Source organism: Carica papaya, chromosome 7 (genome assembly GCF_054855325.1).
Source record: "Carica papaya isolate Zhongbai chromosome 7, ASM5485532v1, whole genome shotgun sequence".
NCBI classification, from domain to species: Eukaryota; Viridiplantae; Streptophyta; class Magnoliopsida; order Brassicales; family Caricaceae; genus Carica; species Carica papaya.
In genome coordinates, this window is record NC_142315.1 from 24,811,433 (window position 1) to 24,872,380 (window position 60,948).

At 36.4% G+C, this 60,948-nt stretch overlaps 3 protein-coding genes, 1 non-coding gene and 1 pseudogene across 7 annotated transcripts; 2 read left to right on the forward strand and 3 right to left on the reverse strand.

The window, feature by feature from the left end:
- Positions 1 to 20,071: 20,071 nt before the first annotated feature.
- On the reverse strand, positions 20,072 to 20,143 carry TRNAG-UCC (transfer RNA glycine (anticodon UCC)). The gene has a single exon. It is a non-coding gene; the product is annotated as a tRNA-Gly (tRNA).
- A 14,873-nt stretch (positions 20,144 to 35,016) lies between these two features.
- LOC110825639 (putative sugar phosphate/phosphate translocator At5g25400) lies at positions 35,017 to 36,691 on the forward strand. The gene has a single exon (XM_022056109.2). It carries the CDS (start codon positions 35,195 to 35,197, stop codon positions 36,242 to 36,244), a length of 1,050 nt encoding a protein of 349 aa, XP_021911801.1. The 5' UTR covers positions 35,017 to 35,194; the 3' UTR covers positions 36,245 to 36,691.
- A 3,159-nt stretch (positions 36,692 to 39,850) lies between these two features.
- LOC110825640 (protein NRT1/ PTR FAMILY 6.2-like) lies at positions 39,851 to 43,935 on the reverse strand. 2 transcript variants are annotated; one of them, XM_088207893.1, is made up of 6 exons: positions 43,094 to 43,935; positions 42,452 to 42,554; positions 42,037 to 42,254; positions 41,385 to 41,932; positions 40,950 to 41,290; positions 39,851 to 40,602 (listed from the first exon to the last, which is right to left on the reverse strand). In XM_088207893.1, the coding sequence occupies exons 1-6, from the start codon at positions 43,100 to 43,102 to the stop codon at positions 40,043 to 40,045; spliced, it is 1,779 nt and encodes a 592-aa protein (XP_088064019.1). In that variant the 5' UTR covers positions 43,103 to 43,935; the 3' UTR covers positions 39,851 to 40,042. The 2 variants fall into 2 exon arrangements, with proteins under 2 accessions (XP_088064019.1, XP_021911802.1); XM_022056110.2 differs by lacking the exon at positions 43,094 to 43,935 and adding an exon at positions 42,649 to 43,058.
- Positions 43,936 to 48,188: 4,253 nt separating this feature from the next.
- Positions 48,189 to 51,202, reverse strand: LOC110825638 (pentatricopeptide repeat-containing protein At4g21065 pseudogene; annotated as a pseudogene). Its single transcript, XR_002541850.2, has 2 exons — positions 48,628 to 51,202; positions 48,189 to 48,506 (listed from the first exon to the last, which is right to left on the reverse strand). The product of XR_002541850.2 is annotated as a pentatricopeptide repeat-containing protein At4g21065 pseudogene (transcript).
- Positions 51,203 to 51,515: 313 nt separating this feature from the next.
- On the forward strand, positions 51,516 to 58,934 carry LOC110809845 (AFG1-like ATPase family protein). Of its 2 annotated transcripts, XM_022035794.2 has the most exons (14): positions 51,517 to 51,785; positions 52,766 to 52,902; positions 53,034 to 53,176; positions 53,631 to 53,776; positions 53,993 to 54,072; positions 54,335 to 54,592; positions 55,034 to 55,144; positions 55,361 to 55,483; positions 55,592 to 55,713; positions 55,785 to 55,854; positions 56,431 to 56,523; positions 56,825 to 56,952; positions 57,113 to 57,254; positions 58,608 to 58,934. In XM_022035794.2, the coding sequence occupies exons 1-14, from the start codon at positions 51,665 to 51,667 to the stop codon at positions 58,740 to 58,742; spliced, it is 1,809 nt and encodes a 602-aa protein (XP_021891486.2). In that variant the 5' UTR covers positions 51,517 to 51,664; the 3' UTR covers positions 58,743 to 58,934. The 2 variants fall into 2 exon arrangements, with proteins under 2 accessions (XP_021891487.2, XP_021891486.2); XM_022035795.2 differs by lacking the exon at positions 52,766 to 52,902 and having other exon boundaries at positions 51,516 to 51,785.
- The last annotated feature ends 2,014 nt before the right edge of the window (positions 58,935 to 60,948 follow it).

Consider the following 60,948-nt stretch of genomic DNA (forward strand, 5'->3'; position numbering starts at 1 on the left):
GCTCTGTCTTAGAAACTACCTTCTTCTCCTACTTCTCATTCTACTTTGACACTTGCAGCAAAAGAAGCCTATTTTGCTTGAGTTCGGCTTCCGCAGCCAAACAACTTCGTAAACCTCACCCCGAATCCTGAATTAGGAAATTCAAGCCCACCCACAACTCTGCCAATACACAGAGTTGCCCAAGTTCTATACCCTCATCATGTGACTACTTGGCACACGCTTATCTTTACTACCTTTACTGTTAAGATGTACTAACATTTATAATCATCCCAGATAATAGCTCTTCGCCTCCAGAAAGATACGGCTCTTCACTTGGAATTTTAGATCAGTCAGCGGTAGGTGACTAATCTATCCATACTAGTATATCTTAATTTTGGTATGTCTAAAAAGTGCTAAAATGTGGCAGATTCAAAATAATGAAAATATTTAATTATGTCCAAATTTAAGGTGGCCACTAAGTAGTGGTAGAGCCAGACACTTTCAAGAACGAGTTTGATCCAAACGTAAACCATATCGAATCAACGTAAAAAGTATGCAATCCGTAGTAGCAAAAGTTTGAATAGCACTGGAATCGACCTGAAAAGTGGAAGAGACATCTAGGTAAAGATTGATTATAATGGTTGGACAAAGATGCTCTAGGTTTCCATCGCATACTCCAGTAACCCACTTACGAGCTTCCTTAACCAATCAATAGCCCTCAAAGATCTTATTCTGAACTCCGTTTACTTAGGCTTCACAACTGCTACAGGGTTGTATTTAGAAAGGCATCAGCTCCTGAATTGGATGTTCCAGTTGACACCATTGCCATCTCTAAAGGAAGGAACTCACAGACATGACAAGATAAAATTTATTGTGGAAATTTTCTTCGCTTTCATTACCGAATAGGTAATCCTGGCAGTGATTATTTTTCCATGGATGAAGGGAATTTTGAGGAGGGGAAAAGAGGAGACTCATCAGAAAACGGGTATAGAAAGCAAGTCAAGAAGTGCTGCAAATGTGCCTAAAATGTTCACCTATAAGCAGCTCATGAAGGCCACTCGCAACTTTCACAATGAAAACCTATTAGGTTCAGGTGGATTTGTGAGTGTTTATAAAGGCAACTTATCGTTTAATCCTCCTACAATTGTAGCTGTCAAAAAGATCTCAGCAATCTTAAAACAAGGTTTGTGTTAATGAATAAGTAATAGATTCAACTTTTGTATCAGTTTAAACTTTCAGAATAATTATTGAACACAAACAATTACATAACATAATACTAGAACTGGAAATTTAGCATTTGAATATAGTTTTACATACAAGGTGAGAAAGAGTACTTTGCATAAATATGCACAATAGGGCATCTAAGGCACAAAAATATAGTTCAACTTCAAGGCTGGTGCCATAAAAGTAAAAAGTCTCCTCTTGGTCTATGATTACATGCCCAACAGCAGCCTTAATTGATACATAGGCAAGAACGATCTTGTTGGGCCCCGAAAAGGGATATAATTAATTATGTAAATTAAGATAATCTCAAATTAATTCGCAAAAATTAATAAAAATAATCTCAAGCCAAACTGATGCAAAATCGAGAAAAAATAATAAGTAGATAATAACCGCAAAAGTAAATAGATACAGGATTTTACATATAAAAAAACCCTTCATCATGAAGGAAAAAATCATGGATCAAGCTCTGAATCAAATTCACTATCAACAGAAATAAGTACAAGATAATTCACTAAGAATTAAATCCATAATAAAAAGAAATAACTTTTTTTGTGTAGACCTTGAAGAGAAAGGTAAACAAAAATCAAATTTAAACTTTCTTGAAAAAGAACGAAATTACTGATGTCAGTGATGATGTCACTGTGGAGAGAGAATGACAACCATTTTCTTCTTTTCTTTTCTTTTGGCCGCCACTCTACCTCTCTACTATATATATATATATATATATACCCTTTCCTTTTTCTTTTCTCTTCCTTCTCTCTTCTTTTTCTTTTCTCTCTTTTTCTTCTGCACAACCACCCTTTTTTCTGAATTTTTTCTTCTCCTTCACTTGATCTGTTTTTCCAGCTCTACTCCTCTCCTTTTATAAGCAATAGTAGTAGTTTAAACCAACTTCTCCACTCGGAAAGATTTTTAAAAATCTGAAATTCTATCTCTTCTTTATTTTTGAATTTTTTTTTTCCTTTTTTTTCAATGGGCTCCTTAAAAATCTTCCCCTCCAGCACATGAGAGGTACCCACTCATCTATTACTCAATTTTCACTTAATCTCCCTATTTTGGTGCAGGATTGATGTTTGTCACAAATTTTGGTAACCACGTTAACCAGATCAATCTGAATTTTCTTCAAAGAACTCATCTTCTGCTTCATTACATTTATCCACTGATTCTACATTTCTTAAAGCTCTCTGGCACCCCTCTTCAATAACTGTAATATACTTAGAACTTGGATATCTGGTAGATAAATGATATGTTCTGCTTGACTTTCTAACTTGAGATTCTTCAATAATCTAATATGAAGGGGACTGTTCTCCTTACTCAACATCATTATTTACATCTATTGGTACTGATATATAGTCACTTCCATCTCTTTCATTATTGACATTTCTGATTGTAGGAGGAATCAATGCAGAAAAATGAATCTCTTCACTTGTAGTCTTCTCAGATATCTCAAAATCTAATAGGGTCTTGTGTTCATCAAAGATTACATCTCTCAACCTAATGACTTTCTTCTTCACTGGATTCCATAACCTGTACTCAAACTTTGTATCTCCATAACCCAGAAGAATTCATGGAATAATATTGTCATCTAGTTTATATCTCTGCTCCTTAAATACATGCACAAATGTCTTGCACCTGAATACTTTCAAGTGAGAGTAGCTAACATCATTCTTAGACCATACTCTATCAAGAATATCAAAGTTCAAAGTAGCTGATAGAGAGATATTCATTATGTAGCAGGTGGTGTAAAGTACTTCACCCCAAAATAACTTGGGTAGATTAGCCATTTTTAGCAAGTATCTAACCTTCTCTAGGATGGTTCTATTTCTTCTTTTAGCAACACCATTGTGCTTAGGGTACCTGGAACAGTCTTTTTCATATTTGATTTCGTGCTGTAAACAGTAATTCTCAAATTCTTTTGAAGTATATTCGTCACCATTGTTATTGCAAGGACAATTTAAAAGTGTTTCTTTTTCTTTTTCTTTTTCTACCATAGTATGGAGTTGCTTGAAACACTGTAGAACTTGATCTTTTTTCTTCAAAACAAACATTTAAACTTTTCGTGAAGCATCATCAATAAATGTAACAAAATATCTATTACCGCCTAATAATTCCACATCAATGAGACCACATACATCATAATAGACTAACTCAAGTATATTCATTTTTCTTTCAGAAGAATTGTTAAAAGAGATTCTATGTTGCTTACCATATAAACAATCATCACAAAAATTTAAACTCGTACCTTTGGCAAAAGAAATGAGAGACTTATTTGCTAGAATCTGTAATCCTTTCTCACTCATATGAGCCAACCTCCTACATCACAAGTCTCGCAAAACATCTTCTTCTGCTACATTTAGTGTATCTCTAATTGTCTTCACTTGAGTCTTGTACAGTGTGTGACACAATCTATCCCTTGCAACCACAATTGAACCTTTAACAAGTTTCTATTTTCTACCACCAAATGAGTTGTAATAACCATCAAGATCTAGAACATGTGTAGAAATCATATTTAAGTGTAAATTAGGTACATGCCGCGCATTTTTCAGAGTCAATGTGTAACCAATATCTGTCTACCAAAGTTGCCTGCTTTATATATAGTAAAGGCATCCTTCCTAGGTGCAGCATGGTAGGATGCTACTAAATTAACAACTTACTCAGTATCAAGATCAATAACATGATCATGATTTTCAATAAAAGAAAGTACAACCAGTTCTTCATTATCAGTTACAACTACTGTGATATTTTGATCATCTGTCTTCTTCTGATTATTTTGTTTTTTTTTCTAAATTTTGCAGTTTCGTTTCATATGTCATTCATTACCACAATGATAACAACTGAATTTGTATTTATTGTGTACTTTAAAATCTCTGCTTTTACTTCTACCCCTGCTCTTTATGACAAGAGTATGTGAGGTATCAATGCCCATATCATTCCTTTTGATTTCCTCATTATAGAGACTATTTTTTACCATGAATGAAGGCAACACACTATCTGAAGTAGAGTTACTAAGAGACATCACCAAAGTTTTCTAATTATCTTGCAACGAACTCAAAAGTAATAATGTCTATATTTTATCATCTAGAGTTAATTTCATAATATTCAATTGATTTATTAAATATTGAAACTCACTCAAGTATTCTGTTATTGACTTTCCATCTTGCAGCTTCATATTCACCAACTTTCTCTGATAACAAAAGCTTTATTTTGAGCATTTTTTCTCTCATACATATTCTCCAGTTTCTTTCACAAGTCTTATGCATTGACTTCTTTACTTATATAGTGATGGATACTAATATTCATTCATTGTCGAATAGTTCCAACAGCTTTCTTGTGCATTTTCTCCCAATCATCTTTTGATTTTCCATTTGGCTTCATAGTTCCTAATTTAATAGGATCTGTATCTCTGCAATAAAGAAGATCTTCCATATTTGTCTTCCAAATTGAATAATTTAAAGCCGTCAGTTTAATCATAGTACCTGCATATTCGTCCATCTTAATTTACACAATTAATTTTGAACCATAGATCAATTAGACTCTAATACCATTTGTTGAGTCTCGAACAGAGATATAATTAATTATGTAAATTAAAGTAATCTCAAATTAATTCGTAACAATTAATAATAATAATCCCAAGCCAAATTGATGCACAACCGAACAAAAATAATAAGCAGATAATAACAGTAAAATTAAATAGACACAAATTTTTACGTGAAAAACCCTTTAGTGTGAAGGAAAAAATCATGGGTCAAGCTCCAAATCAAATCCACTATTAATGGAAATAAGTACAAAATAATCTACCAAGAATTAAATCTAGAAGAAAAAAAAATAACTTTTCTTTATGCATAACTTGAGGAGAAAGGTAAACAAAAATCAAATTTAAACTTTACTTAAAAAGGACGAAATTACTTATGTCAGCAATGATGTCACTAAGGAGAGAGAATGACAACCCTTTTCTTCTTTTTCTTTTCTCTTGGCCACCAATCTACCAATCTACCGTATATATATATATATCACTTCCTTTCTCTTTTCTTGTCCTTCTCTTTTAGTTTTTTTTCTCTCTTTTTCTTCCTCAAAAGCACTCTTTTTTTTGAATTTTTTCTTCTCTTTCGCTTGATCTGTTTTTTCAGCTCTACTCCTTTCCTTTTATAAGCAAGAGTAGTAGTTTAAACTAATTTTCCACTTGGAGAGATTTCTAAAAATCTAAAATTTTATCTCTTCTTTATTTAAATATATATATTTTTTAATGGGTTGGGTCTTAACAGATCTAGACTGGAAAACAAAGTACAAGATTTTAACAAGTTTAGCCTCAGCACTACTCTACCTCTATGTCAAATATGGCAAGCCCGTCATCCACAGAGATATCAAACCTAACAATGTAATGCTAGACTCCACATACAATGCTCATTTAGGCAATTTCAGGTTGGCTAGAATGCTACAAGATTATGCTTCTATCATAACTGTGTTGGCTGGTACTCAGGCTACTTGGCCCCAAAAGTAGCCTTCACTAAAAAAGCTACACCAGAGTCTGATATTTATAGTTTTGGAACGGTGGTGATTAAAGTTGTATCGGGAAGATGATCAAAAGGGATCAAGGAAGAGAATAACTTGGTGGATTACATATGGAACTTATAGGTAAAAATGAATTGGTGAAGGGTGTGGATAGATTGTTAGAAAGTAAATTTGACGAGGAACAAGCAAGGAGGACATTGAGTGTTAGACTGGCTTATCTGCATCCGAATTCGAATTGTCATCCGAAGATCAGAAAAGTTGTCCAGGTTTTCTTGAACCCAAATGAGCCTTTAATGGAGTTGCCATAATCAAGGCCTAATGTTGTTTAGTTGCCCATTTCTTCTTCTTCTTCTTCTTCTGCTTCAACCACCACTTGCTTTGGAGGATCTTTGTTGCACCAATCTATTTCATCTACTGGTTAGATTTCATTGCACTATGATGATACAGAGTCCAATATAAAAGGATAAATATAAGCTTATCTATATTGTTCATGAGCATGATTATAACTATGATTATAAATTTTCTCTGAAGCTCACAAATTTTTATAAGGTTACTGATCAAATCAAAAGTATTGTTCATGAGCATGATTCGAATTTAGCATTATTTTAGGACTCGATTCCAACTTAGCATTATTCAAGAACATGACTCAAACCTAGTTATTACTAACTTCAGGTAGAATAATGATGGAGCAATGGGAGTCTAGTTTATGTCTATTTTTTGGAAGACAATATCTGTAACGGCCCCGAAAATTTAAATGAAGATGTATGTATTAAAAATTTTAAATGCGGACGCTAAATAAAAATTCTGATTAACATCCCTTACACAATAACCATAAACATATTCAATGTATGAAAGAATAAGCTAATTAAAAGAAATATTCGAAATAAAAACTATAAATAGAACTATAAAATCTTTAGGCGTCTAACTCGCCGTCTTCCTGCAGAACGGGCTTGGAAACTACGTCTTCCTGATCTGAAATGGTTAAGTAAGGAATGAGCTACACTAGCCCAGTAAAGACATCACACTATCTCACTGCCACAGAAGTAAAAGTTGGTAGAAAACAAAAACGACCAATTGAGCATAATTTATAACAAACTCATTTATTAATGATAAAAATCTTTACTGTCCACTTACCTCAGTGAGATTCGTAAAAATAACATATGAAAACAATAACATTATAACCATCATAAAATCATATACACTTTGTAACATAACACATGTTATACTTTTGCACTTCAATAATCAGACAACAAATTTCCTCTTTTACCAGCCTACTAGCATCCATGGGGATCCATAGGGGCTCCCTGCTACACGTGAACCATTAACATTAATAACTTGATTCTAGGGCCGTCCTCATACCCCGTCCAGTATGGGCGCCAAAACCACAAACCTCAATACCCCGTCTTGTATGGGCGCCAAAATACATAAGGTCTCCATACCTCATCCGATATGAGAGACCACGTTTCCGGTAGGGTTCCCTACGGATCCGGTTCGTCCACCATCTCCCAGGATATCTAGTCAGGCTATCCACATTATCCATTTATGTAGTGCCCGGACCGAGAAGAAGAAAAAAAAAAAAAAAAAAGTCACGTCGGCAGCCACGTCAGCAGGCCCGGTCAGCAGTCCCGGCCAACCGGGACCTGCCACGTGGCAAAACCACGTCGTTCCAAAAAGAGCCACGTTGGCGATCCGCGTGGGCGCGATCGGACGGCCCAGATCAAGCGTGCGATCGGACGGTCCAGATTTAAACGCACGGACGGCCCAGATTAAAACAAAATGGACGGTTGAGATCAAAAGGCAAGGGGTTATAAATAGAACCCCCACCAGACCACAAACCCTAGCCGTCTGCCGCTCGCCGGAGAAGACGAACCAGAAGCCGCCCGCCGCCACACCGGAGGAACTTCCGACCACCGATCGAGGTAAATTTTGTACCCCCGACTCGTTTTTCCACGCTGATTCCTCCTGTGGCCAAATAGGAGCCAAAATCCCGGCCAAACGGCCGGAATGCACGGCCGAAGCCCAGCAGCGCCGCCGCGCCCTTCTCAGTTTTTGCCTCCGATGAGGCCCTTCCCGGCCTCTGTTTGATGCAATTTTTATATCACCGTGATCACCACTCTTTTCTCTACAGGTTGACCGGAGCCGAATCACCAAAACACGAACCTCGCCGGAGAACCGCCGCACCCGAGAGCGCCGCCGTCGGTAAGCTCCGTTTTTCCGTGATTTTTTGGCCCCCCGAGGGCCCTAGGGTTATTTTCTCGCAGGGACCGATGCGAGTGTGGCCGAATTCAGCCGGAAACGGCCGAAAACAGCCAACCCGAGGCGAATCGCCACCGCCAGCGACGGTGCCGTCGCTGGAGCACGGCGGAGCCGCCGTGCCAGAGTTGCGATTAGGGCCGAAAGGGGCCCTGGGCCTAATTTGGGATTTTTTTGGAACACGTGCAGGTACCAGTAGTGCGTTTCAGTTCCCCGAGAAAAATTCAGGGAAAATTAGGGACAGCCTGCAAGCGCACTGTGAAGCCATGTAAGGACCCCTCACCTTATTTCCTATCACGGTTTTAAAGTTCAATAAATGATAAAACGGTATTTCATGAATCAACGAATGTGTGAAATTACTTAAGGTCGCTAATGGAGCCCAAGTCTAGTGTATTTGTCGGTTAACTGTTATTTGGCCTGTTTTACAGTTTTAAATGTAGCATGAGGTTCGATGTTTTCATTTTATAGTTTCGTGTGCATGTTTTACTATTTTATTGATTATAGATTAAATGACCGGGATATTGATGCTGTATGTTGTCTGTTTAGCATAAATTACTGTTTGCTTGCTTGTATGTGGGTTAATGATGCTGACTGAGGAAAAAGAGAATGAAAAATTATGTAAATGGATAATGGTATAATGTGGTCAGCCTGACTAGATATCCTGGGAGATGGTGGACGAACCGGGTCCGTAGGGAACCCTACCGGGATTGTGGTCTCCCATTCCGGACGGGGTATGGAGATCTTATGTGTTTTGGCGCCCATACCGGACGGGGTATGGGGACGGCCCGTTTCACCCTCATACCGGACGGGGTAATGAGGTCTATGTTTTGGCACCCATACCGGACGGGGTATGGGGACGGCCCGTTTCACCCTCATACCGGACGGGGTAATGAGGTCAATGGTTTGGCGCCCATACCGGACGGGGTATGGGGACGACCCTGGAATTCGATTTCAAGTGTTAAGGATTAACGGGTAGCGGGACCCCTATGGATCCCCATGGATACTAGTGGGCTGGTGAATTAGGAAAATATGTTGTGTAACGATTGAATTACGAAAAGTGTGATAGGTATTATGTTATACAGTTCATATACATGTTTCCATGATGATGATGATGATGTTATTGCTTTCGTATATTGTTTTATGAATTTCACCGAGGTAAGTAAATGGTAAAGGTTTATTATTTCATAAAAGGATTTGTTGTAAATTATGCTCCATTGGTCTTTTTGTGTTTTCTACCCACCTTTACCTCCGTGACGGTGAGATATCGTGATGTCTTTACTGGGCTAGTGTAGCTCATTCCTTATTTAATCATTTCAGATCAAGAGGACATCGTTCCCGAGCCGATTCCGCAGGAGGACGACGAAGGGGGCGCCTAAAGACTCCATAGTCACATTCGTAGTTTTTACTTTCAAGTTTCTCCTTTAAGTAGTTTAATCTTTTATATTTTGTGAGCACGTTTCGGTTTCAGTGTAAGGGATGTTATTCAAATTTTGACCTCGCTTCCGCATTTGATATTTTTGAATATAAATTCCATTTTAAATTTCCGGGGCTGCTACAATTTATCAATTTACATATTTTTTCTATTTTTTTCGGTCTCAATTATCCAATAAACATAAACACGTAAACCAGTAATGAACACCAAATAAGACAACAACGGGTTCCCAATAATTCAAACCATAATAAACGAAACCGTGATTCATGCATTCAAAACCATAAAATAAATAGATCAGAGACCATAATGCATTTAAAACTATAAAATAACTAAAACAGCAACTGACCGAAAATATATCAGACTCGGGCTCCATTAGTAACCTTAATTAATTATACATATCTATTAATTCACTAAATGCCGTTTTATTATTTATTGAGCTTTAATACCGTGATAGGAAATAGGGTGAGAAATCCTTACTTGTTTCGGGGTCTGAAATCGGCTCTACAATGCGCCTACGAGCTGTCCCTAAATTCCCAGAATTTTCTATGGGAAACTGAAATGCACCACCGGTACCTGCATGTGTCCCAAAAAATTCCAAATCAGACCCAGGGCCCCTTTTCGACCAATATCAGAATTCCGGCACGTTGGCTCCGTTGTGCTCCGGCGACGGCAACGCCATCCCGTGGCTGCAATCCGCCTTGGATTGGCCGTTTTCGGCCGTTTTTTGCTGGATTCGGCCAAACTTGCATTGGTTCCTGCGATAAAACAACCCTAGGGCCCTCGGTGGGCCAAAAAATCATGAAAAATTGAGACTTACCGGCGGCGAAGCTCTCGGGTGTGGCGAATTCTCCGGCGCAAGTCGTGATTTGATGTTTTACTCTAAACAACCTGTAGAGAAAAGGACGGTGATCACAGTGGAGTAAAAATTGCATCGAACAGGAACTGGGAAGGGCCTCATCGGAGGCAAAAATTGAGGGAAGTCGCAGCGGCACCGCTGGACTTCGACTGTGTTTTCCGGCCGATTGGCCGGTGGTTTGGCTCCGATTTGGCCATAGGCGGATTCAGCATCAAAAAATTAGCCAAGGGGAGAAAATTTACCTCGTTTGGCGGTCGAAAAACCCTCTGGTGAGGCGGCGGGTAGCGGCGGTCGGCTCCTCTGGTGACTGGTTCTTCTTCTCCAGCGAGGGTGCTGGTGGCTAGGGTTTGGGATCGGGTGTGGGTGAGGTTATTTATAACATTCCCCTTTTAATCTTAGCCGTCCATCACGATTTAATCTAAACCGTCCGATCGCGATTAAAATAGAAATAAATCTGGGCCGTTCATCGCGATGCGATCTGGGTCGTCCTTACGTAATTCAATATGGACCATCCGCACGCGTGAGATCTGGGTCGTCCGTGAGCGTGAGATTTGGGTCGTCCGCACGCGTGAGATCTAGACCGTTCGATCGCGTGCACGCGGATCGCCCACGTGGCTCCGTCCCGCGTGGCCTCCCGCGTTAGCTTCTTTGTCATGCGGCGTGTTCTGGTTGGTCGGGCTACTGACTGGGCTGCTGACGTGGCACAACTTTTCTAAATTATGTTTTGACCCCTGGTTTTCGATTTTCTTTTCAAAAACACCTCCATAATCCAAATTTTCACTCCTTTTTTCCAAAATCAATCTCAATTAAATCCCAAAAATAATTTTACCCTATTTTATCATTATTATTATTTTTATTTTTATTAAATTAAATTAAATTAAATTAAAACCTTATAAATTAAATATTGAAAAATTAAACTAAAATTCTAATATAAATTAAAAAATAAAAATAATAAAATTTGGGTGTTACAACTCTCCTCCCCTTAAAGAAATTTGGTCCTCCAAATTTGTCTCTTACTCTTGGTCGTACAAATGGGGATACTGGGCTCTAAAATCTGATTCTAGCTCCAAGGTAGCCTCCCTTGGCATGTGGTTCTGCCACACGACATTTACAAATGATATTTTCCGGTTGCAGAGTATCCTACTCTTTCGGTCCGTGATACCGACTGGTACTTCTTCATAAGATAAGTCCTCTTGAAGTGGAAGCGGTTCATAAGCCAAGACGTGAGAGGGGTCCGGGTTGTACTTACGTAGCATGGATACGTGGAACACATTGTGGACTTTGGAGAGCTCTGGAGGCAGTGCTAGTCTGTAGGCAGCAGTACCAATCCTGTCTAAAATTTCAAAAGGTCCAATAAATCGGGGGTTCAATTTTTCCCTCCTGCCGAACCTACTAATTCCCTTGAAATGAGTGACCTTAAGGAACACCCGGTCGTCTTTCTCAAACGTTAAATCTCTCCTTCAGGTGTCCGCATAACTCTTTTACCTGCTCTGAGTCGTCTGAATGTTCTTTCTAATTTTAAATATTTTAGACGCGGTCTCCTCTACCAACTCCGAGCCGAACAATCTTCTATCACCCACTTTTTCCCAACAAATTGGTGATCTACACGGGCGCCCATATAACGCCTCATATGGAGCCATACTAATGCTTGCTTGGTAGCTGTTGTTGTAGGCAAACTCTATCAGGGACACATGCTCGGAGCATATCCTCAAGTGTACGAATTGTCCTTTCTAATTGTCCATCAGTCTAAGGATGGAAGGCAGTACTGAGAGACAGCTTTGTTCCCATGGCTTGCTGAAAGCTACTCCAAAACTGAGAAGTAAACCTGGGGTCCCTGTCGGATACCACTGTCACTGGAACTCCGTGCAATCTGACTATTTCCCGGATATACATTCTTGCCAACTTGTCCAAGGGGTCAATCATCCTGATGGCCAAGAAGTGGAAAGATTTGGTAAGCCGGTCAACGATTACTCAGATGGTGTCATGTCCTAAACATGCCTTGGGTAATCCCGTTACGAAGTCCATGGTGATGTGTTCCCACTTCCACTCCGGAATCGGTAAGGGTTGAAGTAGCCCACCTGGGCGCTGATGCTCTGCCTTAACCTGCTGACATACCAAGCATTTGGATACAAAGTCGGCTATGTCTCTCTTCATCCCATTCCACCAAAATCGGAGTCGCATGCTTTGGTACATTTTGGTGCTTTCGGGATGCATGGCAAACTTCGAGCTATGGGACTCTATCATGATGTCTCTCTTTAACTCACTGTCGTCTGGGACACACACCCTGTCTTGGAAACGGAGAAACCCATCGGTAGAGATTCAGAATTCTGAGCTCACTCCCTGTTCTGTATCATTCTTGCGGGCTACCAGGGCGGGGTCGACTGACTGGGCTTCCCTTATTCTCTGGATTAACTCAGGCTGGACTGTCAGATGGCCCAAACATGTGAGCCTCCTCAGGTCCTGAAGTCGAACCTGTTGTGTGGCCCCAATTTGCCTGCATTCTGAAACCATCAAATGGGCTAAGATACCTGCACTTTTCCTACTGAGAGCGTCTACTACCACGTTGCCCTTTTTCGGATGGTATAAGATATCACAATCATAGTCTTTAAGGTATTCCATCCACCTTCTCTGACGCATGTTGAGATCCTTCTGAGTGAATATGTGTTTCAAGCTCTTATGATAGGCATAGATCTGAAAGATATCTCCGTATAAGTAGTGGTGCCAGGTTTTCAAGGCATGTATGATTGCGGCAAGCTCCAAGTCATGGGTGGGATAATTCTTCTCATGATTCTTTAACTGTCTGGATCCATATGCTATGACCTTTCCATGCTGCATTAGGACACAACCCAGGCCTAGATAGGAGGCATCATTATAAATTATATATCCCCCCCGATCCACTCGATAAAGCCAGTATGGGTGCAGTAGTTAGCCGCTTCTTTAATTCTGAAAAACTTCTTTCCCAGTCCTCATTCCACTCAAATTTGGCATTCTTCTTTATGAGTCGGGTTAAAGGAGCTGCTAGGCTTGAGAATCCTTCAACAAACCTGCAGTAATAACCTGCCATCCCCAGGAAACTCTGGATTTCCTTAACTGATGTCAACTTCTCCCAGCCAAGTACCGCTTCAACCTTTTCGGGATTCACGATACTCCTTCCTTTGATATGATGTGTCCTAGGAAGGCGGTCTGCTCAAGCTAGAATCCACACTTACTCAACTTTGCATATAACTTCTTGTTTCTGAGGACCTGCAAAACTTGGGCAAGATGGTGAGCATGTTCTTCTCTGCTTTTTGAGTAGACTAAGATGTCATCGATGAACACGATAACAAATTAATCCAAGAACTCTCTGAAGACTCTGTTCATCAGATCCATAAAGATTGTCGGGGCATTGGTTAGCCCAAATGGCATTACTAGGAACTCATAGTGTCCGTACCTGGTTCGAAAGGCTGTCTTGGGAATGTCTTTTGTTCTTATCTTCACCTGATGGTAACCTGATTACAGGTCTATTTTAGAGAAGACCTGTGCACCCTGCAGCTGATCGAAGAGGTCATCAATTCTGGGAAGGGGATATTTGTTCTTGATCGTAACCTTGTTCAATCCTCTGTAATCAATACACAGTCTCAACGTTCCATCTTCCTTTCTTGCAAAAGTGACTCCGGCACCCCAAGGGGACACACTGTGTCTAATAAAACTACTGTCTTACAATTCAGTGATCTATTTTCTCAGCTCTTCCATCTTAATGTAGCTCATACAATAAGGAGCAACCGAAATGGGCTCGGTGTCTGGCTGTAAGTCTGTAGTGAACTTGACTTCCCTGTCCACTGGCAGTCCGGGTAGTTCGTCCGGAAATACATCTAAAAAGTCTCGGACTACCGGGATCTCTTGGATACAAATTTTTTTCTTGGGCTTGCCTAGTTAGAGAAAATAGCAAGATTAAGGTACTAAAAATTTAAGAAAACTTACCATCAAGGAAAAAGTATTAAATGATTTTATTAATTTGTAAATGGCTCCTCATTGGGAGGATTAAATACAACCTTCTTGTTAAAGCAATCTATGGTGGCGTGATGTGCCGCTAACCAATCCATTCCTAAGATTACATCAAAATCCCCCGTGTCTAACCCTATCAGGTCTACACTCAGTTTCCTATTTGCTATCTCCACGGTACAAACCCTATAGATAACTTCTCCTAATAGTGTTTCACCCCCAGCAGTAGACACAAACAACAAGGAATCAAGTTTATCAGGTGATGCATTAAGTTTGAAAGCAAAAACATGTGAAACAAATGAATGCGATACACCAGTGTCAAATAAAACATGAGCAATATGGTCACAGATAGTGTACATACTCTGTACCACGTTTGGGTCAGCGTCGGCATCTTGCTGGGTAAGGTTGTAAACCCTGCCCTGAAAAGGAGGTCTTCCTTGGTTCTGGTTCCTCAGGCACTCTCTCGCATAGTGCTAGGCACTACTGCTTATGCGATAGGTGTTGTTGAGGTGGTAGCATGGTCAGTCCCCGTGATCCCTACCACAGTGCTGGCAGATCTTTCTACGTGCTGCCCCTAGAGCCTAAGGAGGGGCCTAGATCACTGGTCTGGGCCTCTTATTTGGTTCTGCGAGGTGGAGCTGAGGGTCGGTGACTCCCTACTGACTGAGGACGGGTGTTGAAACTCCTCTCCACAATCTGTGCCTTTGCTAGAACGGTTGAGTATGTCTTAAGCTCCAGTACCAATAAGTGTTGCTTGATCTCTGGGCGGAGGCCCCACTGGAATCTCCTGGCCTTCCTGCCCTCATCCATCAATGTCTCCAGGGAGTATCGGCCCAGCTCTAGGAACTTATGAGCATATTCCGATACCGTCATGTTTCCTTGGACCAGCTGAACAAACTCCATCTCTTTCAGGTGTCGAATGTGCTCAGGGAGATACTCCGTATGGAAGACCGCTAAGAACTGCTCCTAAGTGGCTGGTGTAGGCAGGGTGGTCTGCTTGAGCTCCCACCAACGACCTGCTTCCCCTACCAGCATGTAGGAAGCAAGGGCAGCTCTCTACTCAGGAACCACTCCCAAGGTCTTGAAGGCTCTCTCAGTCTCCGCCAACCAGTACTGGGCATCTTCGAAAGAGGATCCTCCTGCAAAAGTGGAAGGGTTCAGCCTCCTGTACCTCTCTATGTAGCCTAGGTCGATCAAGGAATGAGCTGAGTCCCGTGGAAGAGGGACTGGGCCTGGCTGGGGATAGACTGGGGGGCCCTGTGGTGGCATCTGCTAAAATGGTGGGGGCACTGGATTGTACTATGGTGGTGCCAGGCAGTACTGTGGCTGGGGCACCAGTTCATACTGCGGCGGTGGTGCCAGGTGGTACTGTGTTGGAGTAGACTCGTGCCGGGGTGGCTCGGGATCCGCTTGCTGTAGTGGTGGCTCAACCCGTGGTAGTGGGGGAGGTTCGAGTAACTCCCTTCTCTCCTCTCGACCTTGTTGAGCGGCCATGATCCTTTCCAGCATCTCAAATATTCTAGCCACATCTTCCCGAGGCGAATCATCCTGGGCTGCTCGATTTAGTGAGGGTCTTCCTCTCCTCATTTCTTTGCACCTGTATTTCACAGGGAAGAGTTGAGTAACGATTTATCGGTGGGTATTTCTCTAAGTATTATTGTGTAAGGGATGAGTCCGAGGAACGCGGCTCTGATACCAACTGTAACGGCCCCGGAAATTTAAATGAAGATGTATGTATTAAAAATTTTAAATGCGGAAGCGAAATAAAAATTCTGATTAGTATCCCTTACACAATAACCATAAACGTATTCAACGCATGAAAGAATAAGCTAATTAAAAGAAATACTCGAAATAAAAAGTATAAATAGAACTATAAAATCTTTAGGCGTCTAACTCGCCGTCTTCTTGTGGAACGGGCTCGGGAACCACGTCTTCTTGATCTGAAATGATTAAGTAAGGAATGAGCTACACTAGCCCAGTAAAGACATCACACTATCTCACTGCCACATAAGTAAAAGTTGGTAAAAAACAAAAACGACCAATGGAGCATAATTTATAACAAACTCATTTATTAATGATAAAAACCTTTACTGTCCACTTACCTCGGTGAGATTCGTAAAAATAACATATGAAAACAATAACATTATAACCATCATAAAATCATATACACTTTGTAACATAACACATGTTATACTTTTGCACTTCAATAATCAGATAACAAATTTTCTCTTTTACCAGCCTACTAGTATCCATGGGGATCCATAGGGGGTTCCCGCTACACGTGAACCATTAATATTAATAACCTGATTCCAGGGCCGTCCCCATACCCCGTCCGGTATGGGCGCCAAAATCACAAATCTCAATATCCCGTCCGGTATGAGGGTGAAACGGGCCATCCCCATATTCCGTCCGGTACAGGCGCCAAAATATATAAAGTCTCCATACCCCATCCGATATGAGAGACCACGTTCCTAGTAGGGTTCCCTACGGATCCGGTCCGTCCACCATCTCCGAGGATATCTAGTCAGGCTGTCCACGTTATCCATTTATCAATTTACATACCTTTTCTATTTTTTTCGATCTCAATTATCCAATCAAATATAAACATGTAAACCAGTAATGAACACCAAATAAGACAACAATGGGTTCCCAATAATTCAAACCATAATAAATGAAACCGTGATTCATGCATTCAAAACTATAAAATAAATAGATCAAAGACCATAATGCATTTAAAACTGTAAAATAACTAAAACAGCAACTGATCGAAAATGTATCAGACTCGGGCTCCATTAGCAACCTTAATTAATTATACATATCTATTAATTCACTAAATGCCATTTTATTATTTATTGAGCTTTAATACCGTGATAGAAAATAGAGTGAGAAATCTTTACTTGTTTCGGGGTCTGAAATTGGCTCTACAATGCGCCCACGGACTGTCCCTAAATTCTCTGAATTTTTCCTGGGAAACTGAAACGCACTACTGGTACCTGCACGTATCCCAAAAAAACCCCAAATCAGACCTAGGGCCCCTTTTTGGCCAATATCAAAATTCTGGCACGGTGGCTCCGTCGTGCTCCGGCAACGGCACTGTCGCCCACGGCGGCAATCCACCTCGGGTTAGCCGTTTTCGGCTGAATTCAGCCAAATTTGCATTGGTTCCTGTGATAAAACAGCCCTAGGGCCCTCGGTGGGCCAAAAAATCACGAAAAATCGAGACTTACCGGTGGCAAAGCTCTCGGGTGCGGCGGCTTCTCCGGCGCGAGTCATGATTTGATGTTTTACTCCGAACAACCTGTAGAGAAAAAGACGGTGATCACAGTTGTGTAAAAATTACATCGAACGGGAACCGGGAAGGGCCTCATCGGAGGCAAAAACCGAAGGAAGCCGCGGTCGTGCCGCTGGACTTCGGTGGTGTTTTCCGACCGATTGGCCGGTGGTTTGGCTCCGATTTGGCCATAGGCAGATTCAGCATCAAAAAACAAGCCAAGGGGAGAAAATTTACCTCGTTTTGCGGTCGAAAAACCCTCCGGTGCGGCGGCGGGTGGCGGCGGCCGACTCCTCCAGTGACTGGTTCTTCTTCTCCGGCGAGGGTACTGGCGGCTAGGGTTTGGGGTCGGGTGTGGGTGAGGTTATTTATAACCTTCTCCTTTTAATCTCAGTCGTCCATCACGATTTAATCTGAACCGTCCGATCGTAATTAAAATGAGAATAAATCTGGACCGTCCATCGCGATGCGATCTGGGCTGTCCGTGCGTGATTCAATCTGGGCCGTCCGAAAGTGTGAGATCTGGGCCGTCCGCGCGCGTGAGATCTGGATCGTTCGATCACGTGCACGCGGATCGCCCACGTGGCTCCATCCCACGTGGCCTCCAGCATCAGCTTCCTTGCCACGCGGCGTGTTCTGGTTAGCTGGGGCTGCTGACTTGGCTGCTGACGTGGCACAACTTTCCTAAATTGTGTTTTGACCTCCGGTTTCTGATTTTCTTTTCAAAAACACCCCCAAAATCCAAATTTTCACCCCTTTTTCCCAAAATCAATTTCAATTAAATCCCAAAAATAATTTTACCCTATTTTATCATTATTATTATTTTTATTTTTATTAAATTAATTTAAATTAAATTAAAATCTTATAAATTAAATATTAAAAAATTAAACTAAAATTCTAATATAAATTAAAATAAATTAAAAAATAAAAATAATAAAATTTGGATGTTACAATATCAAATGTCAGATAATTTATAGATAAATAAAATAATGTAAAATGGTGTCGTGTAACTTTATGCAAGAAGAATATATTTATTTCTTGAAAAGCAATTATACTAACTGGTGGACTGTAAATACTATATAGTAGTTTAGTTTAAGGTGTTGATTATCTGGAATCAAATTATTTATATCAAAAAATTTTAGGCCTTATTATTTTGGACAAAAATAATAACCAATTAAACTGATTCGAGTTAAATTTAGCTAATATTTTAATTATTTTTTAATTAAAAATAACTAATTAAATTAATAAAAATTAAATATAAATAAATTCGTAAATCTTAATTTTTTATTAAATACATCATTAATAAATTTTATAAAATAAATAATAATAATATTCAACATCGATAATAGCAAGCAACATGTGACAAGCGGGAAACGACAGGCGATAGGTAATGGACAATTTGTGGTGGTTAGCAAAGGACGAGCATCGAGCAATGGCAAAGTGTAACTAGTAGTGGCTGGCTAATGGAATATGACGGCCAACTGGCAATGATCCACGACCGACTGGCTATAAAGGATGACCAACTGACGAAGGGCAATGTCTGACTGGTGGAGGACGATAGCCAGTGACTAGTTGATGGTAGAGGGTGGCGACCAGTAGTCAGTTGGTGACTAAGGGTGGTGGCTAGCAGATGGCCGTGACACCAATTGGACAAAGTGGAATGAATGAGAGTATCTAATTTTTTCTTACTTAATCAATGGTAATTTATGAACAAAAATATAAAGTTTAAACCATTTTTTTTAAAAAAATAGTATTTTTAACTTAAATCTATCATAATCATATTTTAGTTTTGATTTTTACTACTATAAAATTAGTTACAAAGCATTTTCGAAATGCATAAACTACAGCCAAAGGGCAACAAGAACCCTATGAATAATTATATAAAAAAAAAAAAGATTTTTTTGTATTTTCTAAAAAATAATAATATACACAAAGATATTTATAGATTATAAACCAGATGTAAACCAGATGAGATCAATAAAGAATTTTGTTCCTCATATTTCATATTAAATATCAAACTAAAATTTATTTGGCTCAAACTAAATTAGTCTAGATTGAAGTAGATTAATTTTTTTAATTATCTTTTTTACTAGACATAAGTAATAAAATTTAAAGACAATAATATTGTAAATAATAATCATTTATGAAATCTATCATAAATGAAAGTAATAAAAGAAATAATAATTTATTTATTATAAATTCATAATTAATGATTTTTAAACTCATATTTTTTAAACTTTCATTTTCATATCAATTTTGTAGTTCGGATTTTGATTATATTCAATATTAAAAGATAATTTTATTAAATTATAATAACAATTTTGTAATAAATCACTTACTTATCTAATAACACTATTTAAGAATATATTTGAAATGAAATATTCTTTACATTTAATAAGAGTCAAACTTTGATATATATTTGGAAGACAATTATCCTAATCTTTACCAACGACAGAGATAAAGATAACTCATTATACAAGAATTTCCCAAAAACAAATGTGACAAATTTAAGAAAAATAAAAAATAAAAATTACTGGTGAATCTGCAACATAAAAAATGACTTTTATGCGTTTGCCGGGAGTCGAACCCGGGTCTATTGCTTGGAAGGCAATTATCCTAACCGTTGGACTACAAACGCGCGGATGGTTATGGTTGCGTTAAACAAAAAATTGCGAGGACAATGGGACGACGAGTTTTGAATTATCCGAATTGGGTTGAAATTTTATGGTCCAACTGAATATTGGACTAACGTTTATTCAGCCCAAATTGGACTGACCCAACCGAGTAAGATCATTTTTAAAAAAATTATTTTTTTATTAAAAAATTAATAAAATCAACAAAAATTAAAAACAAATTCTTAAAATAATAATTATTCATTTCATAAATAACTAAATTAATAAAATAAACAATATAGTAATTTTTTTAATCTTGAATTAGTTATAAACACCCTCCAATATATGCTTCCAATCATAAGTATATCATAGGAAAAGAATGTGATCAATTTGTACTTAGGAACATAAAAAGTCAAATTTCAAAAAAAAAAAGTGAAAATTATTTGAGATACATGCGACTAGCTTAGAGAGACTCTCTTCATAACTATATATACAAAGAATATCATTTTTATCGCATTTGTTTGGACTAATTTTTTAAATTATATTTTTAATTGAAAAATTATTAATAAAATCCACAATTTTTTTAAAAAAAATAAATTTATAAATCATAATTATTTATCAAATTTATATTAATAAAATTAATGAAACGAATAATAATTTATTCAATATTAACATTTTTTTAATATTCTTTCACAATATTTTAATCTGTTCACTTCAGACTTCATTATAAATATTTTTAAATACGTGTGTGCTTAATCATTTTAATGTTAAAAAAAAATTGTTTGTAAATTATAATGACAAACTTTTTTTATTAGTCCAATCGAAAGCATTTTTATAGCATGATTTATATAGATGTTTCATAATTTAAAATTAAACTAAATCAAGCTAAAAATAAAAATAAAAACAGAAATAATATAGCATAAAAGTTTTAATTAAAAATTTTAAATAAAAGTCAATAAAAATTAGAACTAGCAATAAAGTCATACATATAAAGAATTCCTTTTATTCATCATTATTAAATATATTACATAATTGTTTCTATCTTTTGTATATTTATTATACTTTTTATTTTATATTAACTATATCAAATCAAAACTAAACTCGAATTGATCCAATCAAACTACAATTAGATTAGAAGAGACTAAATTTTTCAGTCTTAATCTTTTTAAATCGAAAACTAGACTGAAAATAATATAATCTTCAATTTGAACCAAATAATCTGTGATAATTTAAAAATATTTCTGAGTTAATTTCTTATATTTAATATATTTAACTTAGTTTTGCATGTGTTTGAAAATATATAATTAGGTTAAGGACATAGTGTAAAGTCAAACAGAAAAATAATGGATAATGATGAAGGAGGTGGAATAAGCATGAAGAGGCATGAGAAATGTGAGAATATTCTAAATGAAGTGGTATAATGAAAAGTGATAACTATTCAACAAAATGACATAACAAAAATGACAACTTTTACATAAAGTGAGGTGTGAAAAGTATTAACCTTTTAGATATAATGACATGTAAAAATGTCTTTTAGATAAAACATAATATGAAAAGTGGTAACTTTTTAAATGAAGTGTCACGTTAAAAAGCTTTTTAAGTAAAACGACATATGAATAATGGTAACCTTTTAAGTGGAGTGACATGATAAAATGTGACAACTTTTAGATGAAATAGTAAGACGAAATGATGACAACTTTTCTCTCGTGATTCCCCACTCCTATATATAGGGAATATAAGAAGGGAGGAAAAGACATTCCGAATAAGAGAAAAATAGTAAGTAGCATAGAGGTAAATGAAGAAGAGGGAGTACGAAGTACGTGATATTTGAGAGTATTTTAAGGTTGTAGATAAAAATCTTGGGAAAACTCTACTAAATTTATGACAGTAGAGAAAGAAAAAGAGAAGAATAATAAGGCTCACGATCAAAAGAAAATTATAAACCGTTAAAAATGTAAGTTTTTTCTTAAGTTCTGAAGTTCGATTTCTCTTCGATTTTTGGGATTAGTTTTTTAATATTGTGTTGGATATTTTTGAGTTAAGAAAGTGACTAAAAATCATTTCGAAACTCTGCCATTTTTTTTTTAAAAAAAGTTATAAATAAAACTAAAACTCTGCCGAATTAAGACTACGACTGCTAAGAACCTAAGGTAAGTGGATATTATGAATTTATAGCCAACATAGTTTTGAAATATTTTATGTATTTTTAGTATAAAAATGTGCACATATTTAATTTGTCTTCCGTAGTTATTATGTAACGCCCAAATAATTTTAAATTATTTTTATTATTATTATTAATTTTATTTTTATTTATTTTATCTTAATTTAATTTAATATAATAATAAAAATAATAATAATTGTAAAATTGGGTAAAAATATTATTTGGATTTAATTGAAATTGATTTTGGGAAAAAGGTGTGAAAATTAGGATTCTGCGGGTATTTTTAAAAAGAAAATCGGAAACCGGGGGTCAAAACATAATTTAGAAAAATTGTGCCCCGTTAGCGCCACTTCAGCAGCCACGTCAGCGGCCCAGTCAGCAACCCTGGCCAACCAGGACCTGCCGCGTGGCAAGACTACGTCGACCGGGGAACGGGCCACGTGGGCGATCCACGTGCGCGCAATTGGACGGCCCAGATGCGTCCCCGCGCGCACGGACGGCCCAGATCAAGCGTGCGCACGGACGGTCCAGATGCAATCGCACAAACGGCCCAGATGCACGCGCACGGACGGCCCAGATGCAATCTCACGGACGGCCCAGATGCACGCGCACGGACGGCCCAGATTCAATCAAAACGGACGGCTGTGATCAAAAGGCAAAAGGGTATAAATAGAACCCCCACACCTGACCACAAAAACCCTAGCCGCCTGCCCTCGCCGGAGAAGACGAACCAGACGCCGGAGGAGCCGGCCGCCGCCACCCGCCGCCGCACCGGGGAGTTTTCCGACCGCCGATCGAGGTAAATTTCATACTCCCGGCTCGTTTTTTCACGCTGAGTTCCCCTATGGCCAAATCGGAGCCAAAATCCCGGCCAAACAACTGAAAAACACGGCCGAAACCCAGCGGCGCCGCCGTGCCCCTCCTCGGTTTTTGCCTCCGATGAGGCCCTTCCCGGCCTCCGTTTGATACAATTTTTATATTACCGTAATCACCATTCTTTTCTCTACAGGCTGATCGGAGCCGAATCACCAAAACACGAACCTCGCCGGAGAGCCGCCGCACCCGAGAGCACCGCCGTTGGTAAGCTTCGGTTTTTCGTAATTTTTTGGCCCCCCGAGGGCCCTAGGGTTGTTTTATCGCAGGGACCGATGCAAGTGTGGCCGAATTCGGCCGGAAACAGCCGAAAACGGCCAACCCGAGGCGAATTGCTGTCGCTTGACCGAAGCACGGCGGAGCTGCCGTGCCGGAATTGCAATATTAGCCGAAAGGGGCCCTGGGTCTAATTTGGGATTTTTTGGGACACGTGCAGGTACTAGTAGTGCGTTTCAGTTTCTTGGGAAAAATTCAGGGAAAATTAGGGACAGCCTGTAGGCGTACTGTGGAGCCGTGTTCGGACCCCGAAACAAGTAAGGACCCCTCACCCTATTTCCTATCATGGTATTAAAGTTCAATAAATAATAAAACGGTGTTTCATGAATCAGTAGATGTGTGAAATTATTTAAGGTCGCTAATGGAGCCCGAGTCTGGTGTATTTGTCGGTCAGTTGTTGTTTGTTCTATTTTACAGTTTTAAATGCAGTATGATGCCTGATGTTCTCATTTCATAGTTTCGTGTGCATAAATCACTGTTTTATTGATTATGGGTTGAATGACTGAGAACCCGATGTTGTATGTTGGCTTGTTTGGCATGAATTACTAGTTGCTTGTTTGTGTGTGATTTGATGATGCTGACGGAGGAAAAGGGGAATGAAAGGTTATGTAAATTGATAATTGTATAATGTGGTCAGCTTGACTAGATATCCTGGGAGATGGTAGACGGACCGGGTCCGTAGGGAACCCTACCGGGATTGTGGTCTCTTATACCGGACGGGGTATGGAGACCTTATGTGTTTTGGCGCCCATACCGAACGGGGTATGGGGACGGCCCGTTTCACCCTCATACCGGACGGGGTATTGAGGTTTATAGTTTTAGCGCCCATACCGGACGGGGTATGGGGACGGCCCTGGAATCTGATTACAAATGTTAAAGGTTCACGGATAGCGGAACCCCTATGGATCCCCATGGATACTAGTAGGCTGGTAAATAAGGAAAAATATGTTGTGAAATGATTGAGATGCAAAAGGCGTGATAAGTATTATGTTATACAGTTCCTATGATTTCATTATGGTGATAATGTTATTGCTTTCGTATATTATTTTTATGAATTTCACCGAGGTAAGTGGATAGTAAAGGTTTTTATGTTAATAAAAGAGTTTGTTGTAAACTATGCTCCATTGGTCCTTTTATGTTTTCTACCCACCTTTACCTCCGTGACGGTGAGATAGTGTGATGTCTTTACTGGGCTGGTGTAGCTCATTCCTTATTTAATCATTTCATATCAAGAAGACATTGTTCCCGAGCTCGTTCCGCAGGAAGACGGCGAAGGGGACGCCTGAAGACTCCGTAGTCATATTTATATCTTTTAGTTAGTTTGTTCTTTTATACTCTGAGCACGTTTTTGATTTTAGTGTAAGGGATGTTTAATCAAAATTTTTATTACGCTTCCGCATTTGACCTTTTTAATACACATATTTCATTTCAAATTTCTGGGGCCGTTACATATTAAGTTTTGGTTAAAGTTTTACTTCGTTATAAATGTTATTTTGTGTTGTATTTTTAAAACGTGATTTTGATATGTGTGCATGACTCATTATGGAAAGAAATTATCCAAAAGCACCTGCATTATACTAGGCTTCAATTTGGCTGTACATAACTATTCCGTGTTCGAGTATATTGGCGAAGTGATAACTGTCTACCCATACATAACCATTCCGTGTTCGGGGGGTAGCAATGTTTTAAGGTACTCATGTATGTCATTCTGTGTTCGGGTACATAGAGAACCAGTTATAAGTATATGTACCTATGCATAATGTATGATAACTGATTGATCCTCCATAGTAATGATGAAGTATACAACATGCATTTGTTTTCTGATTTTTTCTTTCATCTTTTGATTCGTATCTGTTTTGAAAAGATTATATGATATATGTTCTGTTATATATAAAGAAACTATACATTACATGTACTATGTTGTGATTTCATAATATTGCTTATCGAGATATTTTATTTTACCCCTCCTATCACTCTTAAGATACAAAAGATATTGTTGTAGAGTGAGCGGTGATACAGAGAAAATCTCTGAAGCCTACACTCTGATATTAAGGTTACTATTTCGTATTTTTGCTTAATAATATAAGTAAGAAATTTAGAGTCTCATACATATGTTTATATTTTATTAATGGATGTAATGTTTTTACGATTCTTTTATTATTAATAAAGTTAAGTTATTTTACTTAATTCGAGTTTATATGATTTAAAGAAATATGCTCCAATCATTACCCTATAAGACTGGGTGTGGTCCGTGACAAGTGATTTCAGAGCATGATTCTAGGACATCCCTTGAATACGAGGCTTTGGGTTATATAAAACTTAGATAGAGTTAGAAAATATATGAAAATGTCTCTAAATTTGAATTTCATGATTGTAAGAAATGACAAGGATACCAAAAGAGCAGGCACATCGGATTCCAGAAGACCAGATCGAGCAGAGTCTAGATAGACTCATGCATATAGTCGAAGGCTTGGCCACGATGATAACTCAACACGTAGTCTATAACCCAAGTTCTACAAACGATAATAATACTAGTACCAGTAACACCCAGCCGATTGAGAAAAATAATAGAAAACTCATTGAAAGATTTAAGAGAATGAACCCACCATCATTTGTTGGCGTAACCGACTCGATATTAACCGAACAGTGGATCATAGAGTTAGATAAGATATTTGATGTTCTCAGTCCCACTTTAGAGTAAAAGGTATAATTAGCCACATTCATGTTCAAGGGAGTTGCAGAACACTAGTAACGTCTGAAGAAGGGATCGTTGAGGACACCGATCCTTTGGAAAGTATTTAGAGCGACATTCTACGAAAAGTATTTTCCTAGCTTTATTCGAGAACAAAAACAAATGGAGTTCCTATAATTAAAGTAAGGGAATATGAGGGTGGCAGAATACGTAGAAAAGTTTATAGAGTTGGCTCAATTCGCACCCAACTTAGTAGCAGATGGAAGCCTAAGAGCTAGGAAGTTTAAGAGAGGCCTGCGTAAAGAGATCTGGGATAAAATCTCTGTTCTGAAAATTAGTGATTATCAATAAGCACTGGAATGAGCCCAGATTGTGGAAGAGGCTACAAGTCCAATCCCATAATAGATTTAGTGGGTTTGACCATTCATACTAAACAATAAGAAGAAGATTTATAAGCCATAACAACCTGATAAAAGGCAAAAAAACATATCTCTTAGTCCAAACAAAAGGGCCATAATAGATATATCCCCATTGTAAAAGGAACCATGGTAGCAGACTCTGCTACAAGTTGACAAATAGATGCTTCAGATGTGATAGTACTTAACATCGAATCAAAAAGTATCCTATAAATAAAGAACAGATCAGACCAACAACTCAAGAAAAAGTATATGCCATTAAAGAGAGAGATGTTCATCCTCTCATGATATAATCCAAGGTGTGCTCAATATCTCTAGTACCTTAGCTAAAGTTTTAATAGACCCAGGATCTACATATTCTTTTACATCACATGAGTTTGTCCAGCATCTGAACATTAAATAGTTACCTTTAGAATATGTATTAGTAGTCTATATCCCAGCCAATAAGGACTTGACCACTAGTACAGTCTGCCGAGCATGTATTGTAGAGATTGCCAACAGATAGTTACCAATAGATCTTATACTCCTAGACATGTATAATTTTGATGTCATACTAGAAATAGATTGGTTGAGAGCATACCATGCCAATATAGATTTTCATAAAAAGACAGTTACTTTTAATATTCCCAATGACAAGGCCTTCAAATTCAAATGGATTAGGGAGCCCCAATATCCATGTCTTGTATATTGCATTCAAGCTCAATGATTACTTGAGAAGGGATGTGCGGGGTATTTGGCTTATGTAGTGGAGAATAAAAGTAGAGAAGTCAAGGTACAACAGATACCCGTGGTGAAGGAATTTTCTGATGTTTTTCCAGAAGATCTTCTAAGTTTACCTACAGGTCGGGAGATCGAGTTCTTCATTGACTTAATTCCTGGTACGAGTCCTATCTTTAAGGCTCCGTATCGAATGGCGAAAGTCGAATTAGAGGAACTCAAGAAACAATTGCAGGAATTATTTGATAAGGGTTTCATCAGACCAAGTGTATCATCATGGAGAGCTCTAGTACTATTTGTGAAGAAGAAGGATGGTACCATGTGACTCTATATCAACTATAGGAAACTAAACGAAGTTACCATTAAGAATAAGTATCTGTTGCCTCGTATTGATGATTTATTCGACAAACTTCAAGGAGCCCAAGTATTTTCAAAGATTGATTTACGTTTTGGATACCACAACTAAAAATTAAGAAAGAGGATATTCCCAAGACTGTCGTCATAATCAGGTATAGCCATTATGAATTCTTAGTCATGCCTTTTAGTTTAACAAATGCTCCTGCAGCATTTATGGATCTGATGAACAGAGTCTTCCAGCCATTTTTGGATAAGTTTGTCATCGTCTTCATTGATAATATATCAATTTATTCACGGAGCAAGGCTGAACATATGGAGCATTTGGCAATATTGCTTGGGATACTTAGGAAATAGAAGTTATATGCCAAGTTTAAAAAGTGTGAGTTTTGGTTAAATAAGGTTGTCTTCCTTAAACATATAGTTTCAAAGGACAGGATAGTAGTAGATCCAATTAAAGTAAAAGCAGTAGTAAACTGGAAAAGGCCTACAATGGTAACTGAAATTCGAAGTTTTCTCGATCTAACTGGATACTATAGGAAGTTTATTAAAAAAATTTCAAAGATATGCTACGAGCCTGTGTCATTAAGTTGTGAGGTAAATGGGACGATTATTTACCTCTGATTGAGTTCATGTATAACAATAGTTATCCGTCCAACATTCAAATGACATCCTATGAGGCTTTGTACGGAAGACCCTGCAGATCACCTCTTTGTTAGGAAGAAGTTAGAGAATGAAAACTAGTTGGAACTGAATTAGTGGAAGAAACTACAGAAAAAGTGAAATTGATCTGGAAAAATCTTCTGACAACTCAAAATAGGTAGAAAAGTTATGCCGATAATTGATGAAGAGATTTAAAATTTGAAGCAGGCGACCATGTATTTATGAAAATCTCATCAATTAAAGAGATTATGAGATTTGGAAAGAAAGAAAAACTCAGTCCTCGATTTATTAGACCTTTTGAGATATTGGATAGAGTGGGAGTTGTCACCTATCATTTAACATTGCCACCTGAGTTAGCCAACATACACAATGTCTTTCATGTGTCGATGTTAAAGAAATATAATGCAAATCCATCGCATGTACTTCGATATAAACCCGTTGCACTTCAGCATAACCTATCCTACATTAAGCTTCCTATGCAGATAGTGGATCGTAAAGAAAGGATATTACGGTCCAAAGTAATCTCCTTAGTAAGGTTATTATGGCAGTACCATTCGACTGAAGAAGCCACATGGGAGCCATAAGAGGAAATGAAGGCTAAATATCCACATCTGTTTATGACTACTGGTAAGTCTAATTTGGAGGACCAAATTTTTTTTAAGGGGGGGAGGATGTGATAGCTTGAAAATACCTCTAATTTAATTTCTTATATTTGATATATTTAATTTAATTTTGCATGTATTTAAAAATATATAATTAGGTTAAGGACATAGTGTAAAGTCAAACAGAAAAAAGATGAATAAGGATGAAGGAGCTGGAATAAGCATGAAGAGGCATGAGAAAATGTGAGAATATTTTAAATGAAGTGGTATAATAAAAAGTAATAACTATTCGACAAAATGACATAACGAAAAATGAAAACTTTTAAATGAAGTGACATGTGAAAAGTATTAATCTTTTAGATGAAATGACATGTGAAAAGGTCTTTTAGATAAAATATTATGTGAAGAGTGATAACCTTTTAGATGAAATGTCATATTAAAAGATTTTTTAGATAAAATGACATGTGAAGAGTGGTAACCTTTTAAGTGAAGTGACATGATGAAATGTGACAACTTTTAGATGAAATAGTATGACAAAATGGTGGCAACTTTTAGATGAAATAGTATGACAAAATGGTGGCAACTTTTTCCTCGTGGCTCCCTATTCCTATAAATAGGAGATAAGAGAAGGGAGGAAGAGACATTCCGAATGAGAGAAAAATAGTAAGAAGCATAGAGGTGAAGGAAGAAGAGGGAGTACGAAGTGTGTGATATTTGAGAGTATTTCAAGGTTTTAGATAAAAATCTTAGGGAAACTCTGCTAAATTTGTAAGAGCAGAGAAAGATGAAGAGAAGAAGAATAAGGTTCTCGATTAAAAGGAAGTTATAAACTGTTAGAAAGGTAAGCTTTTTCTTAAGTTTTGAAGTTCAATTTCTCTTTAATTTTTGGGATTAGTTTTTTAGTATTGTGTTGGATATCTTTGAGTCAAGAAAGTGACCAAAAATCATCTCAAAACTCTGCTAAATTTTTAAAGAAAAAAGTCATAAATAAAGTCGAAACTCTACCAAAATTAAGATTACGACTGCTAAGGACCTAAGGTAAGTGGATATTATGAATTCACAGTTTATGTAGTTTTGAAGTATTTCAGTATAAAAATGTGCATATGTTTAATTTGTCTTCCATATTTGTTAAATAAATATTTGTTAAAGTTTTACTTCATTATAAATGTTATTTCGCTTTGTGTTTTCGAAATGTAATTTTGATATGTGTGCATCATTATGAAAAGAAGTTGTCCGAAAGCACCTGCATTATGTTAGGCTTCAATCTGTTCGTACATAACCGTTCTGTGTTCGGGTGTATTGGCAAAGTGATAAGTGTATACCCGTACATAACTGTTCTATGTTCAGGTGCATGGGAAAATAGTCTTATCTGTGTACCCTAATTATTTCGTGTTCGGAGAGTAGCAGTGTTTTAAGGTACCCATGTATGCTGCATCGTATCCGAGTACGTGGGGAACCAGTGATGAGTATCTGTGCCTATGTATAATGTATGGTAACTGATTGATCCTCCATAATGGTGATGAAATATACAACATGCATCTATTTTCTGATTTGTGCTTTCATCTTTTGATTCGTATCTGTTTTGAAAATATTATATGATATATGTTCTGTTGGGTATAAAGAAACTATACATTGCATGTACTATTTTATGATTTTATAATATTACTTATTAGAATATTTTATCTCACCCCTCCTATTACCTTTCAGAAAATACCGATGCAGAATGAGCAATGATATGGAGGAAATCTCTGAAGTCTAAACTCTGATATTAATGTTACTGTTTCATATTTTTGTTTAGTAATATAAGAAAATTTAGAGTCTCGTACATATGTTTATATTTTATATTTAAAGAATGTAACGTTTCTGCGATTCTTTTATTATTAATAAAGTTAAGTTATTTTATTTAACTTGAGTTTATATTATTTAAAGAAATATGCTCCGATCATAACTCTATAAAACGGGATGTAGTCCGTGACATAATCGGTCATCATAATGATTCAAACTTAGCTATTATTATCTGTAGGTAGAATAATAATGAAAAAACTAATATTTTCATTTAATGAGAGTCAAAATCTAAGTTTACTTTTTGGATAACAATTCTCCTAACAAAGTCTAAATGACATTTTACTTTCCCATAAGGTCATGACTTTGTATTCACTCACAATAATATAAGAGAGAATTTTTCTATTTTTGTTGATGAGACTATGGCAGCTCTTAAGAGCACAATGTTATCATCTTAATATTTTGGTATTTAAGTATTTACTTTTGTTTGAAGTCAAGTTTGGACCAATTGTTTCGAAAATAATTATTCTAGTTATTGGGTTATAAGGCATGAGTAATTTCATATAAATAACACTAGTAACTTATTTATTAAAAAAAATAGTAATCATTATTGATACAAGTAGTTCATAGAAAAGAAACATGAAATCAAATTTAAATGAAACACAAATTTTGGGAAATCAAATTTAAAGAAAACATAAATTTTGAGTAAATCACAATAAATTTGTTGAATTAACAGAGACATGGTGGTTTAAGGTGTAAGAATTTTATTTCACAAATTTGAATTTACGTGCATAGTAATATATAGGGGTTATGGATGAAGAGAAAATTCTTATGTTTCTATTTTGTATGAGATTGTGGCAAGGAAATCATTCTAAGAATGACACTTAAATTCGAGTTGAATCAAAATTATGCGTTAAGGAAAAAAAAAAAAAAAACTCATATAATCACAAAATGTATATATATATTTTTTGCATTATTTTCCCATGAAAATTTTTATAGAATTGAAAGACATACCAAAACCCATACATCTACTCTGTTTGCAATTTCCTAATGAACTTTTGTTTTGGGCATATTAGATTTGTATTTTTGAGGGCAGCCCAACTTGGAGTAATAATGAAAATGTCATAAGCCCTCAATTTGAATCCAACCCATGACCAAAAAAGGTCAAAATATTAATGATTGCAGAAAATACTTTATGAAAACACAATTATTATAAGAAAAAGCTTAATGAGAAAAGAGAAGAAATGACAAGAAGAAAGAAAGGAAAAAGAGGGGGAGGGGGGGAAAAAGACACCAAGAGTAAGAAAAAAGAAGGCAGCCAAAAGAAAGCTTTTACAAGTTATGCACAAAAGATGTGTGATGAAGATAAACAACACCACCAAATATGTCGTATTACCCTTTTAAAGGGCACCTTTGAAAATAACAGATAGGCAACCTAGCACAATTACACTATATAGCTCAATCCAAAAGTTTTCAATTAAGTAGTCATTCCCTTTTCTTTGGTTTTAAATTTTCAATTTTGGGTAGCAAAGCCTAATGTTTAAATTGATAAAGAAAATATCAAAAAAAAGACTAATTAATTTTTCGGATAAAACTAAATATCATTACACTTATTAAAATATAAGTAATTTTCAATCTTTATAACAGAAATGCGTCAGCATGAAAATATTCATAACAGTATCATAAATTTTATAAATTAAAATGTGAACATATGAATTATTTTTTTTATAAATGAATAAAATCTTACAGTTGTAACAAAATAAGATAATTGAATTTTTTTTTTAATAGAATTATTTTGTTGGGAATCCCTAGTAAAAAATTAAAAAAACAAATTGTGTAGGTGTAAGAAATCAATATCGGTAATTAATCTCCTATGTCCTAAAAAAACAACAAATCCCCCATAGTCTTAATAGTTAAAACAATCAATTTTTTAATGTGACATTATTAATTTGGACCAATTACTAATGTGGTAGTCCAAATCAAAATCACATTTTGATTTGTAGAAAAAATTACTGCTTGCAGAATTTAGGTAGAACAGTAATTAATTTGTGCTTTCATAATCCCAGTTGGCCTTGCTTTTTATGCTTAATTACCTTATCTAATAGAAAATTTAAACTTGTGTAAGATAAGATTTCCAAAAATTTTAGTCTTAATTTGGACGAGAAAATTTCAAGTGGGAGCCAATAAGGTTGCCATATTTGGCAAGCAATCAATGGAGCCAAGAAAAAATATGTGGATTCCCAATTGACGAAGCAAAGAGAGAGAGAGAGAGAGAGAAGGCTCATGGGCGGCAATTTAAGGTCCTAAATTTGTCCTTGTTAGGTACAAATTAATTTCAAATCTATACAACTTTCTTTCCTACAATTTAAACTATAGTTCAATTCATATTTAATTTATAATTAATTTTTATTGTCAAAAAGTTTATAACAATAATTTGAGTAAAACCCAATAAATATATTATTTTTTTAATTATTAATATTGAAATTAAAACTAAAAATTAATTTTAAATTAGATAAAAATCAATATTTTTTTAGAAAGCTCATCACTGAAAATAAATTTGGCACGTAATTTTGTAATAGAAAGGGATGTGGTCAATGAACAAAACTAGTCCAAATGAAAGCTATATATTCAGTTTATTATTATAGATCTATATAAATTGTCCCCCGTAATGATCTCTCCCATTCAAAAGAATAAGTCAATAATTAGATGAAAATTAAATTTGAACTAAAAGTGGACTAGCACATGAGCATATATTGACTATATATACACCCATTACAGATACATACATAGTATATATCTTCGTTAGGTATACTAGTACTCATCATATACATATAAACAATAATAAATTCATACCAAAACTTTTGTTTTTATGTTATTATTTAATTCTTCTTCTCCAATTTAATTAAACCCATGAATTACAATTTTCATTATTTTAACTTATTATTACCAAAACACTAATAAACTATTATTCACTTCCGCACCACACACACACACACACACACATGTATATATATGTATGTGTGTATGCATATGCAATATATATTTCCTAATTCTAAGTAATCGTGCTCATAAGTTGCTTCCAATTATTAAAGTCAACGTATGTAAAGCCACATAGTTTGGCTTTTTTAAATTGCAATTTTGAATTATAAGTATATATTAAGTTATGGTGAGTTAAGTTCGTGATCTATCAAATCGTTTGGACAGCCTAGTAGTACTCTTCCCCTTTTTTTTTTTTTTTGTCAAATAAAGATTTGAAGATAAATAATTATTTTAATTTTTAAATTATGACTTTTTTTATGTACTTTAATTATTATAATATAGGAAGTTGAGTATTTGAATTTTTACACAAAGTTTTAGGCCAAAACTAAAAGAAAAATATATTATTTTGATGATGTAAAAAATAATTTAAAAAATGTTTAGGCCCAATTCGCAAAAAATAAAAAAAAATATTTAAATGGTATAATAAAATTACTTTAAAGGGTTTCTACGTCAAGTGAAAAGAAAAAAGGTATTAATCATGATGTGAAAAAAATATTGGTATTAATCATAATAATAGATTAAATTAGAATAAAAATTTGGAAAAAAAATCTTGAGATCTTTATTTCCAATTATGTTATTATAATATGTATATTTGAATAGAATAAAATAATTATCATAAAAAACTATAAGACTGAAATTAAAAAAAATAACATATTTCTAAATAATTAGAATTTGATTGTTAACTTTTATTAATTAACTGATATGATAAAAATTAAGAATAATAAAATATAATTAAATTAAATATCTCTTGAATAAAGTAGAATGGCATAAAAATTCATTATAATTAGGAAAAATGAGGGGCATAATTGGAAGAGTGAAAATATGCTGCCGTTGTCTCTACTCTATACCACTCTCTTGACTTTGCACGCGCAAGTCACGTCGTGCAGATTAGTCAACAGTTCACGCAGGCCCACGTGACGAGTCGACGCGCGTAAAAGGTTAGCCGCGTTGCACATTACAAAACCCCCCTTAAAACAATAAAAATAATAATTAATTTTATTTACTTCTTTTAAAAACGAAGAAAGAAAGTCGGGTGCTTTGCTTTTTAACTTTCACAAGCTTTTGTCCCTTGTTTAATTTTCCTTTTAATATTCGTTAATTAATTAATTAACTACAACTGTTAAATTCATTTACGTTATATTTTTTAAATGATAATAAATATTACAGGTCAATTTTCCAACTTAAAATATTTATTTACAATTTTGACCCTAATAAATTATATATATATATATATATATACAATTAAAACGTTAAGTTAAAAAAAAAAAAGAAAATTAACAAAACAGAAAAACAGAAACATAATATTTAGTACCCCTCTACACGTTACACGCTACACGCCGTATCATCCCTACACTACATTAAACCAACCCTCTCTCCTTTTCTCACTCGCTAAATCTGACGCCTTCTTCTTCCTTTATCCTGCACCTCCTCCTGCGTATCCTGCGCCCACCGCATTCTCCACCTTCCTCCACCATCTGTATAGTTTCCCTCTCCCACAGAAAATGGGCAAGGGCGGCTCAATCAGCGAGAGCGTGATCAAGAAGATCCTCCTCTCCTACACCTATGTCGCCATCTGGATCTTCCTCAGCTTCACCGTCATCGTCTACAACAAGTACATCCTCGATAAGAAGATGTATAACTGGCCGTTTCCTATCTCCCTAACCATGATCCACATGTCCTTCTGCGCCACGCTCGCTTTCCTCCTCATCAAGGTCTTCAAATTCGTCGAGCCAGTTTCCATGAGTCGCGAGATGTATCTTAAATCAGTCGTCCCCATTGGCGCTCTCTACTCGCTCTCGCTCTGGCTTTCCAATTCCGCTTACATTTACCTGTCGGTATCATTTATTCAGATGCTCAAGGCCCTGATGCCCGTTGCCGTCTACTCGATCGGAGTTCTTTTCAAGAAGGAGGGTTTCAAGAGCGAAACTATGGCTAATATGCTCTCGATCTCCGTAGGCGTCGCAATTGCCGCATACGGGGAGGCCAGATTTGACAGCTGGGGCGTGATCCTGCAACTGGGTGCTGTCGCTTTTGAGGCTACACGTCTGGTAATGATCCAAATCTTGCTCGCCTCAAAGGGTATCACATTGAATCCCATTACTTCGTTGTATTACGTTGCGCCCTGTTGCTTGGTTTTCCTGTTTGTGCCATGGATTTTTGTCGAGCTCCCGGTACTCAGGGAATCTTCCAGTATGCATTTCGATTTCGTGATTTTTGGAACCAATTCTCTCTGTGCATTCGCATTGAATCTCGCTGTTTTCCTGCTGGTCGGAAAAACCTCTGCACTGACCATGAACGTGGCCGGTGTTGTCAAGGACTGGTTGTTGATTGCTTTCTCATGGTCAGTCATTAAGGATACCGTGACACCCGTGAACCTATTCGGGTACGGGCTTGCGTTCTTGGGTGTTGCGTATTACAATCACTCGAAACTGCAGGCTCTGAAGGCCAAGGAGGCGCAGAAGAAGGCTCAACAAGCCGATGAGGAGGCCGGCAGGCTGTTGGAGGAGAGGGAAGGAGAAAATGTCGGCAAGAGAAGCGAATCACAGAACTGATTTTGAGAGTTAGCTTCGGAAATTAATGGAGGAAAGATGATAGTAATAAGAGCAGAAGGGTATAGTTAGGAGGATGCGGAGGAAGACAGAGAAAGGTTTTGTATGCTTGAAACAACAGAAAGAAAACTTGGAGTTTTCTTTTGCTTTCTCTTGGATGCATTTGGGTTTTTGGTACGTTTTCTTTAGGTTTCCTTTCATATGCTAGCTATGGTGGCTGTTCACAGTGACATTAGAAGGCTTGAGATCAAATTCTGGTTGCTTCTTGTGCCGATCAATGTATGTTGCTGGTAGAGTAAGAATCTCAAAGGCCCTGTATTTTGTTTTAAGTTTCTTTTTCTTTTCACTTCTTTAATTTATTTTCCTGTTTCTTTTTCATATTTTTATATTGATTATGTTGGTGTAGGTACTTGTTACATTGATGGAGTTATAATCTTATTTATTTATACATGTTCCTATCTTATTGTTTGACCATTACCATTTATTTATATACTCGACTTTCACCATATTTTGTTCTTCATCAATGTTGAATTCGCTTGTTTTTGTTACAAACTTGATTGAGTTTTTTGAGCTGAATTTGTTGGCTTGTTATTGTAAGAGTAAGGATCATCATAATATGTTTGAAATGTGAAATAATTTTTATTTGCGGCTAGTAGATTTTGAACGTTATTGCAGGTAAATTGAGAGCGCTGCCTGTTAGTTTAGGTTAGGAAACAATAGTTCAGTCGTGTAACAATAGCTGTTGGGTTTCCATTTTCCTTCTTTCTTTGTGGGGGAGGGGGAGAGAGGGGGGATGACACCTTGGAGGCATATATCTCCCAAAAGCTTCTGGCATTTCATAGTAATTTGGTAACATTTGTTTAGTAGTTAGATAACTAAACGATACTAGATTATTAGTATATTAAGTGACTAAATTACTGTAATATTGAAAATTACCATAGAGGCATGGTTCCTCCTGAAATCTGTAGATTTTTCTTGAGATTGAAGACGTACCAAATCTCTGCAGGGGGAGAGTTGGGGCATTGAAGCCAAGGCTCTTATGAATTTGATTAATAAGTCATGGCTTTGAGCTGGGGAATTGAACTTGTGTGAATCTCATATATTTAATACTCAATATTACCCAGGAGACCATACAAATGATGAGTCTAGCATGTTCCTAGATATCCCAAGTAACAGCATGTTCCTAGATGTCCCTAGTAATCAAATTTGTAGCTTGATTTCAAAAGAACCTGGGAGGAAGAAGAATACTTGTTCTTATTTGAATACAGGCCCTGCTTTGGTTTCCCAAACGAAAAATAGCTATTTTGGTACCTGACTGCTATAGTCTACATCTCATCTCATATACGAGAGAGGATTTTCTAATCAAGTCTAATCCAAACCGGCCAAGCTTTGATTGTAATCCAAACATGGTGGTCGAGTACTGAATATATGAATTCCCATAGCTATCCCATCTTGTGTTTCATCCTGTAGCCACTTGCTGATGGGTAAGTTTTCATTTCTCGTAGATACTTAGATATTTGCTATTTCTTGCCCTTGAGAGTTGAAATTAGGTGAATAGGAACATTGGATGGTGGAAGTTATGTTAGCAGGACCAATTTGAAATCTTTCACTGATTGCGGTAGGAAAGAAAATTTATTAGTAGGTGGATGGAAATTAGAGTTCCTGTAATCCCCCTATTGAAATTACTGCTGGAAGTTTAATGGCTCAAATACCTTCGAACTGTTCGATTCTGAAGCTCATTTTTACTGATTGCAATTTGTCCCTGCCAATCGAGGTTCTGCTTGGATTCTCATTGGCTAGGGATCAGACCTTTGATTAAAACTGACTCCCTTAGTAATCGCGTCATGATTCATTTGATAATCATGTCATGATTCACTAATTCAATCTAACTAGATAAAAAGAGATGTGATTCTTGATTTTCATGCTGTCAATGGGTTGAATTTTGGATTGATATTTTTGTTGTAGCAGTGGAGAATGTTGTATATCACATGGGAGTGTATAATACTGTTGTGATAATTGGTAGTGTCACATGCCATTAAGTACAATGTAATTTATTGTACGGATGAGTTATTTATAATATTTAATTAAATAAAATTAGAACTCAGTTTATTAACTTGTTATAATATTCATATAGATATACTAACCAAATTTAGTTTCTTAATAAATTATTGAGATTTTAAAATTTTATTATCATAAAAGATTAATATAACTTTATTTTTATAAAATTTAAAATATAGAAAATTCTGAACTAAAATTTAAAATTTAAAATCTAAAATCTAAAATCTAAAATCTAAACTAAGAAGTGCTCTAAATGTCAACTCACCAAAACAAGAAAGAAATCAAACTAGTTAGTAGTTTGATCGAAACTCAAATCAAAAGCCATTAGCTTTTAATGACACGAACACTTGTTTGTCCTGTCCGATCGAAGATCTTGTCTTTATCAATTATTGATGTTTACTCAAATCCAAATTGTCAATTTCAAAACTAAACATATTAATTACAACTTTATGATCTTTTTAGATTCTTATACTTAGTCAAACATACGGTATACAATTGTTACTCAAAAAGAAAAAATTATAACATCTGGATTATATATTTTCAACTTAATTAAGAGTAAAATTTGTTAATTTTCATCGTTTTTCTCAATACAACATTATATATATTAAATTTTATAACAGATGATAATCAAAATTTAGGTTTCAATCATGAATTAAAATTTGTTAAAAATTGTTGGTTTTGTTTTGATTAAGAGATATTTATTTATAATATTGATTCTAATTTACTTACTGTGTTTAATTATTAGCTAAAAAGATTAGTATTGAAGGAAATTTATGGCACTAAGATCCCAGCGAATCAAACGGGTGAGAAGTGACCACTAGAATCAAATAGATTTTGATTTAATTTATGATGGTGATTTATTTATAATCTTGATTCTGAGGGGGTGTTTAATTCATACTTAATTTTATTTTACTTATAAATCATGTTATAAAGCTCATTTCACTTCTTCTATGATTTTAATCAAAACACTTTATTATAAGTTATTATTTTAATTATTTACTAAGATTTAGATTTTTAAGTACATTAATCATAATTAATATATGATTAATTTATGGACTTCAAAAACTTTTGGGCTTCTTTTTATACTTTGTAGTGTACCCTAATACTGTATATAAAAATATCTGCAAACCAGCCCAAGAAAAAAGTTCCAACATACAACAACAACTAAGAGTATATACATATACATATACATATATATATATAAATACAATATTTTTATTATTATAACAACATAATATAAATGTCCAACCTTCAAGGTTCTACTTGTGGATATACAGAGATACTATCTTATTCAAAAGTCAGATGCATTATAATATTACTAGTAAATTATTAAATTAATTTTTAAAGTTTAACATTTATTTTTCCTTTTATTTTTTTCACAGAAATAATTAAAATAATTTAAAAATATTTAATTTTAAAAAATAATTTAAAATAATAATTTTGACTAATTAATTAAATTAATAATAATATTATTATTAAATATATATATTCTTTTTCTGTTCTTTGTCTGTGAAATTCTCAATCAAAAAACAATTAGACAAATGTCCGAACTATACTCAATCATGCACTCGGGTACACTTTTCTTTCTTTTTTTTTTTTTTTTTTTTATATAAATACACTCGGAAACATTTACGCTTACAATCTGAAAGCCAAACAAAAAACCCAGAGACCACACTTAATCACTTGCAAAAGTTGATGAACAAAAGATGAATTAACAGGCAAGGCATCCCATATATCATACTATCATAAACTGCTATTTCCTTTGTTTTCATCATCAACTACAATGATCTTCATGTCCTCAACATTTTTATCAGTTCTTCGCTTGTACCAGTAAGCACATAACACAAACAATCCGAAGTTAATGAAGCTTAAAGCAGCTAAAAGTCCATAGAAATAATCCAGTCTGCCATTGTTGATGTTCTCACCAACCCATCCCTGCCTGTTACCGTTCCCAGTTACAGCCTTGACGACGGAGACTAACAGACTGCTAAAGAAGAATCCAAGGGATAGAGTTGTGAGGAAAAGGCCTGTGCTCATTGTTTTCATGCCCTTTGGTGATTGAGTGATGAAGAAATCGAGCTGGCCAGTGTAGATGAAGGCTTCTCCAGCTCCCACGAGGAAGAATTGTGGGATCAAGAGGAAGACAGTGATGGGGAGAGGTTTTGTGGTGGTGGTGGTGGTGGTGGTGTTGAGGCCGAAGGTTTTTGCCACTGAGAGTCGTCTTATTTCTGCTATTGCTGCAGCTGTCATTCCCATGGCTGACAGGAAAAGGCCAATGGCTATCCTTTGCAGGTTGCTGAATCCTGTGGCAAATCCACATAATTTAAAATCCTAGTAATCTGCTACTAATACTATTTCTTGGTAAAATTATTGAATATGTTGCATAAAAACCCTATAGATGACCAACATATATAGAACTATTTATTTGTCTTGTCAAAAAGAAAAAATATGAGTTTGAAATGGCTTCTCTAATGCTGGTGTACAAGTGAACGGGTTCACTCTTGAAATTTTATGAATTATTCTAGATTTTTGTCAGAAAACTAACTGTGACCACCTTGGTTTTTTATCACTAAACTACACATGATCTTCTGATAAAAAACTGGGATGGTATCAAAGGTCGAGGTCTACATAATAACTTTTCATTCTTTACCTGGTTTGCCTTTCCACTTTTTCCAGAGTGGCATAACAAATCGATCATAGATGGCCAAAGTGATTAATATGGCTGCAACAAAGAAGACAGTGAGGGAACCAGCTGGAATTTGGAAGTTTCCAACTGATCTTTCCATGGTCGATGCTTGTTCTACTGAGAAAGTTATCATCTGAGCATATGTTGTCCAAAATATGATTGTTGTTGCCCAAATGGGAAGAAGCCGGATCATCATTTTCACCTCCTCTACTCTTGTGACTGGAATAAGTTTCCAAGGATTTGCAGCCAAGGATCCATTGTTTCCGTAATCGTCTTCTGTGATAACACAAGCCTTGTCCAAGAAACTACACCAGAACCATACAGAAGAAAATTTGTATTTGCTTTGACAGGAAAAATCGAAGAATTACAGTAACTTGATCAAAGTTTGTGCAGCAAAACCTGAACTGATTTGTGTGATGGATTCTCTTGTTTTCGGGTAAATCCTCATATAACATGGTAGAATTTGCAGGCAATTCAACACTTTTCTTCCTTAGAGCAGCCACAATAACTTGGTAAATTTGGACAACGGGACTTCCCTGGGACTTCTTGTACCTATATTTTCTAGTTCCTGATAAAAATATCAAGATAGCAACAAACATTGATATTGAGCAAATTCCATAACCCCAGCTCCGACCAACTTCATCCTGTATGTAAACAAGCACTGTAACAGCCATAAAAGTCCCTGTGCTAACAACAAAAAAGAACCTATTGAAGAAGTAGGCCATCTGGGATTTCTCCTTCTCATCTTTCTCGTCAAACTGATCAGTTCCAAAACCAGATACACTTGATTTTAGACCACCAGTCCCTAATGCAATTAGATATAAGGAAAGATATAGAACTCCCATTTGAGTTCCAGTAGCTTGTTTGCATCTGGTCACTTCAACAGTTTGGCAAGGATGTGGGCGTAGCTCTGGCAGCTTGGTTGATATTGCTAGCAGACCAGTCCCCTGGTTTATAGTTTTATTGTCAAATGGGCGCAGAACTGTACTCAAGTTCTGACTAGGATACACACAGCTATACAAAGAAAACTGGCGAGTATTAGAACACTCACAAGAGTTTGAACTGTAGCAAATATTGCAATTGTTTTGTATCTGCCTAAGAAGGAATCAGCGAGAAAGCCACCTAGCAGACAAAGCAGAAAAGCAGTGCCCATGAAGTCTGTCACAATGTTGGCAGAGGTTGCACTTGCCAAATGCATTGTTCCTTCCAGGTACGTCACAAGGTTAACTGCTATTCCCATTGTTGAGAGCCTCTCGCATATCTCAATGCCTGGCACAAAGAAAATTTTTGCATTCAGCAGAAAATACTTGATTCAAGACATGGTTAATAAGTTCTTAATTTTGTTTGTGCATATAAGCAGAGATTTCCAAAGAAACGATGTCATGTTGTTTGATTCTTCATCCTGTCAAAAGCATCATTAGTTATAAAAAAGCTTGAGAACAACAAAAGAGTTGAGGCTATGGTACCTAAGCTAAGTGCAGCAGGTACCCAACCGCCAGTTTTGGATTTGTCAGCCGGGAATCCCTTGTAATCTACTGCATCAGCAACAGACCAAGTCATCTTCTCTGCCTGTCAGCAGAATTCAAAACAAAGTTAGAAGATCCAAGATCGAGAAATTAATCATTGACTGAAAATTTGTTGATACGAGCCTGAAGAAACATACCATGATCTCAATGATTTTAGCTGAAGAAAGAGCGAGAACAGAATCAAGGATATGTTATTCTGATATGCTCAGGTTGTTTCTAACCTCTCTTTATAGTGAAGTAGCTAGCACTACTCTGGTAAGCTCAACAGTAACCTCCACTACCATTTTGGTCAGAAGTTGATCTCACCTATTTTTGACATTCTGATCTTCAGGCTAACAAATTATAACATGGAAAGGTCTAATAATTCTACAATGTTTTATTTTTGCAACCTAGTTCATTTTCTCTACAGATTTTTACCCCCTGAATGATTTAATAATCAGATAAGTTAACAATCATTGAAGGGAATCCCACAAAAACACTGGATAATCTTGTGTGGGTATAGTGCTCATGACCTACACGCTAAAATTTCATGATGATAGAGTTAATAGATTGGTTTGACCTTGAAACTTCTGAACCACATACATGAATCATCAAGAAGATGCTTCTGGTACCCCACAAGCGAAAGCTACCTTCTCCGTTTGTATCTTGTGTTTCTTTGAATGGACGAAACAGAACCTAGTTTTCTTCTTCTTCTTTTAACCACAGAAAATCTCTTCCTAACATATTCAACATCAACATAATTGCAGCATTAAGCAAGGAATTCGCGCTAATCACCACCACCACAAGTCAGATCCATTATTCACAATAATGCAGTAAGACACTTTCGGTTGTGCATTGAACAGTCATTATCACATGATAGATAGGCATGATCAGTCAAACCTTACAATAATGCATACTGTGCTTAACAATGTAATGGCAAGAGCAGTTAATTATATATACAAACGAAGTCTATGAAATATATATACAAACATACATATATAAATAGGGAAAACTAAGCTGTTTCCCACCCAAGGGTACTCATTCAAATCTCTCAGGATCTTTTCCAGGTTCCAGGCCCATGGTTTACTCTAAATAGGAAGTATAATTGAAGCTGAATGCTGTAACATACACACATGGTGGTGAGCCCATGAACTGTCAAATAATCATTGATAATTTGAAATCAGTCTTGAAGTAGTGAAAATATCACAGCTACCCTGCCTGTCCTTCAGTTAGCAATTGAAAGATTGAGTGAGATAGTGGGGCCATGCACATCTCTCTGCCAGATTCTTCAACATGGTTAAAACAAAAAACAAGTCCCGTGTAACTTTGATTTGACAAGGTAACAAATCTAAATGCAGAGGCTTGAAGTTTTCAACTCTATGTTCATGAAAAGTAATATACAACCACTGAAATAGTAATTCACAGAGAAGTAATTGGTAGCAAATCTGCATGTGATAGTAGTTCATACTTCTAGTATATTTCGAGCCCGGACACTTCTGCTTGTATTTCAGTATAATTTTGATAAATAAACTCACTTTTTAAGTTGCAAATGAACGATCGTGACAGCTCTTCCCCACACCGAATGTGGACCAAACTATCTCACCACGTTCTGAATTCAGCTCATTCCGTAGTGAATACTATTAATCCAATTATTATGTGACAATTGTCCGATGAAAACTTGCTCTCATTACCTTCTGGTTAGAGATAAAGTTTAAATTGACATGATCCCGAGTGCAAAGGCAACCTCTAGACTCTTATCTGACACGTATAGCAGAGTCGGGTCACAGTCTATTGATCTCTCCATAAATACATGCGTGCAGTTAATGCTCCACGCCACAGCTGCTTTGAAAAAATTCAAGTTCACGTAAATAGCAATGAATTATTTGAATCTTAAATAAATTTCATCAATCAAACCTTCTTCTCTTACCAAACAAGGTATCACAGGCTCATGTTGCATGAGTTAAAAAGTGAAAACTTGTGCAACATAATACGCTTGTATAATGACTACTGGCATTAACAAATAACAAGAAGTTAATTACAACGTTGAAAAGGGAACATCTGGCTTTAGCAGGTTCATTATATCCTCAGTTTCAAATCCTACCATATGCAGGAAATGGACAAAAGAAACTACAAAAAAAGGATTATTTTGCATAAAGAGACAAAGGTGCTGCAGAAAGATCTGGCCAAAGGTGACTATTGTGGGCACCTATCTGTTATGTAGGAAGTTTGTCTATCTCCAAAAGTTAATGCAAAAGCAAGATCTTTTTTTTAGTATATGAATATAGTTTTCTCTCCCACTTTTTTCACCTCCAAAGTAAGCAACAGTAGACAAAAAGAACAAATCTAATATGTCTAGAAAGAGATCCATTTGTACTAATGAGTAATCTAAGCCTGTTACTGGAGCTATCTGATGATGCATTTACACATATTAGAAGAAAAAAAGATTATATATAAGGACTTGTTAAGAGTAGTAACTAGTGCTGATAATGAAGACATTATCGTCATGCCAATTTGGCAGAAAGAACCTACAGTCCATGTAATAGTTCAATTTGTTGTCATTCATCCATTTGTCAAAGCAAGAGCAACAAAAGAATAGAATAAGCTAGCAAATAAGTGGGAACAGGTTACAAATTTATTTGGATAAAACAAGAAGTATTATTAGAGAGAGAGAAAGCTATTACAATTAAGCTCATATTGTTGTTGCAATTTTCCTGTGTTGTATTACAAATATAAGACCCAGAAACAGACAACATAGCTCCCTTCCACAGCCTTTATGCTCTTTATTTCTCTCAAAAACCATGCTAAGTAATAGATAGTAAATTATGATATTTATCTATAATTTTAATTACGTTCGTTATTTTCTAAAAGTAACTATTCATGTGCACACTTCCAATTTTCTTGCACTCACTTTGTATACGGGTTGCACCACCTTGGTGCTTTTAATACCATAGTTTATATTTAAAAAAAATCCTTGCCCTCTCATGGTTGCTTTTTTCCTGTTTCCCATGCAGAATTGCTTGTTTATACATATATACATATATATATGCAGATATTCTGAAAAGATGCCAGGCAGTTTAAAAAAAAAGCCAACCCAAATAGTATGGAAAGAGATACATACATCAGACATAGGTATGTAAAAGCAGAAATGGCTCACTAATTCAAAACGGCATCAAAATAGTTTATATTATCTTTGCATATTTTATACTTTATGTAGATTCTTACCCCACATGACAGTGATGGGTCCTCTAACTACGTCAGTATCAATAGATACAGGTGCCAGACAAAGAAATTGCAGGACAATCAACCATTCTTTAGTGAGACAAAAAATCTCGTTCTGATTTCAGAAAGAGATGCCTCAATCATGTTATGAGCTATAGTGTTCGCCAATATCAGAGAAGTTCCTTTACATGGCCGTAAAAGTTAAGTAGTAAGTGCTCACTATTTTTGACATACACTATTTTGCACATGCACTTTCAGTTTGAAAACAAGAGAAAAGATTATCCAGGGAAGAAAGATATATCAAAATGTCAACGAAACAGTCACTAGAGGTGGTAAGATGCTAACACTGTTAAGCATGGAAACAAAGCCAAGCTGAAAGTATAACAATTTTCACTGTAAAAGTTCTGAAGTCTCGTAATATTCTAAGAAATTCACAAGTTTAGTTGGTAAAAATCACGTGTGCTGCACAGATATTTAGGATTAAATACTGTGTTCTAAAAATCCCCATTGGGCACACACAAATTAAAGAAAAAACATATTCGGGTTCAAATAACTATGAATTCGTGGTTATGATTTTTATGTGATTCAGCAATATACCTGCTCAAAAGAGCCCACTGGTGAAAAACTTTTACAACTGGAAAAACTCATTTTGTGATTAGGGTTTTTCATATATAGTGAAAACAGAAAATCTAATTTTACAAGAATATCGTCTGAAATTATAAAAATGCACTATGCCTGTGTTAAATATTTTTGTTGTGAAATCTATTAAGATTGAACAGATATTTAGGAAGAATGATAATAGTGAAACTGAGAGAGAGAAAACTTTGGGGAGAAAGTTTGATTAATAATTGACTATATATTTCAGTAATTCAAAATGTCCCATCTTTCCATTGAAGATCTTACATTATATATCATCTTGCTAGCACTTGTCGAATTAAAAAATAACAGAAATAACAGAAAACAGAAATGTTACTATGAAGGCAGTTGAAATTTCGTAGAGCAACAGTTACAGCAACTGGTTGTAGGATTAGCATTAACCAGATTTATTAAGTGGTAGTAATCAAACCGAGGCTTCCCTTGCTCCAGCATCCTGATATCTTGACCTGAACTACTGCAGCTCGCTTAGTATGTGTCATTCCCAGTTCTGACAGACTAAACTACCTATATTATTCACATATAGAGGATGATATGTAGAAAACTGATTCAGTAACATGGATACGATGGACCCAAAAGAGAGAGTACCTTGCCAATGACTAAAGTTGTTGAATAGGTTGTGTTGGCCAATTGAGATTATAGCAAAAATGGAGTTACTTTGACTGCAACCCTACTTGCGTCAAATTCTTTTGGGTGCAACGAAGCACAACTATATGTGCTTTCAACACGAGCTATTGATCCATAGTCTTGTTAGGTAGAGTGAAATTGGAGTCTATGTGAATAAGTCTTAATGGCTAATCTTTGATGTGTATATGGACTGATAAGTCTTATGGCTAATTGTTGAGTGTTATATGGATTAACTGAAATTATTTTTGATGATTCTGATAAGTAAAAGTTGAACGAATGATAGTAATAAGAATATATTTTCCATGCTGAACAAATGTGCAAAGTTTGCTGCCAGCTTATTCGAATTATTCTATTAAAATACACATGAAATCATATCACAAATGACTTATGTTTAACTTAACATTTTGATGGCAGCAAACTGGTGATTTACCTTTGACACCATTTACACCATTACACTTTAGCATGTGAACCACGACTCAACACAAACTGCTTTCCCAGGAATTGATGATTACACGAGGAAAAAAAGGTTACCTCTTATTGTAAAATCCATAGGCATGAAAAACTACAAGTAAATTGAAAGGAATAAAATTAATACTCTCACAAAAGCATCCCTAAACAGCAGGTGCATGTGCAAAAGTGATCATAAGATCACATCGAACATCAAGGCAGACTAGTGTAGAAACAATCATATCTTTCTAGCTCATCTTCGACACAAGCCCAGTAGAGCACATACCTTTGCAACTGCCAAGATCATAACATGACAAAGAATGCATTTTGCAGTGACTTTAATAAACAGTCCCGTATGGAAGGTGACGGAGAAAGTGTTGTGAACATCATAAAAGTTTAAATTGGCAATGGGTCTATATATATATGGCTTGACAATCCCACGACTAATTGATATGCTCTTCTGTTCACTTCTTCCTTGTATGAAACTGCACTGGATATTAAGATAGTCTATTATTTGTTATTCCTAAACGTTCAATTCTAGTTCTAACTTCTCCTAAAGGCACTAACTGTATTCTGAAAAGGAATAGTAAACAAAATTCTCAATTTATTGGATGAAAATGCCAATTATTTGTTTGCTCTAAATTAAATATAGCTTCTAGTGGGCTATTTGCCTGTACGTTCACAGTTTATAGTCTTTTTTCATCAAAACAGATTAATTTTTGAAGGCACATCCACTCATAAGATCAGGGAATGAAGCTAGAAATGATTTCAAATGCTCTCAGAATCGAAATTATAAGAAATCTAAAGAAAAATGAGGATAAAAATTCATCACAAAGATAGTGATTGTATGTCCATTATTGACAACCATCAATATCAGCAATGTCAATAAATGCACCTATGGCAGACTGCCAGATTTCATCAATTTGCCACCAATAAAGTCATAATCAAGTGGCAAGGTCGGAGGAATTTTTTAACCGAGCAATTTGAAGGTCTTTTCCACGAGGTCAAAGCACAAGATTCCATGAGATGTTCTTCTGAATCTCTAATTTGTGAGGTCTTTTTTGAAAGTCTGCATGAGATCATGTAAAATCAACCTTGCATTAGCTAAAGTCAGCATGGCCCACAAGATAACACTGTTGCCTATCCTGCATTATATAAGTACGCTCTCTAGAAACACAAATTAGACTAACCCATCTTTCTTCCTCTAAGAATTGCTTATGGACGATAATAGAGACTCTATTCACCGATCTTGACACCACCATTGAACCCTCGTCAAGACATTCTGGATTAATCAAACTTTCTGCTTGATTAGCTTTCAGCTTGCTTAGCTTTCAGCTTGCTCCTGCTTCTCACATGTATATCCTGGAAGGGCAACATCTCAACCAACCAAATTCACTAATCACGAAACAAAGCATCCATTCCGGTAGCATTCCTTTATCAAATATACTTAAAATCAACATAGCCTAATAGCATGTTACAACAAAGCAGCGCATTAATTACCCGTTCACGGTGACCTAAATTAGCTAACTGATATGGATAAAAGATATTTTCCCTGCCAAGACCAAATCAATTTTAGTGCTTCTTCATGACGCAAGGGATACATAATTGTGATGATTGACTGATGAATTCTTTGCAAGCAGAGCCCACTCCACAAATATCTTTCCTCTATAGTCTTTCACATCATCTATTATTGTTCAGTGTCTGGGTGGATTAAAATTTGGTAGCAAAAAGGTTTTGCTCTCCTCTGAGCTGTCAAAGTCTCTGACAGGATAGAAGGGAATGGATCTGTATATGTTGCAACACACAGAGCAGAAGAGGGCAATAAATGGCCAGTCAGTGGTTTGTCCGGTTTAGACCCAACCAAGAAAACTGTTATTCCAGTGTACAAAGAATAATTAGTTTGTCACCAGAAATCTCCACAAGAGCAAAAACCATCCTTGAAATGGTGAAACCTGTTGCGATCTCTTACGATTATCTCCCGGTTGTAAATCTTTGAAATAAATTTTGTGGCTGAATGACAATCTCCACACACTCGCAAATTTTTTACAATCCTAATAGAAGTCCCAGGCAGTGTATTTAACAGGGCAAAAGCTATAGCCAGCTTCTCACTATGCCTATTTAAAGCATCTTCCTTGTCTTCTTCATGAATATCAAGCATCACCTCCGTTGTACTCGGAATATAACCAGCCTTCTTCATCTCCCTTCCCATCTCATCCACCATCTCATATATTTCCTTACATTGACAATGTGATTTATCTCCGGCAACAAATTCATAAATTTCATTGTTTAACTCGATCATGGTGCTACCGGGAATTTTTTTAATACCCTTCTTGTCCATCATCTCTCTTATCTCAGTTTTCTTCTCCCACTGGAGTAATCTAGCATATATGTTGGAAAGCAATACATAATTGGCTTCATGCATAGGTTCATTGCTTATTAGTTGTTCAGTAATGTTCTCGCCAAGCACGAGTTTGCCGTGAACACGACAAGCAGTTATCAGCATTCGCCTAATAACTGGGTTTGCCTCCATAGGCATTTTTTCAACAAACTCCATTGCCTCTTCAACCAATCCAGCCCTGCATAACAAATCCACCATGCATCCAAAGTGTTCTATTTTTGGTTCAAGGTTAAAATCTTTTTTCATGGAAATGAAATATTCTTTGCCTTTGTCAACTAACCGAGAATGACTACAAGCAGAGAGCAAACCAATAAAAGCAACATCATCTGGTTCCACCCCTTCTCCTATCATCTCCTCAAACAGAGAAACAGCCTCCAACCCACGACCATGCATTGCCAGACCCACAATCACAGAAGTCCATGAAACAATAGTTCTCTCGTTCATGGCTCTGAACAATTTCAAAGCTCTATCAACATCACCACATTTCGCATACATGTCGATAAGTGCATTGCGCAGCTCAACAGATTTTCTAACCCTCTGTTTCTCAATAAACGATTCAACCCACTTCCCCAGCTCAAGTGCACCTAAATCAGTGGACGCAGAGACGACCAGAACCACGGTGATTTCATCCGGACAAACACTCTCCATTTGCATTCTTCTAAACAACTCAACTGCTTCTATGGACTGTCTCAGTCGAACATAACCACCAATCATCACACTCCACGAAACAGAATCCAACTTCGGCATTTCATCGAACACATTCCGAGCAAATCCAATCCCACTATCGCAGCAACAATACATATGCACCATAGTGTTCAATACATGGACATCGTCATCAAACCCGAATTTCAACACTGACCCATGAACCGATTTCCCCAAATTCAGCTTCCCAATGCCAGCACAAGCCTTGAGTACAAAAGGGTACGTGTATTTATTGGGCAAAAGTCCACAACCAAGCATAAAATTATACAGAAAAATTGCTTTGAACTTCGCTTCCAAGCTTTGCGCATAAGCTCGGATGATTGTATTGAAAAGGAAAGTATCATAGTGGCTAGAATCAGCCTCTGGTGAGAAAAGATAGCAGTAAGCGTAGTCAATGGCGTTCAGGAGAGACGATGTCGATGCGAATTTGGTGAGGACAAGTCGGTTGTTATGTAGACCCGATTTGAGGATATGGGCATGGAGTCGGGTCAGCTCTGAAAGACCGCCACAGGATTGCAGGAGAGCTAAACAATCCTGCTCGACCACTCTCGCGCTGTCAGTTGTCGTACTTATTGTTTTCCTTGCTATTTTCGCGACAGAGATCGTACGGAGCAGCCGGGTTTTGGGATTTGCTTGCATGTGGGAGTTGCAGAGAGAGGAATAGAGTGAAGAAGAAAAGGGGATGAGAGTCTCTGCCTGCGGGCGTGCTCACTATGGGCTTATTGACCAGCAGGGCCCATGGGGGCCCACCATTGCTTTTAGGATCTAACTTTAGTTAACGGCTCAGATTTAAGTCATGTAACTTTCTCGCGTGATTCCATCACACTAGAGTTCGGGCCTTAGGCCTAATGAGAGAAAACTGCGTTTTTACCTCCAAGTGCAATCCAACGGTTAAAACTTGTGCACGTCATCTCTGCGTCCAACCAACCATTTTTTTCAACGTGGCTAGCTTTCTCAATTGCCATGTCATCTTAGTAGACTTCACGTTCATTCTGTTCCGTGTTCAGCTGCCCCGCCAGCCGTTAACCTACTCTCTTCTCCTTCCTTAGTACTGTGAATCTACGATCATGAGGGAGAGAGTTCAAGAACTGTCAAAATAAAGAAGAATCGGAATTGAAGGAAAAAAAATGAGAACATCATCGTCTATGTCTTCATTTCTTCGTCTAGGGTTTGCTCTACGAAGAAGAATGTCCAATAAATTCGGGAATGCGGTTCGCCATTATTGCGATTTTCCCTCAGAGACCACAGGTTCTCTCACTATGCATGTGATGCATATGTATATAGGTTTTCTCATTGTTGAATTGTTATTACGTTGTTTCTCCAACAATTATTGACGACTATCTTCAGTTAGCGTGAGAATTTTGTGTGCCTCTGGCGTTTATATTGTCCGATAAAACTTGAATTGGACTGGCAAGTATATTCTCATTGTTATATCAAAAATCTTCGTCATCAACCATGAATGCTTTGCAAAACTGATTGTGGTCTTGGGACACTGGGATGGGAAAGTGACAGGAATCCTCTGTTTGCTTCCGATGAAATCGAACATAACCATTTTTGCTGAAAATGAGTGGAGATTCTCATAGACTGATCCTTATTACTACACATCTTAAGCTCATCTGTCGGTGATCTTTGATAGAGATAGGTGTAGGAAAGGCTTATTAAGTGAATTTAGTTTAATTTATTTCTGCAATTGGTAAAATCCGTTTTGCGTTGGTGGTTTTTTTTTTTTTTTTTTGGTTATTGAATTTCAAGCATCATCAGAAATTTGGTGAGCAAGTATGGCGTGAGTAATTTTCTTTTTTATTTTTAGCACATTTAGATGCTTGTGAGACAAGTTGCCTATAAGTATTCTCGTCTTCCTTCTGCTAATGATTATGTGCATTAATTGCTTAGACAATGAGTCATGCGAAGATTTATTGCAAGATCAGTCTAGTGTTTACCCTTACTATCATAGGGTGTTCTTCCCATGGTAAATGAAGATAATAGAGATTAGGATCATATTGGTGGAGTGAAGCTCTTGACATGGTACGGTCGTTTGACTATGGCTCCACATCTGTAGTGATAATAAGGTTGACCATGTGAGTCTCAGGGGCTTTACATCCTGCCATCTGAGACTCTCCAATCAAAATTTTAGGACAATAATCAGGCTTTCAATCTTGAAGGTTTTCTACTACTTTCCTTCATGATTTGCTTCCATTTTAGTTTATGACATGAAATTTCTGTGTCAGGCCTACTGACACACTACAGGAAGTTAGTTGAGCAAGGGAGGCTGCAGCATGACCCTTACCAAGAAAAGATTGCTTTGGCATTAGAAAATTTGCGTGGGAGGCTAGAACAGTATGAAAAGGATATGGAGGAATATCATGTATGACCATGAATTTGGGAATTTGGAATTTATGGCCAACAATTCATTCGTTATCTGTACAATGTTGATATAACCTTTTGAATTCCCATATTTTGTTATTTAATGGGGCATCTCCTTCCTGTGTTTTGCAGGTGAAGCTAGCCATCTGGGAAAAGAACAGGGAGAATGAGCGGCGCAGACTTTTGATGGAGGAAGCTAAGCTGAAGCAGCAGGATGATGTCTGGACATCAGTAAACAAATATCGGAAACGACTTTTGGAAAGATGGATGCTCCGGTGAGGCATGCTGTACATGATTTTGCTTTTTATTTTTTTCTTTTATTTTGGCGTGACCATAAAGATTATTACCATCTATACTTTCACTCCTTGTCCCATCATAAATATTGTCATGAAGAGAATACAATAATTTTTCATGCTTCAGCACTGAGGTTATTTTTATTTGCAGGATGCAACCAATATCACGTACTACTCTTTAGTTCGTTTCAAATAATTTTTCTCAAAAAAGTATTACATATAAAAGGTCCAGAGTAAATGAAGTATATTCAATAACCTATGAATGTTTCAGTGATCAAATATTGGTGTATAAAGAGCTTAAGTGTTCAGCATTATGATGGCATTGAGTACTTCAACTTTTCTCTGAATCCCTATGCACATTTTGGAATCTGTTAGATGCATATAAATATGGCTATTTTGTTTGTTGCAAGTACTAAATTAGCTTATTCTGGCTCAGGAAGAAACCTGAGAATGTTGAACCGGGGGTGGGAAAGTGGGTTTCATACCTTAACCGGGAGAAGAAATTGGATTCACTAGTTGGTCGCCGTCCAACTGCTCCTCCTGCCCCAAAAGGACTATATATCTATGGAAATGTTGGGAGTGGTAATTTTCTGATTCTCCTATTGCTTATGAAGGAATTATTTAAGGTTTGATTGAAACAGTATCCATCTGGTTACGTTCTTTTTTTATTCCGAAAAGGAGAGTGGATTGTTAATTGCACTGAAAATGACTTCTGTTTCTGGATACAGCATTTATTATACTATTTTTAAGGATATTACTCATATGAAGAAAATAAACTGAAGAAATTATTCCATGTAGGGAAGACGATGCTTATGGACATGTTTTATGCTGCAACTGAAGGAATTGTTAAACATCGACAGAGGTTTCACTTTCATGAGGTGAGTTTCTGATTGTGGTTTGATGAAGTGCTGATGATGCTTTTTGGTAGCAGTTATACTCTCTAGGTCTGTTTGTTTATGTAAAAGATAATATATTTTATACGTCAGTTGGTGGATGAGTGTGAACGATTAAAAATGCAAAAAAAAATCCACTTTAATATTTGGAAAATATTTTTTGACAAGGGAGAATATGTTTATTTGCATTTATTGGTGCTGGGTTGTCCCTAATCTGAAATGAGGTTATGTTTACTACTTTTTGCAGGCCATGCTGAAGATAAATGAAGGAATGCATAAGTTGTGGAAGAACCAAGTTGAGGAAAAATCTTTGCAATCAAGCATATCTAGTTGGATCACGAATCTTCCATTTGATATGAAAGTCAAGGAATGGTTGGCTGCAGAAGAAAAATATAAGCGAGATGTTCAAATGAAAAACATTCTTCCTACTGTTGCAGATCAGTTTCTTGTTGACCAGCAAGCATGTCAAAGAGGCGCCAGCATTCTCTGCTTTGATGAGATTCAGGTAAGACAAACTATAATATGAAATGACAATAAGAAAACACAATGATATCTTGCTTTTTTACTTATTGAAAATGTTCATTAGCTATTTGTAAATTTCCATCAACTTTGTATTAAATGTTTAGTGTTAGGAATTCAAACAGCCAATAAGACTACATGAAATGCGCATGTACAAATGCATGAATCAATTAGTGCATACATAAACACTGTGTGTTTACTCTGCAGTGCATGAAGTAATGATTTGATTCTTTACAACCCTTTGAAGCAGAAATAGTAAATTCATGCTCTAAACTATATATGGGAGAATGATCCTGTGAATACTTCATTTTAGGTTACCTTTTCCTATGGAAAAAGTGTGAAAATACTAGAAATTGCCTCTTAGAGAACCAACTTGTTTAATTTCCACTTGTTTTGTAACTTAAAATTTCTTGCCTTTTTATTACAGACTGTTGACGTATTTGCTATTGTGGCCTTATCTGGAATTGTAAGCAGATTATTGACCACTGGAACTGTCCTTGTGGCTACAAGTAATCGAGCACCAAGGGACTTAAATCAGGTCTGTCAGTCATTTCCTTGAGTTTGTCATCCAAGGTAACACCTGATGGAAGCATTCTCGAAAAGTTTCTGCTAAACAAGCTCGACTATTATTATACATTTACCTCTTTAAGATCTTTTAAAATCTGTTACATGTCAAAAACATATATGGTTTTTGAGAGTAATTTCATGGTGAAAACACTTCATTGAAATTTTTTCACAAATCCTGTGTGTACAGGATGGCATGCAGAAGGAGATCTTTCTAAAGTTTGTCGCCAAATTAGAGGATCATTGTGATATACTTCTGGTTGGAAGCGAGGTTGATTATCGTCGTCTGATAGCCCAAAAATCTATCGACCAGGTTGAGATGCTGGCCAAAATCTTATTTTGGTGTGTTAAATGCAACTTATGTGAAGCTATTTAGGCATGTATGCTATATTCTATTGAAATTATTCTTATATGCTTGTAGGTTCACTATTTCTGGCCTTTAGATCGCATTGCTCTAAGGGAGTTCGAGAAAATGTGGTGTCACGTTACGAGTCAGTTTGAGGGAGAAATCACGTCTAATATTATTCCAGTGATGTTTGGGAGGTATGTTGAAAAAATAAAATTGATGCAATAAGTTCAGATTATATTCGTTAAGACATGTTTTGTTTAATCAGAACATTGGAGGTGCCTGAAAGCTGTAACGGAGTGGCACGTTTCACATTTGATTATCTATGCGGTCGGCCGGTATTGCACATGACTTTGTTCTTTTTTTGTTTTTTTGTTTAACTAGTAATATATGATATCCTTGTTAGCCATAAGAACCCATTAAAAATACTAATAATTGGTCTTTATCCCCAAGGTCTCTCTTTTTGGCATGTTCTCATTAACTTGGGACTTCCCTAGACCACCCATCTCTTAAATCCAACCTGAGGTACATAGGCAAATATATATATATATGTAGATATATTATATGTGCAAATAGAAGTTAATGAAGGAGCTTCAATAGTAAAATTTCCTCCAAAACCAAAATTCGGTGCAACAAGAGGGACCTCATTTCCATAGAGCTTGTTTACTTGCCTAAATTGATGGTAGTTGATGGTTCTTTCCTTCAGGTTTATGCAAATTATATCTAATCCTCAAAAACCAGTACCTCTGTTTGAGCTTGTGGTTTGTCTTGCCTTATCAACTGCATAAAATGCCAACCATTCGTACTGTTTAATGGTTATTTATTTGTGCCTTGCACTATTTATAAGTGGTTCACTTTGCCTTTAAAAAAATTCTTTTGGTGCTGAATGTACATTCTTTGTTAACACTCACCAGGTAGGTGCGGCAGATTATATTGCAATAGCAAAGAATTATCATACTGTCTTCATCTCTGAAATTCCAGTAATGAGTATGCGAATCCGGGACAAGGTAATCCTTGCTTCTTTTTGGTACGTTGTAATTAGGGACAATGTGGATATTAATAAGATGAACAAATAGATAAGATTCTTTATGCATGACAGGGAGAAAATAGAGATTTAGTCTAAATCAGACTTTGGAACCATCGATGAAGAGAATGGATACCAAATTTCTATTTTCTTCTGGGAACAGTATTTGTTTTCTTTTGTTTTTTTGTTTTTTTTTTTGTTAGAATGGTGGTAAGGGTCTCTTTGGTTTCTGTAGACCTACAAACCATCTGTTAAGATAACAGATCTCTGTTACTTCTTTTCAGGCACGTAGGTTTATCACGCTCATTGATGAACTTTATAATCATCACTGCTGCCTATTTTCCTCTGCTGCTGCCTCAATAGATGATTTGTTTCAAGGAACTGAAGAGGGTACACTCTTCGATTTGGAAAGGTACCATGGAGAAATAGCATGCCTAAATTACTTTGTTTTTACTTGTTTAAGATTTGAATGCCTTGAATATATTCACAACTATTTATTTGACAGCCCTGTCAAAATTCCTGTGCTTGTTTTATGCATGCAAGATATAAGCATGTTTATCCTATGTTTCCAGTTTCCAGTTTGAAACAGAGATAGAAGGTGGGAAACTTCGTCGTGATGTTCTAGCAGAAGGCAATGTGGGCTCAGGAGGTTCTTCAGTTGGCATAATTTCCATGATTTCTGGTCGAGAAGAGATGTTTGCCTTCCGCAGAGCGGTAAATGGCACTTTTTCTGAAAGATTAAATACATTTTGTTCCCAATCCTAGTTTAATTCTTTTTTTTTTAAAATAAAAAGTGTATGAAGTATATTAAGTAAAACAGCACCAAGGGTGGCAGAAAATTTACACAGCTGTAAAGCATATCTACAATGACCAGAACATCATCCAGCCTGTAAAGATCATGACCCAAAATACTGGAAACAAAATGATGAAATCACCTGTCTCTAATGTTATTAAACTGTTCTTCCTTCCCCTTCTTTTTGAAATAGTATGTAAGAAAAGTATTATTCACAAAGGTACTAAGGTATTAACTGTTTTTCCTTTCCCTTGAAAAACCTATTATTTTTCTCTTTCCAAATGACCCACAAAATAGATGAAGGTATAAGGCGAAAGAGTATTCTTTTTACAAAGCCCCTCACAAGCTATTAATTCACTTTTCACCATCCCCGCCATAACCCAGTTGATGCCAAGGAGACCGTAAATAGAAGACCATAGGCCATAAGAAAATGGGCACCATAGCAGAATGTGATTACAAGACTCGGCTTCACTCTTGCACAAGAAACATCTGTTGGCCATAACCTTCCCTCTTTTTATTAAGTTATCGATTGGCCATAATCTTCCCTCTTTAACTGCTTCCTGTGCAAAGAAAGAAATACGTGGTGGGGCTTTCACCTTCTAAACCATTTTAGTTGGGAAAACAGTTGTGCCTGTCTCTGTAGCCAACCAAGTGCCTATTAAAAGAGTTAACAGCAAACTTTTGCATTTTTCTCCAAGTTCCATTTGCTTTGTTGTTATTGAGGCGGACCGTGGCCAAGAGCTGCTGAAGGTCTTCAGACATCCTAGTTTGGCTGCCATTTTATTTCCTAGTTTGGTTGTATGGTTGTGCCTGAATAAAGGGCACCTCTGGCATAGTTTTAGAAAATATTAAACAAAATTGAGAATGGAGAATCCTATTAAGCCTTTCACAGACTCGCCTGCTGCATGAGTGGATTAGACAATGACAACATAATTGGTTATTCTAAACACCAGGCAACTTTGCTGGATTGATTACCTACTTTCCAGAGTTGAGCAATGAGTCGAACCTTAAATAAAAAGTATATATAAGGTTGAAATTTATAGTTCAAGCATCTTCAATTTTGGTTAACAATCTTAGTTCAATTTATGCAAGTACTTCATCGTCCTTGAACATGATCATAGCACCTTTACTACAGTGACAAGAACTGATATGCATGCAGCATGGAAGTTAAATCTAAACTATCTTTTTTTGCATAACCAGACAATATTTGATTGGTGAATCAATGTGATCAGTCAATTCACCAGATTACTTACATGGATAACTTTTATCTGCAGGTCTCACGCTTGATTGAAATGCAAACACCTTTCTACCTCGAGGGAGTTCGATCTCTTCACCCTTACTTCCAGACACAACATCAAGAATTTGGACATAATTTTCCAGCCCCTTTACAAGTTCAACCTCTAACCTGAGGAATGAGCAGTAATTTAATCATTCTTGCATCCTTTGAAATTCTTTAGCATATCCCATATTAGAATAATTTGGTTAAGCTTCTCTCTCTCTCTCTCTCTATATATATATATATATCAAAAATTGTAAATTGATGTATATTTACAAGCAGATTTTCAGGTATAATTGATCCACCCCTTTCTAATTACCTTGAATTATGCGAATAACACTATTATGCTAATGGGATAACCCGTTAGCCTGGGAACTGAGTGTTTTGAAATGATATTTATCAAAAATTGAGTAATTAAGCTGCTATATCAAAAACATTACTCCCTAATTTAGAAGATATAGCACAAAGATTGATCAAATCTCTTTGATGCTATTTGTTCTGAAAAATTCTCTCATTTGTTAGAAAGATTTTTTTTGTGTTTATAAATATGGTAACTTTTGTGTTATCAATGCATCCCTTTTTTATTATCAAAGACAATGAAAATACAGAATTTTCATTCTTCGTGGTAATTTTAAAAGCCAGAAACGTTTCCTTCTTCTTCAATGGCCTCAGTCATCTCTAGTTGAAATCTATTACCAACTCCAATGGAGGATCCAAGTACAGTGCCTTTTTCATTTGAATGGCCATAACTATCTTCAATGGTCGCATTCAGTTATGATGTCTGTTTATAATCAGAAAAGAAGATGACAACACTACATGTGCAATCACTAAAAATATGATGATCCACTCTACTTGAAAAACTGAAATAACTTACTGTTGATTTTTTTTAAAAAAAAATAATTTTATTTTTTATTTTTTATATTTTTTCTTTTAAGATATTTATTAAAATTTTAATTACATAATATTATTATTTTAATAAAATTTTAATTATATTATTTTAACTAATTAAATAATAATTTAAAATAATAAAATATACTATTCAATATTTTTTTTAAATTAGTACAAGAATATTATACATACCTAATTTATAAATCGAGTTACAAATAAGAGGTGTGTGAGCAAGGAAGAGCTGAAAAAGGATTAGAAAATGTTGGTCAGAGCGGCTCGTGCTAAAAAAAAGCAAATTTGCGACAGATCGCAAAATTAGAGATAGGCGCGCACAGACAAACCATAAAAAGGACCAGAAAAGACTAGTCAAAGCATCTCACGCTCGAAGAAGGCCTGGTCGCAAAATCAGAGGCGGCCGTGCACAAAGGACCCAAAAAAATAACTAGAAAAGACTAGTCGGAGTGGCTCGTGTACGAAGTAAACAGATCTATCTAGCAAGGCAGCGGCTCGACTCGGCTCAAGCATAGATGGCTTGGCTCGACTCACGCAGCAGCTCAAATCGGATCGGCTCATGCTCGGTGCTCAAGCAAGGACGGACTAGATCCGAGTGGTCCCGCGCGCAGAATGGCGAGAGCTGGACGTCCCCGTGCGTAGAAGGCTAGAATGACGCGGCGGAGAGCCCTGACCAGCAAATACAGCGCGGCTCAATGGGGGATAGAGCAGGTCGTGGCGAGAGAAGAAGATCTGTTCAACGCGACCAGATCTGTAGTGCGCGGTACTCCGGTGGGGAGCGTGAACGGTTCTACGAGTGGAAGAAGGCCGGATCTGACCGGATTTGGCCAGAGAAGACGACCGGAGCGCAGCGGCTGGTCGCGGAATTTTGCAATTCCGGGCGTGCTTTTAACTCGTTCTCACCAGATCCGTACCAGATCTGAGCGTGCGCACGGTTCTGTGGTGATTCCCGATGAGTCTCGCGGTGGCAAGTGGTGGTCAATGGCTGCTGCGGCAGCCGGCGGCGCGTGATCACGCGCCTCTGCTGCTGGTGGTCGACGGAGTCGGAAAAAAGGCCTCCGGTTGGTCTACGGCACTGTCCGGGACGATCATGATAGCAGATTTGAATTAAGTAAATATCAACTTAGCCTATTTTTTATTTTAAGATTATAATTTTATGGTTTCTTTCAAATTCTAAAATAATTTTATTCAACTCTATTATCATCTTAATATTTTAGATAAAAAATAATTTTATTTTTTATTTTTATATTATTATATTTAAAATATTTATAAAACTTTTAATTATAAATAAAAAAATTATTATTCTAATAAAATTTTAATTATATAAAATTAATATTTTAATATAATTTTAATTAAGTTATTTTAACTAATTAAATAATAAATAAAAATAATAAAATATATTACTTAACATTTTTTTATGTTATAATTCATAAATTTCA

Coding starts and splice junctions, on each gene's coding strand:
- LOC110825639 (XM_022056109.2), top strand. CDS start 35,195: ATGGGCAAGGGCGGCTCAATCAGCGAGAGCGTGATCAAGAAGATCCTC.
- LOC110825640 (XM_088207893.1), bottom strand. Junction 41,933..42,036: donor TTGCTACAGTTCAAACTCTT/GTGAGTGTTCTA, acceptor ACTATAAACCAG/GGGACTGGTCTGCTAGCAAT. Junction 40,603..40,949: donor AAAGTGGAAAGGCAAACCAG/GTAAAGAATGAA, acceptor GATTTGCCACAG/GATTCAGCAACCTGCAAAGG.
- LOC110809845 (XM_022035794.2), top strand. CDS start 51,665: ATGAGAACATCATCGTCTATGTCTTCATTTCTTCGTCTAGGGTTTGCT. Junction 53,177..53,630: donor TTGGAAAGATGGATGCTCCG/GTGAGGCATGCT, acceptor ATTCTGGCTCAG/GAAGAAACCTGAGAATGTTG. Junction 55,145..55,360: donor CACCAAGGGACTTAAATCAG/GTCTGTCAGTCA, acceptor CTGTGTGTACAG/GATGGCATGCAGAAGGAGAT.